Source organism: Phyllostomus discolor, unplaced genomic scaffold (assembly GCF_004126475.2).
Source record: "Phyllostomus discolor isolate MPI-MPIP mPhyDis1 unplaced genomic scaffold, mPhyDis1.pri.v3 S12x, whole genome shotgun sequence".
In the NCBI taxonomy this organism is placed as follows: domain Eukaryota; kingdom Metazoa; phylum Chordata; class Mammalia; order Chiroptera; family Phyllostomidae; genus Phyllostomus; species Phyllostomus discolor.
This window is the reverse complement of record NW_023397496.1, coordinates 87,982-160,070: the sequence shown is the minus strand read 5'-3', so window position 1 is coordinate 160,070 and position 72,089 is coordinate 87,982.

Genomic DNA, 72,089 nt, shown 5'->3' with positions numbered 1-72,089 from the left:
GTTTACATCTTACATTCCCATCTGCTCTTGGTTTTGCGGTCCATTGTCTTTCTTCTTAGTTCTGGCTTCCACTGCCTTTTTCTTGGTGTTTTACGTTTCAGCCCCTGTGCGCAGTGTTTGGAATAAGGAATTACAACTTATTGTGTTGAAGGTCCCAGCACTGTCTTCTTATCCTAGAAGTGTTTAGATCCAATTGATTTTTCTCAAATCTAGAATCTTCTACCTTTTGTTTGGTATTAGTGTAGAATGGCCCAGCTCTAGCAGATCTTAAGCCTCTCATCCTGCTCATGCACTTCCTTGATTTTCATCTTCTTACTCTAGTGGTTGGAGATATATCCCATTGTTTTTTGTATTCCCAATTCCATACCAACTCTCTATGGGTTCCAAGTTCCATTCTCTTGTTGCTGCATTTCCATATCTATCTGTTTGTTCTCTTTTTTGTAGGGTGTGAAGTAGCTCCTTGTTGTTTCAGGGATTAAGATGCATCCACACAACGTCTGAAATCTGAGATTCATTCCTTAGTTGGAGTGTTATGGCTTCAATCTGCTTGTTGTCAAGTGTCTGAAAAGTCACTGGTTTCTTAGGAATCCCAGTTCTTTCTCCTAGTTGCCATTTTTCTGGTTTTTATTCTTTTGTTGTATGGATTTTCAGATCAGACACCTTGGCTAGAGATTGTGGGTGGCATGCTATTTTCCTCCTGCTGCCAAGTTGCATCCCCATCCTGGGGATTGCAATACTAGGACCCTGGTTCTCCTCATCTGGATCACATCCTCTACCCCTTAGGGGTCCATGTGCCTTCCCTTTGCTCTTCGGCTTTCTATTTACCTCTTCTAGATGCCAGTGTTCTGAGTTCCAGATCTCTGGATTCGGAGTTCCATGATCTTGTAGTTTGTTTCCATGTCCATCTCCTTGTTCATTGTAGTTTTTCTTGTGTCCCTTTTTACTTGAATTTTCAGGTTGCCTCCCCTTTGCCTTGCGCTTTCGTGTTCCACAACACAGCATTTCCGTGTGCCTTGATGTCCATGCCTCGTTCTTGCGAATCCCAGGTCCATTCTCCGCCGGTGGTGTGGAGTGACATTTCCCTTGGCCTCAGGGAGCGGAATCCCACCCTCTTCATCTTGGGATTGCGGAATAGCTTCCTCAGCCTCGAAGCCGCCTTTGCCTTATGCGGCTATATTGTGGTTGACATTTTTCTCATCGTTTTAGGATGGCAAGGGTTACCCTTTGATACCAGCGTTTCCAAGTTACACTGCCGCCGGCCTCGGATTCTGGGATGCCTTGTCCCCCTGCTGGGTTGCGGCTTCGAGTGCCTTTTTCGTGGGGATGTTCGTTCGTGTCAGCCCCTGCGAGCAGAGTCAGACATCAGGAATCGCATCCCGGTGTGGTGAAGGTGCCCAGCTCTGTCCGTTTGTTCCAGAACTGTTGGATTCCATTGCCTTTTTTCCAGTCCAAGAGCTTTGACCCCTTGTGTGGTATTTGGGGAGAATGGCCGAGCTCTAGCAGGTCTGAATGCCCTCAACCTGCTCTTGCAGTCCCATGTGGTTTGTCTGCGTACTCTGGGGGTTTGTAGATTTATCCCTTTGTTTTTAGTGTTCCAAAATCCATTACCATTATCTCTGGGTTCCGACTTTCATTCTCTTCATGCTGCGTTTCCTTTCCATCTCATGTCAGATGTTCACTGACATCTCATGTTCATGTTCATAAAATGCTTGGCATTTTATGTTCCACCCCCTTATCCTTGGCTTATGGAGCTCCTCCATGTTTCAGCACTTCTCATATCCATACCTTCTTCTTGGAATTCCATGTTTCTTACTACTTATGGTGACTTTTATAGCCACCATTTCTTCTTTTTTTTTTGCGACCATGCTGAATCATTTCTGTGTGCATCCTCATTACCAGTGTTTTGAACTGTGCATCTGATCGACTGGCTATCACCTCATTGCTTAGTTCTTTTTCTGGAGTTTTTATCTCTGTTTTCATTTGGGCTATATATATATTTTTTTTTGTTTTGGCACACATGTTATTTTGTAAGGGGAGGGGCCTTAGGTATGTGCCAGGTTGGCGTAATCCACCCCAGTGTGCTGTCATTTTGTATGTAGGGGAGGGGTCAGATGTGGTGGACTATAGCCAGTGGTATCCATCTCTTCTTTAGATACTTCTCGAAACATGAGAAAATCATACACAGAGACAACCATTTCCTGTGGTAAATAGGGACAGAATGGCCAGTTTCTGTTGTGGAGAGTGTCCCATCTCCATTCCCAAGGAGATTTTTATTGAGAGTACAGACTTAGTTTGTGCATTTACATTCTGATAGAAAATATAAAAAGAAGTAGGTGACTTACAAAGGTGCAGACCGAACCCCCACTTTGATTCTGGGCAGCGTAGTTTTATCACTATAGAACCTAAAAGGCTAGTATCATTTTCTGCTTGTGACTTCATATTTTTATTTAATAACATTCTTTAGCAAGCAGGTCTCACTGGATCTTACATATTCTATGTCCCAGGCCTAAGTACCCTGGGGTTCCACCTACTCTGGTCTGGACTGCACTGCCCCTGTTATTACCATAGGCCTGAGTCAACAGAGGTAACAAAGGCAGCCAGGAGACTTGGGTTTCTCACTACTAAGAACAAGGACTCAGGCTTTGACAAAGCCGAGGGTGCAGGGGTTGATGTCTATAATTCCTTCGTTTCCACAGCCCCGAGTGTCTTTCCAGAGGCTTCCTCACGATCATGCCTGTTTTAGGCAATTCCCTCCATGGGAAATCTTACCCATCATTGGCTAACTGATCAAGCTTAGGAGGTCAGGCACAGAACAGGCAGCGTTCATGACAGGGAAATAAGTTTTGTCTCCTTAGTGGCTCCTGGTCTGGAGATCTCTCACTCAACCTAAGTCATGGGTGTTACAGCTTCCTGAGACCAGGCAGAGTGGTCCCCAACAGTCAGAGTTGGACCAATTCTGCTTGCTCATCTCTCACCTCACTTTTCATCACTCCCCTCACCTCCAACAAGCAGATGTGCCCTTTCAGATGCTTCTGTGTTGTTCATTCCCAGTTTGGGGTGTCTAGTGTATGTTCTAGGATCCCGTTGGCACCTGCAATGGTCTCTTCTGTGAGATCCTGAGTGTCTCCCACTGCTGCAACTCCCACAGGTTTTAACAGACAGAGGTTTTGAGGCTTTGGTTCCACATACTGGAACCCTGGATTTTGTAGTCTGTCTCATTTTCCCAGTTGCTACTCCCCAATTATCTGCTTGCAGATGTGGAATTTCCTGATCTGGCCTGCCACTTTGACCTCCCTGTACACCTGCTGCCACCTTGCAGCATGTCCTTTCTGCCTCGGCTTTCCATCTCTACCCCTTGTACCAGTCTAGGTGAATATTTTTCTTTGTTTTCACATTTCTATGAAGTTTTCTTGCATTTCTGGTTGACTTTTGTTTTTAAATTGATTGCAATCCTTCTTTTTGTTGTGCAAGGAAGCAACGCTTATCTGTCCACACTTCCAGCTTGGCCAGAGACACTTTTTTTCCATTTTAAATGATAGTCCTGCTGGGGAATGCAGTCTGTGTTGTTAGTCTTTGCTTTGTTTTTAATGTTTTCTTTCTTTTTTTAAGTATTTTTTATTGACATTCAATCACAGTCATCTCTATTTGCCCCTCACGACTCCTTCCAACCCCAGCCATCCCCACTTCCCACCTTTGATCCCACCCCACTTTGGTTCTCTGACCATGTTTTCTTTATACATGCTCCTGAATATCCTTCCCCTCCTCCCCAATATTCCCCCCAACCTCTACTCTGGTAACTGTCAGTTTATTCTTAAGTTCAATGTGTTTGGTTATATTTTGCTTGCTTCTTTTCATCACATTTAATATTTCCTACCAATCCCTTCTGGCCAGAAATATTTCTGTTGAGGCATCTCAGCTGACAGTCTCATAGGAGCCCCCTTGTAGGTAGTATCTGTGTTTTCTCGCTGCATTTAAGATTCCATTATTGTTTTTAATATCCATCATTTTTAATTATGATGTGTCTTACTGTGGGCCTCATATGGTTTATCTTGTTGGAGAGTCTTTGTGCTTTTTGTACTTGTGGGCCTTTTTTCCTTACCAGGTTAGAAAAACTTTTGATTATGATTTCTTTAAATAGGTGCTTAATCACCTGCTCTGTCTCTTCTTCTTCTGGCACCTCTATGAGGCAGATGTTGTTGTGCTTCATGTTGTTTGAAAGTTTTTAAACAGTCATCATAATTTTAATTCACTTTTTTCTCTTATCTGACCAGATTATTTCTATTTTGTTGTTCAAATCACTGATTTGTTTCTCAGCTTTGTTCAACCTACTTTTTATTTTTCCTTCTGTATTCTTGATGTAACATGGAATTCTTCACTACCAAATGGCTCTATTTCATGGTCTCCATTTTTTCATGCTGTTTTAGTTATTACTAAGTTTCTTGAACAGCCTTATAACTCTTACTTTGAATTCTATATCTGACCGATTGCTTGCCTTTATTTCATTTAATTATTTTTCTGAATATTTCTTCTGTTCTTTCAACTGAAACTTCATTTTTTCTCTTTATTTTAACTGTATTATTGTACCTATTTCTCTGTATTAATGTCATCTACTATGACTCCTAGTTTTTGTGGGGTGACCTTATGTAGTAGGTGTTTTGTGGGACCTAATGGTGTACTCTCTTTGCTCTCTTTAGCTGGATGGTCTAGCAATATATCATGCGTAGGTTTTGTTGCCTATAAAACAAAGGGATTTGAAAACACAAGTTGAGGCAATTGTAAGAGTACATTTATTATAGCTGGGGACAGTAAAAGAAAAAGTAATGACTAACATAGAAGAAGCAGGTACTACACAACAACGGAAGTGAGCCCAGGTAGAACAGATATTTTAGCTCCATGCATGTTGGGCAAGGCCTGGCTGGATAGTTCAGTTGTGCAGAGCATTGTTCTGTTACATCAAGGTTGGGGGTTTGATCTCTAGTCAGGCCACATAGAAGAATCAAGAAATCAATACATAAAATATGGAACAACAAATCCATATTTCTCTTTCTTTCAGTCTTTCTCTCTCTCTCCTGTCTCTGTCTCTGTCTTTCTCTCCCTTTAAAAATCAATACACAGCCCTGCTGGTGTAGCTCAGTGGATTAACTGCTGGTCTGCAAACCAAAGGGTCAGTCATCAGTTCAGTTCCTAATCAGGACACAAGCCTGGGTGGTAGGCTTGGTCCCCATTAGAGGGCACGTGAGATGCAACCACACACTGATGTTTCTCTCCCTTGTGTTCTCCCTCCCTTCCCATGTCTGTAGAAATGAATAAATAAAATCTATTAAAATATTTAAAAATCAAGAATTAAAAATTTAAATTTTGTTAGGGGAAATGAGGTCTTTTGGACACAGAATCAAAAGCATAGACAAAAATGAGCTGAGTCTTCTTCCCTGATTCCAATTCTCACCAAATCCCTTACACTTAGAAGAAAAATAGTGAAACTATGTGCCATAGAAAGAAAAAGGTAGGGGAAATACACTAGCATACTACAGTTAGAGTGGGTGCTGTCATCTTTGTTTTGAGGGATTAAAAAAAAAATCTGTTCTCAGAAGTCTGGAATTTCATGGGAGGCCTCAGTCAGAATATTCTTTAACACTCCAGGTATGCTAGTTGATATGTTGGTGCATCAGAATGAGCATACAGAGCAGCAATTTTTAATCTTTGTAAAGCTTATAATACCCATAAACTACTAAAGTTTTGCAGCACACACACAAAACTTTGTGTGCTGCAAAACTTTAGTAGTTTACACACACAAAACTTTGTGTGTGTGTGAATATATATAATATTTTTGCTAGTATAACAAAAATAAAGTTCTATTTTGAATAATTCACTCCCAGTGGCTATTTTTGTTTTTGCTGTTTTCCTTGTTTTAATAATCTGAGATAAAAGAGGTCAGTATCTATGTGTAAGTAGTCAAGTATTGCATATTTTAAAAATTCTCAGGCATACCAGTGTGCTGCTGCATATCATTTAAATATATCTGGTATGAGAGGGATCAGGTTCATCCTCTTACTAGTTTCACCCTGAAAGAAAAGTCATCAGAAAACAATTGGACTGAGGTGGGTTCTGTCCCCAGATGTTTCTAGCTTCTTACTAACCGGTCTCACTTTTTTTCTTTCTTTCTTCAAGTGTTTTTGTATAAGTTATTATAGATGTCTGCACTGTCCCCACTCTGCCCTCCTCCACTGAGCACCCACTTTTCTCAGACAGTGCCTATGTGGCTGTCTCTGTTCAAAGGTCATATGTATATCTTCATTAACTAATCTTTTCAACATCTTTCTTCCAGAAACTCCCATACCTTCCAAAAGCTTTCAGTCTGTTTAATGTATCTATGCTTCTGTTTCTATTTGATTTGTTAGTTTATTTTGTTCATTAGATTCCAAATACATGTGATGAACAGATGGTGTTTCTCTTTGAATGACTGGCTTATTTCACTTGTCATAATAGTGTCCATGTCTATGAGTGCTATTGCAAAAAGAATGAATTCCTTATTTTTTACTCTTGCATATACTCAATTGTGTAAATATACCATGACTATTTTTAAATATACCCACACAACTACCAGCAGTCATCCAGGCTGTTGTCAGATCTTGGCTATTGTAAATGATGATTCTATTAACATAGGGGTGCATACAGTTTTTTAATGTTTGTATTGATATTCTTATAATATATTCCCAGATGTGGGATTGCTGGGTCAAAAAGCATTTCTACTTTTGATTTTTGAGGGAATTCCACACTGCTTCCCACAGTGGCAACACTGATCTGCATTTTCACCCATAGTATACTAGGTTCCCTTTTCTCCAAATCTGCTCCAGGGCACATTTTTTATTTACCTATGGTTGCCATTCTGACAGTTGTGATGTGATATCCCATTGTTGTTTTGGTTTGCATCTCTCTGGTGATGAGTGATGTTAATAAATTTTGGTGTGTCCATTGGCTATCTGTATTTCCTCTTTCTAGAAGTGTCTGTTTAGGATCTTTGACCATTTTAATTGGACTTTTTTCTGTTCCTGATATTGAATTATGTAAGTTCTTCATCTTCTTCCTCCTCATCATCATATTATTATTTTTATCCTATTATAGTTTTCCCACTTCTTTTGCTCTTGCCCTCCCCCACCCAGTCCTACACCCACTGCCCTTGGCAGTCCCCACAATGCTGTCTATGTCCATGGGTCACTGATGCATGTTTTTTGATGGGCTACTTCCTTCCTACCATTATCCTCCTCTATACGTTCCCTCTGATAGCTGTCATTATGTGCCATATTTCCATGTGTCTGGTTCTATTTTCCTCTTTAATATATTTTATTCATTAGATTCATCTCATATGTGAGATAATATGGCATTTGCCTCTCACTGACTGGCTTATTTCACTTAGCATAATAGAATCCATTCCCAACCATGCTGTCGTAAAAGGTAGGGACTTCTTTCTTTCTGGTGGATGGCTTCACAGGCAAATTTTACCAAATATTCAAAGGAGAACTAACTCGTACCCTTCTCAATGTTTTCCAAAACTTCAAAAGAGGGGAAACTGCCAAAGTCTTTTTACAAGGCCAGTATTATCCTATTTCCTAAACCAGGTAAGGAAACAACAAAGAAAGAAATTACAGGCCAATATCTCTAATAAACATAGATGTGAGAATCCTTAACACAATATTGGCAAACTGGATCCAGTGACATGTTTCAAATATCATACACCACGACCAAATGGGTTTCATACTACATCACATAAACAAAATGAAGGGGAAAAATCACATGACCCTATCAATAGATGTGGGAAAGTATGTGATAAAATCCAGGATCCATTTGTGATTAAAACCTCTCAGCAAAGTGGAAATAAAGAGAACATACCTCAACATAATAAAAGCCATATATGAGAAACCTACTGCTAACATCACACTTAATGGGCAAAAATGAAACCTTTACCCACTAAGATCAAGAATAAGGGTGTCCACTTTCATCACGCTTATTGAACATAGTACTGAACGATATAGCCACAGCAATAAGACAGGAAAAAGAACAAGATCATCAAAATTTTCAGATGACATGATAGCATACATAGTAAACCGTATAGTCTCCACCAAAGACTCTTCAACCTATTAAGTGAACTTGGCAAAATAGCAGGATACAAGCTCAATGTTAAGAAATTGATGGCATTTTGCACACCAGAAATGATCTGAAAGAGAAAGTAGGAATTTACTACAGCAATAAGCAAAATAAGTTATCTTACCCTGCCCAGTGTGGTTCAGTGGTTTGGATGCAGGGCTGTGAACCAGAGTTGCTGGTTCAATTCTCAGCTGGAGCACAGGGCCAGCTCCCTGGTAGGGGGTGCTCAAGAAGCAACCACATATTAATGTTTCTCTCCCTCTTTCTCCTTCTCTTCCCCTTTCTCTAGGAATGAAAAATTATATATTTAGAACAGTTTAAAAGAGAAAAAATAAAGTTTTGGGAATTAAATGAGTAGTGAAAACCTCATGATCTGTTTTGAAAATGAACCCCTTATCTGATGTATCACTGTCATATATGTTCTCCCCTACAGTTTTGATAATGCTTTCTTTGTAGTTTCATTTGTTTATTTATTCTTTTGCTTTCTTTGCCCTGGGAGATATATTGACAAAAATATGGCTTTTCAAGACAGCTGAGAGTTTGCTTCCTATGCTTTCTTCTATGATTGCTATTGTTTTATCACTTTCATTTAAGGCTTTTATTTATTTTTATTTTATTTCTGTGTATCTTGTGATTTCTTGGTTTAGTGTCCTTCTTTATTTAATTTCTTTTGCATAAGCCACTCCAGTTTTCCCAACACAAATTATTGAAGAATCTGTTTTTGCTACACTGTATACTATTGCCTGCTTTGTCAAATATTAATTGACCAGAGAGGCATTGGTTTATTTCTATGCTCGTTGTTTCCCTCCATTGATCTGTGTGCCCGATCTTAATCCAATATCAGGCTGTTTTGGCTACAGTGGCCTTATAGTATCTTTGATGTCAAGTATTGTGTTACTTCCAAGTTTGTCCTTCTTTTTCAAAGATTGCTGAGGATAATTTGTTGTGTGTTTGAATTTCATATACATTTTGGGGGCATTTGTTCTAGATATGTGAAATACGTCCTTGCTATTTTTATGAAATATGTTGAATTTTTAGATTGTTTTGGGTAATATAGACATATTGACCTTAATTCCTCTAAGCCATGCACACATAATATGTTTCAACTCACTTTTATCTCTCTCAATTTCTTTCTTCTAAATTTCATAGTTTTCCTAGTGTAGATCTGTAATCTCCTTTAAATTCATTTTTAAGTACCTTATTATTTTTTTGGTTCCAAGAGACATTGTGAGGCCTTCCTAGTTTCTCTTTCTTATAGTTCATTATTAATGTATAGATATGCCATCATGATTTGAGTATTGATTTTATATCCTATTAATTTTCCAAATTTATTTAATAAGTCTAGTAACTTTTTGGTGTAATATTTAGGATATTCTACACCCAATAGCATGCCTTCTGTAAATAGTGACAGTTTTGTTTCATAGTTGGATGCTTTTTATTTCTTACTTTTGTCTAATCACTGTGGCTGGACTCGCACTACTATATTGAATAAGAGTGGTGAAAGTGAACACTTGTGCCTTGTTCTGACAATGTAAGTGCCTTTGTTTGTCCTTTGAGTATGATATTGGTGGTAGGTCTTTGATATATGGCCTTGTATGATATTGAGGATGATCCCTCTATTCCCACTTTGATGAGAGTTTTTATCGTAAATATTTCCTGTATTGTCAACAGCTTTTCATGTGATTTTAGTCTGTCATTTTGTTTATGTGATGTGTCACCTTTGTTGATCAGCAACCTGCATCCTCGGTATAAATAGCATATGATTTTTTCATGTTTTGCGGGATCCAGTTTTCTAATATTTTGTTGATAATTTTAGCATTTCTATTCAACAGGAATGTTGACATATAATTCCCTTTCTTTGTTGTGCATCTGTTTTTGTAATTACAACACTATTAGCCATGTTAAAGAAAAGCTTGTAAATGTTCTCTCGGATTTTTTTGAGTAGTTTGAAGAAGGTAGGTGTTATTTCTTCTATGAATAATTGTGAAAATTCCCCTGTGAAATCGTCCTCTCCTGGTGATGATTCCAGGGCTTTTGTTTGCTGGAAGGTTTTTTATTCCTGCTGTAACTTTATTAATTAGCATTAGTTTATCTGAATTTTATAATTTATAATTTATAATTTATCCTGATGCAGTTTTGAAAGACTATGTGTTTCTAGAGACTTATCCATTTCACCTAGTTTGTCCAGTTTCTTGGCATACAGTTGTTCATAGTATTTCCTTACAACCCCTTCTTTTTCTGTGGTATAAGTTATTTCTCCTCTCCCTTTTCTGAGATTATTTATTTATGTCTTATTTCTTGTTTTCATGATGAGCCTAGTTAAAGGTTTAGCAGTCTTCTTTATCTTTTTCTCTTTTTTTATCTTTAAAGATTTTATTGATTTTATTGTTTTATTTTTAGAAAGAGGGGAAGGGAGGGAGAAAGAGAGGGAGAGGAACATCAGGGTGTGGTTGACTCTCACATGGCCCCCACTGGGGACCTGACCCTCAACCCAGGCATGTGCCCTGACTGGGAATCGAACCGGCCACCCTTTGGTTCACAATCTGCGCTCAATCCATTGAGCTACACCAGCCAGGGCTCTTGTTATAATAGCCTCCAGTTTCAATGATATTTTGAACAGATTTTTGTCATCTCTGTGTCTTTTATTTTCACTCCAATCTTGCCTTCTTTCTTTTTACTTATTCTGGGATTTGTTTGCTGTTTTTCTAGTTCTTTTAATGTGTAACATTAGATTATTTATTTGAGATTTACCTTACTTCTCGAGGTTGGTCTGTAGTGCCTCTCAAGACTGCTTTCGCCACATCTAGTAGATTGCAGGTTCTGGCATGTTCATATATATTTGCTTCCAAGCAATTTTGATTCCTTTATTGATTTCATTGATAACATGTTAATTACTTAATGGCATGCTATTTAGACTTCACATATATGAATGTTTTTCAGTCTCCTTATAGAGGGTGATTTTTAGTTTCATGCCACTGTGGTTTGAGAAAATGCTTGCTAGGATTTCAGTTTTCTTGAATTTGTTAAGACTTATTTTGTGTTTAATTATGTGGCCAGTTGTTGAGAATAATCCATGTGCACATGGTAAAAATGGGCATTTTCCTGCTTTGGGGTGGAATGTTCTATAATCATCCATTAAATTCATTTGATATAGTGTGCCATTTGGTGTCCCTCTTTCCTTGTTTACTATTTTCTCTGGAAGATCTATCAATAAAAGTGAGGCATTAAATTTTTCTACCATGGCTGCATTGCTGCCATAATCTCTTTCTGATATTTTCTCTATTTCCTTTAGCTACAGGTGTTCCTATATTGGGTGCATAGGTGCTTACAAGGTTTATTTCCTCTTGTTGGACTGATCCATTTATGATTATGTAATAACCTTCTTTGTCTCTTATCATTACCTTTGTTTTCAAGTGTATTTTGTCAGATATAAGTATTGCTACCTAAGCTTTTATTTGTTTTTGTTTTGTTTGGTTTGGGTTTTTGGCCCTGGAATAATTTCTTCCACCCCTTCCTTTTCAGCCTGCATAAATCAGTTTTGGCTCTATTTTTTTTTTTTTTTTTTTTGTAAAAAGCATATATAACTGTCATGTTTTCTTCTTTATTCAGTTACTTTATATCTTTTGAATAGATCATTGAATCATGCATATTTATGGTTACTATAGATAAGTATTTCTTGCCCTTTTAAAATTCATCTATTCATACATTAGCACTGTTCTATATGCAATGTTTGTATGTATTTTCTTTTTAAAATTGTTTCATTACAGTTGCCCCAAGATCCCCTTGTTGCTCTTCCCTACCCCACCTACCCCCACTTCCATTATTATTGTACTTCTCTCTCTTTCTTTTCTTTCTCTTCCCACTCTTCCTCCTCCTCCCCTTCCTTTCTCTTTTTTGTCTTCTTCTTCTCCTTCTGCACCCCATCTACTTCTCCTTCTCCGTTTAGAAATTCTGTTTTCCAGTGCTGGTTTGTTAGTAACGAAATGTTTCAACCTTTTTTTCCCTGAGAAGCTCTTTATTTTGCCTTCAGTTTTAAATGATAGCTCTTCTATGTAGAGCATTCTTGGTTGCATATATATATTTTTAATCACTTTGAATATTTCATGCCAATCCTATTTGGCCTAAAGTGGTTCTCTTTAGAAATCAGTTGACAGAATAATTAAAACTTCATTGTAAGTAACTGTCTTTCTCATGCTACCTTTAATATTCTCCTTTGCCTTTAACCCTTGCCCTATTAATTATGTGGGTCTCTTTTGGCTCATCTCTATTGGGTCTGTCTCTGCTATATGACACTTTGTGACTTTTTCATTCATCATGTTAGAAAATTATCTGCCATTGTTTCTTCAACTGGTTCTTCAGAAGTTTCTTAGACTTTCCTCTACTCAGTCCATTTTCTTTTTCATTTTCTCTGTATGGATAGTTATCTTGCCCTCTAATTCCCTATTCAGTCCTCTGCTTTATCTAACCTGCTCTTGGTTCCTTCTAGCGAATACTGTATTTCATATGTTGTACCCTTTATTTCTTACTGGTTCTTGGTAATGGTTTCCATGTTCTTATTAAGTCATAATACTTATTTGTTTAAGTTTGTACTGAGATCACCCATTCTTACTCTAAAGTCCATGAGCATCCTTATACCCCTTATTTAAAACTCTGTTTTTGGTATTTGGGTTGCTTCCATATATTAATTGTAATTCTAATTTGGGGGACTTCTTTTGTTCTTTAGTTTGGTACGTTTTTCTTTGCCTCTCCATATGTTCTTCATGCATTATGGAGATGTTCTATCTTGTCCGTAACTGTTTTGATGGTTTTATAATGAGGATGTTTTGTTAGTCTCAGTGTCCAATCTTTCTGGTCACCTGATCTCAGTTCTCTAGGAGTTTTTCTTGTTTATGTGCACCTGCTTCTGTAGTTGAATCTTGAGTGCTGCTGGTCTTTTTGTGAGTAGTTACACCATCAGCCTATGAGACAGTAGGGACAAACATTGACCACCTTGTGTGAAATGCTATGCAGAGACTACCCCCAAATGGTGCTGTCATCAGGCTCTGATTTCTGCAGGAATTTTCCTTTGGGTGTACCTGTTCTGTGGCTAGCTGACTCAAGCTGTGTGGTGGTCTGAAGTTCACCACTGATTTTCTTCATTCTGAATGCACTTGGGTGTGGTTTAGATACAGGTTACTGTCAGATGTTGTATGTAATTGGCCCTGCACTATCCGTAGTTATTATACTGTTCACTGTTAGTGTTGATGTCCACAAGACCTGTGTGTGTATGCGAGCGGCCAATTTATGTAAAAAAGCCAACTTCTTCCTCCTTAAAGCTATTGGAAGCTTTGTAAAAGGACTGAGGCTCTGCAGACTTCACCTCCACCTTTCATCCACTCTCCTTGGTTGTCTTCCTAAGACCTTTGGTAAGAGATTGAAAAGTGAGCCAAGGTCAGATGAGATAGGGTTAGTGAGTCATACTATCTCTTCCTGGAAAAGGAAGATGGTTTTAACCCCATGCAAGGACCTCCCCACAGCAACAGAGATTGGAAGAAGAATCTGTGTAGCACCTAGCTATGGGAATGAATAAAGTTCCCATATGACTGAAAGACTCAGAGAACTCCCTTCCAGTGTAGAGTGCACCTATTATTATAGAAGCAACCTGGTGGGTTCATGATAAAGGCCTGACTGCCTGAAAGGTCATGTTGCTACACTGAGGTCCTGCAGGAGTTAGCAGGCTATAGCCAGCAGTGAATTTAAAGGGACTTACATTTTCTAGAGAGGCTTTAGGAAGAGACAAAGGTGGGGTGACATAACTGAATGGCTTCGGATAGAGAATGGTCTCCACCATTTCAAGTGTAGTCAGTGCACCCCACAACCTGTGGAGTCACATTTGCTGCTGAATTCAGATATAGAGAAGGAAGTGGCACAGGGAAGAACACTTTGGCTCATCATGCTGCATTTGATGTTGCACTGCGCCAAGCTGAAATTTTTGCTTTGCTGAGTCCAGCCACATGGAGAGATAAGAGAAGTGGCACAGAGCTGTTAATTTGGGCCACATCCTGCTTGGTTTGGCAGTGAACTGGATGCTACACAGAGCTGAGATTTTCAGACTCTGTCTCCTGGGGAGGCTTCCTTCTGGAAACCACATTGGCAAGTGTTGGATCACTTGGCTACATTGCAGACAGGCAAACCCAGTCTCAGCCTACACAACCACAGGTAGGAAGAGGTGCCTGCCCCCCCACAGGCTTTTTGGACACCAGTCCAGTTGAAAACTGTTTAGATCAGCCCTGCCAAGTGTCAGATACCCTGCTGAGTTCATATGGAAGAGCAGCTGAGAATTGGAACTTTCAAAATGCATGATGACCCTAAGAGGGTGTTGTCTAGAAAATGATTAGGAGGTGTCCTATAGCTCCCATGACCCAGACATGAAAATTCAGCCATTCCAACCAAGTTTTGGTATTGAGCCTTTTTAAATTATTATGCAGGATCTGAAAGACTGTTGAGTCATTTAATGTCCAGAAGCTACTAGTGTAGCTCAAACTGGAGCTGATTGATTTGTCCCTTGAGACTAAAGGAGAGAGCCCCTCACAAGCAATGTTGGACCCCCTCCCATGAATGCTGTGGAATACCACTTTAGAAGAGTGACACACAGCTTAGAAAAGCCTGGATCACAACTCACTTGTGATGGGTGACAAGAGCATGCTGTGCTTCTCCCAACCATATTACTGCAAACTCTATGGCTGAGAGCCTGTCAAGAATCTCCTGGTCAATATGTGTTTGTTGGATCATTTCTTGAGTTGTATTGGTGAGGATAACATCAACAGCATGAGCAATCTGAACAGATTCAGTCAGAGCACTGGTAGCCAATGCAGCAGAGGCAGATGTAATGGTAGCAGAAATAATACAAGTAATGAGAGTCCCTAAGAAGCACTGCACTCTCACTTGAGAGAGATTATGGTTATGGGCAGCCAGATCCCCTGGATCTTTCCATTCACAGGTGACATTAACTGGCAGCCAGGTTTCTGTTTGTTTGTGAACTACAAAAACTTTAGTGAGGTTGAGTTGAGTAACATTAGTGTGGGTAAGACAGCTAGCATAGATAGAGCCAGGGAAAATATAGAGACTAAATAACTTAGTAATTATTATAGGTTAAAGGAAGCATCCCTGGAATGGCTAGAAAAAGTTTGGGGTGAGAAGTACATACAGTAACCCAGTAACTACTAACATTCTTCACAATATAAAAACATCTTTCAGAATGTGATACTTTTTTTATATTGAAAGCATCCCAGGTGTTATATGAATGGGAATCCAATTTTCCAAGTATTAGTATGCCAAGGGTTAGTGTACATCAGGGATGTGGCTCTTATAATAGAAGCTCAAGTTCCCCCACCCTGCCATCTCATAGTCCAGTATATAGTATTAAATTTGGCAGGACAGTGGTAGAACCCACACTAGTATACACTTTCCGCTTGGCAGCCCAGTTTTCAGTTGTTAATTGGGTGTTGGGCATATCAATGATTGAGAGCTGTTGATCTCTACACAATGACCAAGTGACAGGCTCAGTAGTTTTTGTCTTAATTTTACAAAGGCATACGTCTGGGGGTTTACTACTGTCCCCATCCTTTTCTCCTTTAAAGCCTATGGCTCCTACGAGGGAGATATTAGCTTGAAGTTCCTTACTGTCAGTGGCATGTGCACACTATTTAAAAGTTATAGGTAAACACAGAGTGTCAGACAGTGTGGAAAAACAAGCAGAGAAATGTTCTGACACACAGTATTTGTGGAGATGGATAACCTATGACATTTTTCCTCTAACAGACCATCTGGTGGGAGCCAAGAGCCTCCTGTCTAGTTGGTATCATTGCTAGATAAAGGAGGCTCTTAAATCCACCAGGTGTGGAGTTTAAATATGGGTGGACCAAGGATATGGCTCCAGTAAGTTTGCTGAGTTTCAGCAGTGAGGCCCAAGCTTCCAAAACAAGCTAACAAAACAAGTATCAACCGGGCTTTGATGGAATTAGAGGACGCTACTGACAAATAAGCTACAAATAGATTTCAGGAGTGCCTTGCACCCCTACATCCTTCATGACCTCTTCAGCACTGTTATTAAGGGTTTTTATGTCTTCCCACATTATCCCCCAGGGTTCAGGAGGTGGAGTGGTTTCTGTGGGCTGTTTCTCCTGATTCTAGTGATGGGCTAAAGTCTGACATTGGTGTTTTATCATGGCCATCTGGGGCAGCTGGTTGGTCAGGTCATTGAGATGTGGAACTTTTTGTTCTGAGTTGTCCAAGAGGATTGGTGGGGTCGGTCTCCCATGGTAGGGTTTCACTACCATGGGAGGCAGCCATAACGGACTTGTAGGGACTGAAACACAAGCATAACTTTTTCCCCATGTTAACAATTCAACTAACCCCTCCAATTTTCTTCTTCTAAAGGATCTCTGTATGACACCAAGGGATTGGGATCCTTATTGCCTACATTTTGTCAATTGAAATATTTTTGGTGTATTAAGAGAAGTATTGCAATTAAGAAATTTTTAAGTATACACAGCTAGCATTATAAGATTTCTGGGAGATGTTTCTTGGCTCCCTGATTTTGTTATTTTTAAGAAGAGTTTTAAAGGTATAATGGGCATGCTCAACAATTGCTTGGTCTGTGGGATTATAAGGGATGCCTGTTTTGTACTGAATTCTTGGTCATTGTAGAAGATCTTGAGTGGATTGGGCTGTATGCCCTGGTCTTTTGTCAGTTTTAACTTGTGGTGGATGGCTCAGATGGCAAAAAGCCTCAAGTCAGTGGGCCTGGATATTTTCAGCCAATTCACCCATAAGAGTGGAAGCATGTAATGCTCTGGAGAAAGTTATCAATAGAGACATGAATAAATTTAAACTTCCCAAAATGAGGGTAATGGGTAACATCAGTTTGTCAGATTACTTGTGGCTCTAAGCCTCTAGGATTAATTCTAATTGATGGCAATGCCTTACCTAAGGCCTGGCAATGTGAACATTCTCTAATAATTTATTTGGCCTGAGAATGTGGGAGTTTGAACCCCTTGTGAAATGCATGTCTATTTTTGATTAAAAAACTGATGGGAGGCAACAGTCTTTGAAAGGTATCTACCATGCTCACTAGAGCATCAGCTCGGGCATTGCCCTCAGATGTCAAACCAGGGAGGTGTGTATGGAAACGCATGTGAGTAACAAACAGAATATGTTCCCTTTTATCTAGCATTTTTTCAAGGTTAAAAGCAGGCTGAGTAGGGGGACCAATGGACACCTTAAGGAGAGCCTGGTCTATGTGAAGGAAATTATATACAGTATAATGAGAGTCACAAACTAGATTTGTAAGCTCGTAAGGCCACTGTTGGAGACCAATAATGGCTCCTGAGAACTCAGACCATTGAGTGGGAACATGACCATAAGAAATATGATGTTTCTATTCCTCATTTTCTGGCCAGCTGATGGCAGCTTTCCCTGTTTTTCCCTGAGCCATGGATAAAAACAGTCCTTGCTTTGAGGATTGGGGTCTTACTACCTTTTTCTTTCAGATGAATATTGAGAATTGGAGGGTTTTATAATAATTTTTCTGAAGGCAGGGTAATTTCTATTTTTCCAATAAAGTATGATAGCACAGTGAAATTCCAGAGACTGACTGGGCAGCTGTTGTAAATAGATTTGGGTAAGTGGGATGTAAATGATGGCTGAATCATGGCTGAAAAGTTGCTGAGTTCTCTCCCATCCTTTAATAATCATTTTGCATAGAGCTGTAACATAAGTGGTAATAGTATGTTGAGGCTGATGACAGAGAAACAGCCATTCAATCATGCCTAACTGAGGTACTAGTTTGACTGATTAATCCTGTGGGGCTATCTACAGTTTGAAAGCAGAAGAGCCTGGTAGGAAATTGGCGGCCAACTCTTGTGAGCTGCCTTTGGTTAATACACTGATTGACAAGGTCTAATTATTGGAGAGCCTGGGGAGACAAAGTTCTAGGAGAATTTAGGTCAGGGTCTCCTTTTAAGGTATTGAATAAACTAATAAGCTGATAATTCCTAGGGTGGTAATTCCTAGGCTAGATTGAATGCAGTTAATAACACCTAATAGTTGCTGGAGGTGATTAAGTGTTGGGCACTCTGGTGGATTAATTTGGAGTGTTTGAAGCTAAATTGCACTGTGAAAAGGAATTTGCCCCAGGTTTTTCCAAGGCTCAGACTGTTGGACCTTTCCAGGGGCTATAATTCAGCCTGCATGAGATATGGCCTCCTTTACATAAGTATAAGTCTTAGCTAACATCTCAGAAGATGGGTCAGCAATCACCAGCTAAAGAGGAAGAGCTTCATACACATCTTATATCTTCATACACATAAAGATATACTATGGAATTAGGGAACTTCTCCTGGACAGGTCATAATGTTTGATGGATGAAATACTGGAAGATAGTTGGGCTATTTAACATACCTTGAGGAAGAACCTCCCATTAGATCCTCTGTAATAGCTGAGAGTTGCTGATAACCAGGACAGAGAAATCAAATCACTTTCTGTCCTTTTCAGGTAAAGGAATTGCAGAAAATACCACTTTTAAAAAATCAATGACTAGAAGCAGCCAATCCTTAGGGAAGAAAAGTGGATTTGGGACTCCAGATTGGAGAGTTCCCATTGTTTGAAGTAGCTCATTAATTTTTCTAAGATCGTGTATAAGCCTCCAGTTCCTTGATTTTTTAGGAACTACATAAGTCAGAGTATTCCATGGGCTGCTAGATGGCCATTATGCCATGCCTCTAATTGCTGTTTTACTAATTCATGTTTTTTTTTTTCCTAACCTCTTTTTTTTTTTCCAGTGGCCACTGATCAACCTGCACAGGTGTATCTAAAAGTCATGTGAGGGGTAGAGGAGACATCTGTACAGTGGCCATTAGTGAAAGGGTGATTTTCATTCCCCACTCAGTAAGAAGTTCTTGTCCCCTAATATTAAGTGGGCTAGAAGGACATAGGGCTGAATTCACCCTTCCTATCCATCAAGACCATAGCACCTGAGGGACCATATTCTTTTTCGTGGTTGAGAATTGCCTCCTATGCCAGTTATGGATATATCAGCCTCTGTTAGTGGCAAATTTGAAGGCCAATATTGGCTAGAAATTATAGAGGCATCTGCACCCATATCTAATAGACCATGGAAAGTTCTGTTTTTGATTTTTATTTCTAAAAGAGGTTTATTTAATTTAATGGAAGTAGTCCTAAAACAAATTGATTATTAGTACTACCAAAGTCTCCTTCTCCTCTTTTAATATTTTAAGTATAGAGAAGAAAAAGAACTTGAGCTATGCAAGTTTGGGCAGGAATGACATGATATCCAAAGACCCTGATCATAATAATTGATCCTGATAATCAGAATCATTTACTACAGAGGGGATTGAAGTCCCTTTAGTGGTAATGCTAGACCTTCCTAAAATCAATCCAGCAGTGCTCTCAGGCAATTGTCCCCATATCCCTACTGGAGCTATGAGGATTTTATCCTGAGGATCTTTTATGATGAGTTCTTGGATAATGACCAAGTCCAATCCTGTGCTTTCCCTTGTGGTGGCATGGAGTTTGTAGACTCAGTATGTTTCTGAGTCCAGAGCAGTTGATTACTGCTGCAGGGATAACTCCTACTGGGGTTTGTGGCACCAGAGTGCATGCCTCTTCTCTTGTTTAACTGAGGTGAGAGTGGCTTGCCATTTTTACCATACTGAGATCTACACTCACTTGCCCAGTGTTTACTCTTGCCACACCATGGGAAGCCTTTACTGGGTAGATTTTTACTAGTCTGTTGTATGTTCCTGCACTCGCAGTGGATGTATCCTGATCTTCCTTGATTAAAGTATTTTTTTTTCCTTTTATGGCTGCCACTAGCAACATGGCTATATGTTGTTTTGTGTCTAAGTTTTGGAAAGCTTTGATAAATTGACTAATACTAGCGGTGGTTAGTTTGAGAGGATTGAATATAGCCTTACAATCATTATTTGCATTTTCATAAGATTATAATAAGAGTGTCTCAGCTGCCTCCTTATTCTCAATTTGTTTTTAAACTGCTCCCTGTTTTTTATTTAAAAAACAGGAAGCAATTGCCACTAACAGAGGCCTCTGTGGCTCTGTGCTGAATATTAACAAAGGAGATGTGCCCCTGGCCTTTAGCTTCTGGGGCCATCTTTAAGGTACAGGGAGTTGCCTGGGAGCTTTGAATGAAAACCAGAGGGTCCATTTCTGACTGGTCTTCAGCAGTTTCAAATTCATTTGTTTTGAGAAGCATGTTAAGCTAGACTGGTATTTAACTGCAGTTATTTTCCACCACTTGGCAGAAGCAGTGAATACCATACAGGAAATGGGCAGTTCTTAGGACCATTCGAGCTAAGGCAAGCCAATCACAGGGTGCCATCTGATACCCTTCAGTGATGGCTGAGAGGAGCCCCATAGTGTATAGTGACAGAAGCCCATATTCTTCGATGCTCTTTTTTTTTGTTGTTGCAAAATATTTTTAATTTTGAATTTAGATGGCATACATATAAGCATTCATTTTACTATATCAATTTTTTGTTGTTTGATATTTTTCGTAATAGAAAGTGGCAAAATGGAAGGAGAAACCAAAAGAGCCAAGCTCTTTGTATTAATATTTGGCTTTTTTTTTTTTTTTTTAATTTCAATCATTGTTCAAGTACAGTTTTCTGCCCCCTACTCCCGTTTCAGGCCCTCCACCCAACCCTCCCCCCTTCCCCCCATTATCCCCCACCCTTAATTTTTGTCTATGTGTCCTCCAAATTTGTTCCTGTAATCCCTACCCATTCCCCCCTGAAATTCCCTCTTCTCTCCCCTCTGGCCACTGTCAGACTATCCCCTATTTCAGTGTCTTTGGTTATATTTTGCTAGTTTTTTGTTTTGTTTTGTTTTGTTTTGTTGTTTAGATTCCTGTTAAAGGTGATATCATGTGGTATTTGTCTTTCATTGTCTGGCTTGTTTCACTTAGCATAATGCTTTCCAGCTCCATCCATGCTGTTGCAAAGGGTATGAGCTCCTTCTTTCTTTCTGCTGTATAGAATTCCATTGTGTAAATGTGCCATAGTTTTTTGATCCATTCATTTACTGATGGGCATCTAGGTTGCTTCCAGCACCTAGCTATTGTAAATTGTGCTGCTATGAACATCGGGGTGCAAAGGTTCTTTTGTATTGGTGTTTTAGTGTTCTTAGGATAGAGTCCCAGCAATGGAATTGCTGGGTCAAAAGGCAGATCCATTTTTAGTTTTCTGAGGAAGTTCCAAACTGCTTTCCATAATGGTTGTACCAGTCTGCAGTCCCACCAACAGTGCACTAGGGACCCCGTTTCTCCACATCCTCTCCAACACTTGTTATTTGTTGCTTTGTTTATGATGGCCATTCTGACTGGTGTGAAGTGGTATCTCATTGTGGTTTTAATTTGCATCTCTCTGATGGCTAGCGATATTGAACATCGCTTCATGTGTCTTTGGATTTTCTGTATGTCCTCCTTGGAGAATTGTCTGTTCAAGTCCTTTGCCCATTTTTTAATTGGGTTACTTGTCTTCTTAGAGTGGAGTTGCGTAAGTTCTTTATATATTTTGGAGAATAAACCCTTGTCTGAGGTATCATTAGCAAATATGTTTTCCCATACAGTTGGTTCTCTTTTTATTTTGATACTGTTTTCCTCAGCTGTGGAAAAGCTTTTAATTTTGATGAGGTCCCATTTGTTTATTCTTTCCTTTATGTCCCTTGCTCTAGGAGACAAGTCAGTAAAAAAGTTTGTGCGTGAAATATCTGAGATTTTCCTACCTACGTTCTCTTCTAGGACTTTAATGGTGTCACGCTTTATATTTAAGTCTTTTATCCACCTTGAATCTATTTTTGTATAAGGTGTAAGTTGGTGCTCGAGTTTCATTTTTTTGCACGTAGCTGTCCAGTTCTCCCAACACCATTTGTTGAAGAGGCTATTTTTATTCCATTTTATGTTGCTGCTTCCTTTGTCAAATATTAATTGACCGTAGAGGCTTGGGTTTATTTCTGGGCTCTCTGTTCTGTTCCATTGGTCCATGTGCCTGTTTTTATGCCAGTACCAGGCTGTTTTGATTACAGTGGCCTTGTAGTATAGTTTAATGTCAGGTATTGTGATTCCTCCTACTTTACTCTTCTTTCTCAAAATTGCAGCAGCTATTCGGGGTCGTTTATGGTTCCATATAAATTGTTGAAGTGTTTGTTCTATGTCTGTGAAATATGCCATTGGTACTTTAATCGGTATTGCATTGAATGTGTAGATTGCTTTTGGTAGTATGGACATTTTAATGATGTTAATTCTTCCAATCCATGAACACGGTATATGTTTCCATTTGTTTGTGTCCTCCTTGATTTCTCTCCTCAGTGTTATGTAGTTTTCTGAATACAGGTCTTTTACCTCTTTGGTTAGGTTTATTCCTAGGTATTTTATTTTCCTTTTTGCTATTTCAAATGGGATTTTTTTCTTGATTTCTGCTTCTGCTGTCTCATTGTTGGTGTACACAAATGCCTTTGATTTCTGGATATTGACTTTGTATCCCGCTGTTTTACCAAATTCATTTATTAGGTCAAGCAGTTTTTTGGTGGAGTCTATAGGATTTTCTATGTACACTATCATGTCATCTGCAAACAGTGACAGTTTTGTTTCCTCCTTTCCGATTTGGATTCCTTTTATTTCTTTTTCTTGTCTGATTGCTGTGGCTAGAACCTCCAGTACTATATTGAATAGAAGTGGTGAAAGTGGACATCCTTGTCTTGTTCCTGTTCTTAGTGGAAAAGATTTTAATTTTTGCCCATTGAGTATAATGTTGGCTGTAGGTTTCTCATATATGGCCTTTATTATGTTGAGGAATGCTCCCTCTATTCCCACTTTACTGAGTGTTTTTATCATAAATGGGTGCTGTACCTTATCAAATGCTTTTTCTGCATCTATCGATATGATCATGCGGTTTTTGTCTTTGCTTTTGTTTATGTGATGTATTACATTTACTGATTTGCGTATATTGTACCATCCTTGCATACCTGGAATGAATCCCACTTGGTCATGGTGTATGATCTTCTTAATGTACTGTTGGATGCGGTTTGCCAGTATCTTGTTGAGGATTTTAGCGTCAATGTTCATCAGCGATATTGGCCTGTAGTTTTCTTTCTTTGTTGTGTCTTTATCTGGTTTTGGGATTAAGATGATGTTGGCCTCATAAAAAGAGTTTGGTAGTCTCCCATCTTTTTGGATTTTTTGAAATAGTCTGTGAAGGATAGGTGTTAGCTCTTCCTTAAATGCTTTGTAGAATTCTCCTGTGAAACCATCTGGTCCAGGGCTTTTGTGTGTTGGGAGTTTTTGGATTACTGCTTCGATTTCTTTTGCTGTTATTGGTTTGTTGAGGCTTTCTGCTTCCATTTTATTGAGTTTTGGAAGGTTATATTTTTCTAGAAATTTGTCCATTTCATCTAGGTTTTCAAATTTCTTGGCATACAGCTCTTTGTAGTAATTTGTTACAATCCTTTGTATTTCTGTGGTATCTGTTGTAATCTCTCCTCTTTCATTTCTGATTGTGTTTATTTGGGTTTTCTCTCTTTTTTTCTTGATGAGTCTGCTTAAAGGCTTGTCGATTTTGTCTATCTTTTCAAAGAACCAACTCTTGGATTCATTGATCTTTAGAAGTCTGCTTTTAGTCTCTATGTCATTTAATTCTGCTCTGATCTTGGTTATTTCCTTCCTTCTGCTTGCTCTGGGCTGTCTTTGTTGTTGTTCCTCGAGTTCTTGTAGACGTAGGGTTAGGTTGTTTGTTTGAAATGTTTCTAACTTTTTTAGGTGGGCCTGTATCGCTATGATCTTCCCTCTCAGGACTGCCTTGGCTGTGTCCCATAAGTTTTGGGTTGTTGTGAGTTCGTTTTCATTTGTTTCCAAAAACCGTTTGATTTCTTCCCTAATATCATTCTTGACCCATTCATTGTTTAATAGCATGCTGTTTAATCTCCACGAATTTGAGTGTTTTGGGTTTTTTTCCTTGTGGTGGGTTTCTAGTTTCAGTCCCTTGTGATCCGAGAAATTGCTTGGTATGATTTCAATTTTTTTGAAATTGTTGAGGCTTGTTTTGTGTCCTATCATGTGGTCAATCTTTGAAAATGTTCCATGTACATTTGAAAAAAATGTGTATTTAGCTTCTTTGGGATGGAGGGTTCTGTAAATATCAGTAAAGCCCAGCTCGTCTAGGGTATTGTTCAATGCCACAATATCTTTGTTGATATTTTGTTTGGAAGAACTGTCCATTTTTGATAAAGGGGTGTTAAAGTCCCCCACAATAATTGTGTTGCTGTCCATATCTTTCTTGAAGTCCTCTAAGATTTTCTTTATGTATTTAGGTGCTCCTATGTTGGGTGCATATATATTTACTATGTTCATGTCTTCTTGGTGAATTCTTCCCTTGAGTATTATGAAATGACCTTCTGGGTCTCTCTTTATGGATCTTCTTTGGAAGTCTATTTTGTCAGATATGAGTATTGCTACCCCGGCTTTTTTCTCCTGTCCATTTGCTTGGAAAATTTGTTTCCAGCCCTTCACTTTCAACCTGTGCAGATCTTTTATCCTGAGGTGGGTCTCTTGTAGACAGCATATGTGTGGGTCATGTTTTCTTATCCAATCAGCTATTCTATGTCTTTTGATTGGAGCGTTTAGTCCATTTACGTTTAAGGTTATTATTGATAGGTACTTATTCATTGCCTTTTATGTACGTGTGATCCTCTCTCACTCTCTCTTTTCCTTTCTTTCCTTAAAGCAGTCCCTTCAGCATCTCTTGCAGAGCTGGTTTAGTGGAGGTGTATTCTTTTAGACTTCTTTTGTCTGAGAAGCTTCTTATTTGGCCTTCTATCTTAATTGAGAGCCTTGCTGGGTAAAGTAGTCGTGGTTGCAGGCCTCTGGTTCTCATTACTTGGATTATTTCTTGCCATTCTCTTCTAGCTTGGAGTGTTTCCATTAAGAAGTCAGCTGTTAGCCTTATTGGGGCCCCCTTGTATGTTACTTCCTTTTTCTCCCTTGCTGCCTTTAAGATTCTCTCTTTGTCTTGAAATTTTGCCATTTTAATTATGATGTGTCTTGAGGTGGGCCTCCTTGGGTTCCTCTTGATTGGGACTCTCTGTGTTTCCTGGATTTGTGTGACTTTTTGTCTCATCAAATTAGGGAAGTTTTCCATCATCACTTGTTCAACTAGGTTTTCTATCCCTTGTTCTTCTTCTTCTCCTTCTGGTATCCCTATTATACGGATATTATTACGTTTCATATTGTCTTGCATTTCTCTTAATCCCTCTTCATTCTTTCTGAGCCTCTTTTCCCTTTCTTGCTCTTTCTGGGTGTTTTCTTCTATTTTGTCCTCTAGCTCGCTGATCCGATCTTCTGCTTCATCGATCCTGCTTTTCATTCCTTCTACTGTGTTCTTCATTTCAGAGATTGTATTCTTCATTTCCTCTTGGCCCTTGTTGAGAATTTCTATTTCCTTTTTTATGCTGATGTAGTTTTCATTGAGTTCATTGTAGCTTCCCTGTAGTTTCTCGTAGCTCATTGTGAGCTCATGGAGCTTCCTGACAATCACTGCTTTGAATTCAATATCTGATAGTTGAATTGCCTCTGTTTCATTTAGCATTCTTTTTGAGGCTTCCTCCTTTCCTTTCATTTGGGGAGTATTTCTTTGTCTTCCCATTGTTTGTGAGACTCTTCTTGTTCACCTCAGCTTCTTATATTGATCTGTTCTGGCTCCCTCGGTTTATGATGTGAACTTTAGTAGAGTAGCAGTGAGTTTCAGTGGTACTGTTTCCTTGACCCCCCAAGCTCGCTGGTCTTGGGCTGTTGTTTAAGTTGGCTTTGTGTTTGCCTTTGGGTTCTGATTGTTGTTGAGTCTTTCTTTGATGGTTCCTTCCCTCCAGCTGGTTAAATGTGGGTCACTCTGTCCACCACCTTCTATATTTTGTTGTGCTGGTGAGGGCAGGTTGTGTTGAGGCTGGTTCTTCTGTGTGTACAAGGTTTAAAGAAATCTTGTTCAGTTGTTTGTATTGGGTACTGTCTCTACTGTTTAGTTGTATTTCCAGATAAGCCTTGGATTGAGGTTTGTGTGGTTACTACTCCCTCCTTCACCTTCTTCTGCTGTTATCTGTTAGTGGTTCCTTAGTTGTTGGGTTTCCTCTTCCAGTGGGTATCCTGGTGTTCACCTCCTCCCCCTATTCTTTTTTGTCATCAGATGGAGGGGAGGGCAAAATGGTTTAAGACAGCTACCGAGATTTCTATGCTATTTACAGTAGTAGCAAGTAGGGAAGATATAGGAGATCCTTTCACTATGTATAGTGTTAACTGTGATCTTCCACCCAGCTAGCTGATTTTTAGAAAGGATGGAAAGAAGATAAGACTCTTGTTGGGGGAGGAAGGATTGTGCGTTGGATCTATAAAGCAGAGAGGTTGTGGGCGGTCAGATTCTGGGGTAAGGTGAGAGTAAAGGGTAGTAAATAGGTGTAGTGTGTGAGAGAATAGAGTTAACCACTACAGTAATAGAGTTCAGGAAACTTTGAAATGGGCTACGATCTGGGGGGGGGGGGGGGGTTGTGAAGTAATTACACTTGCATGGAACGGCAGTTATTTACAATAATATTATGGCAACATTCATATGGCAGAGTCTATGAAATCTAGGTAATAAGGATATGAAGTACCAAACATTGAGTAGTATGCTTATAGGACACAGGTGAGTTAATGGACAGTAGATTAGTAATACGGTATAGAAAGAGATATCAGGGGAAAGCTGTGAGGTCATACAATAAAACCAGCCTAGCAAAGCAGGCTATACAAAAATAAGAGGGATATAAAAATATTGTTTAAAAAAAAAAAACAAAGGATGTAGGAACACTGGAAAAATAATAATAATACAAATTTGCAATAACTTGCAGGTTCTTTGTAATAGCAGGGTGACATTTATCTCACTGTCCCAGCTGTTGTGATGCCCCTTCTTTGGGTTCAACTTTGGTCTTTTCACAGATCCAGGATTTTGTCTCACTTGTAGGTATTTAGGAAAAAATTTAAAAAAGAAAAAAAAATAGAAAAGGCAGACGAAGGCAGGAAGAAGAGATAAAATTGGAGGACAGGAAGGAGGAAGGAATAAAACAAGAAATCAAGTAAGAGAGGAAAAAGAAATCAAAAGAGAATAAAAACAATAAAACTTAAAAAATTAAAAATTGTTAAAAAAATAGAATCAAATTAAAAAGTCTCTTGATTTCAAAGTGGCCAAACCGGTTTTTCTGCTCTTGCTGGCTGAGGCAGTCTGAAGGTTGACTTGTTTGGCTTTTCTTCCTAGGCCCGTGGGGTTCGCACTGGCTCCGCGGCCTGGCCGCCGCCCGGCGCGACCAGCGCGTCCCTCGCTCCCGCGCTCCGGTGAGCGGGCGCGGCCCTTCTGCGCCTGCACGGGCCGTCTGCTGCACGCCGGTGCCCCCGCAGGCGGGCGGGCGCGGCCTGTCCGCAGCCTGCGTGCTCACAGCTGGGGAGCAAACAGGCCAGAGCCACTGCTCACTTCAGAATTCCCCAAACAGTGTCTGTGTCCATCCACTCCTTCCTCTTGGGAAATTCCTCCCGATCGAGCCCGCCGCTCTCCAATGGCCCGGTTTCTCTCACCGCCAAAGCTCCAGCCAGAACGGTGACCCTGGGAGTCCCGGTCCGCAGCGCGACTCGGCCCTGGCATTCACCGCCTCCAAAGCTGCTCGCCACCCGGGGTGCCTGCCAGCACCTGGACTCCTCCCAGAGCCGCCCAGACCTTGCTCGGCTGGGGAGGGAGCAGCTGACCTGGCTCTCTCCCACTAACCCTACGGCAAACCCAGCCGCGGCCCCCGGGCCTGGGGCTGCAGCCCCGGGACCACACGCCTGTCCCGGGAGCCTACCTTGATGCAGCGATCTGTTCTTTGTTCTTTCGGTTCTGCCACAATCCTTGGTCCTCCGTTCTCAAAAATGCTGAAATATGTTGGTTGCTTGCCTTTCCACTCCAAAGATCGGTCAGGACTCTCTCCCCTGAGCAGAGGAAAGCCAAATCTGCTCCTTCCTACTCCGACGCCATCTTAGATCCCGTCGATGCTCTTTTTAAAATTTCTGTATATCACAAAAGGCAAAGTGTCCTGTGCTGTGTTCCCCTGCTGATTAGTGACAATGGGTAAAGCAAATTATGTTTCCCAATATCCTGTTTTTGCAGCCTCTTGGAGACATTGCTGCATAGCACAGAGGTAGTCTGCCTAGGGTCTGGGAGTTGATCTAATGGAGGAAGAGGGAAGGCGTGGATGAAAGTAGATTTTGGAGATGCTTCTGGGAGCAGTTAGCTTGGTGGGGAAGGAGAGGCTCTTCCTGTGAGTTATCCCAGGGCCCAGTTGATGGAGCAGTGGGGATGGCCACTCCCTCCTCCATTTGCATGGCTTGGTAGCCACTTGCATTTTAAAATTGCAACTTTTTTTCCTGTGTTTGGAAAGGCAGGTCCCTTGCTGTTTCTGGGATAGCCTTTTCCTCCATTTGCAGTGGCAGCAGATTTTTATTATTAGGTTTAGTAACTATGCCCACCCTGGCCCTACAGGTCCCTTCCTTTTCCTCTAAGTTTTCCAGATCATAAGGTTTGCTAGTATGAAGAGGGATGGGAGCCATATGGCTAGGCTCCAGGTCAATATATTCCAATACCCTGTTGATGTCCCATTCTCTTGGTACCATTTCAATGTCTGTTCTATCTTTCCCCACACTTCTAAATCTAGAGATACTTTATCTGGATAACATGGGTGGTAGTTCTTTATTGTCTTCAACAAATGTGTTAAATTCTGTTTTTTAACCTGACATCCTGCAGCCTGAAGGAGCTGCAGAAGGAACTGAGAATACATCTACAGCTTCTTAGAAAGTTCTGAACCAATGCCATGGCTGGGAAGGATAGTTTTACCTTTGGTTTTGTACTTCCTCAATCTCCTTCTAGCTAGTTCTATAAGCCTCTTCTGACTAATTGTTCAGGAAGAAATAAATATGGTGGGTTGTAATGTGCTCCTTGTGAGGGGAGCTCCAAAGTATGTCACCCTTAGATCATCTCCGCCTCTCTTATGTGCCTCAGTTTCCCCACAGGTTGTCTAAAACAACCAGAGGGCTCTGAGTTCTGGATGACCAATCCTTATGTACATGTTCCCAGACAGGCTAAAATTTAGTTATTGTGATTGAATTTCTCTATGAGGTCCCTGCACATCTCAGGTGATGACCCTAGACAACCCACAGGGCTCCCACTCACATAGGGATTCTCAATGGTTTGGGCCAGGGAGAGGAAGCACGTCTTCAGCATTCAGCAAGAAGCTGAGACATGATAAATAACCCTGTAACTAGTAGTTGCTTTTAAAACAGCAGCTACTAGGGAAAAGGAAAGATTTTCAAGGAAAATTCTTTGCTCATTCCCTCAAGCCTAAACCTAGGTGGGGTTTGTGCCACAGGGATGGCCTTGTGAGTGTTTTTACAGTGTACCACTAATTGCATGGACTTTCGCTTGTGGCTGGCAGGAAACGTAATGTTCTGTCCCAGTCTATGTTTCCAGCTTATACTTTTATGGGTGTCTTCTAATTGTGAGCAACCTAGTAGCTTTTAACTGCTTGACCTCTACCTGAAGGGTGTGACAAATCCTTGGGACAGAGCAGGAATCCTACTCACCAAGGGGTGCGGAGAGGAGAGAAGGTGAAACCAAATGCAAAATTGCCACAAAGAAGGTATCCTTGGAATAAATTCCTTCCTTTATCTTCCACACTTCCCACACATAACCAGAAAGTTCCTGGAACCACTGTCCCTTTACCTGTGGGATGAAGACAACAAATCAAATCTTAAGTATATGTGTGCTCTGTAGCAATGCCTTCTAGTCTCTCTCCCTGCCTGTTCCAGGAACAGGATGAGGGGAACTTTGGCCAGTAAAGTTCCCTAGGTCACCTCAGATGAAAGTAAAGAGTCATCCTAGACACAATCCTGTTGTTCCAGTGGGAAAAGTGGTGGTGATTCCCTCTAGTAGAGAATTCCTGAGCCCTTCTTCAACATGGCTTATATTAGGATTGGGATGTGCAGGAGGATACAGCACACATGCATAACTTATCAATCAATGTCCAACAGGCTATATTCATAGCTGACCATAGAAACTAATAGTCATAACTTAGCATAGAAACTAATGCTCTCTATAGATAACAATTAAAGAAACATAAATGTTTTCATGTTGGGGTCTGTGAGACATGTAGGCACCAGATGGCTGTAAAGATGTATATGATGAAGAAGAGTTTCCCCTTCTCCTTATGCCTTGAAATTAAAAATCTAGCTTATTGCTGAGAAGAGCCATCTTCAAAAGACAAAAATGTAGATTTCAGGCCCAGTTCCCATGGGACCCTTAGAGATGAAACTGAGTCATGCCTGCTACCTGTGTTTGATGTGGTTTTCCAGGGAGAATTACCAGGCTCTTTCATAGATTGCTCTCATGGGGCTACAACCTCTAAAACCACACAAAGTGATCTGAAACACCAAGAACATGGGGGTGAATCTCAATGTCCCAAGAACAAGGGGAAGGAACTTGGAATCTCCAAAACAAGAAGATAAAATTCCTCTTCTAAATGGCCCACCTCTCCAGGTTCACTGGGCTGAATTTAGAGAAAGTCAACTTGGGTTCTAATTTCTACCTCCTGGTTTCAGTAAGAATCACAAGAGTATGAGGCTAATCTTTCCATGAACAATGTGTCTGGAAACCTGAGTGAGCCAGACCACAGTCAACATCCCTGGAGATTGGCTAGTATTTCCCCAGACAATGCCGTTGGAAACCTGGGTAGCCAGGTCACAGAGGACATCCCAGTATCTGTGGATAATCTTTCCTCAAACAATATCAATGGAAACCCAGGTGCGCAAGCCCACATAGGACATCTGGGTACCTGGGACTAATTTCCTCAAGTGCTGCCTGTGGGAATCTGGTTGATCCAGCCCACAGAGGATATACAGATAGCTGGGGCCAACCTTTCCCAAACAGTGCCTCTGGACATGCTCATGATGAAGCCTAAACTATCCCCAAAATAATGCCTCTGGAATCCCAGGTCAGTCAGGCCACAGAGAGCATCTCCATAGATATATCTAACTTCTCCCCAAGCAATGTCTCTGGGCACCCATGTGTGCCAGTCCACAGAGGGCCACCGATATGTAGGTAGCTGGAGCTAAACTTTTTTCCAAACAATGACTCAAAAAACCCAGGTGAGCCAGCTCACAGATGACATCTGGGTAGCTGGGGCTAATTTTCCTCTAATAATGCCTCTTATGATGAAACTAGGGTGACTTGGCCCAAAGAGGACATCCAGGTAGTTGAGAGGAAACTTTTTCCAAACAATGCCTCTGGAAATCCAGATGAGTGAGCCTACAGAGGATATCTTCATAGCTAGGGCTATCCTTTCCCCTAACACTGCCCCTAGATGTCTGCATGAGCCAATTTATAGAGGATTTTGTGTAACTGGGGCCCAGGCCATCTACCAGAAACATGCTTAAGACTGGATGCCACCAGCCACACTTTTGGTACTATGACCCTGAGAATAAGGGATGAAACTCAGAACCCAGAGAATAAGGGGATGAAAATTGATCTCCCAAGAATCAGAGGAAGAAACTTGGAATACCAACAACAATAGGATGAAAATCACAACCATGATTCAAGGGAATAGAATTCAGAACACACAGAACAAGCGGAAGGAACTCCGGAACCCTAGGATAAAATAAAGGAACTTGGAATACCCAAAACAAGTTGATATAATTAATAACCAGGAGAACAAGTGCATGGAAAACAAGACACCAAAAACAAGGGGATGGAACTCAGAACCCCAGCAACAAAGAGATGAAACTCTGAACCCAGAGAACATTGAGATGGAACTCAGAAATGCAAGATTAAAGGGACTGAACTCAGAAAACCAACAACAAAATAATGAAACTTCACACCATCAGGACAATGTTATGGGTATCAGAAGAGAGAGAACATAGAGATGAACTCGATTCCCTCAGAACAAGGAGAAGGAACTCGGAATCCCAACAAGGGGTGGAACTCAAAATGCCAACTGCAGGGTATGGAACACCACTTCCAAATGGCCCACCTCCCTGGAATCAGTGGGTGGAATTCAAATTAAGCCCTTCGAGGGTCTTACTTCCAAATTCTGGCTTCTATAGGAATTCCCAGAAGGGTAGGCTAAACTTACCACAAGCAATATCTCTGGGAATCCATATGAGGAAGCTCACAAATGACATCCTTGAATCTGGGGCTATCCTTTCCCTAACCAATGCCACTGGAAACCTGAGTAAGTCAGCCCACAGAGAATATCCATGAAGTTGGGGCTAAACTTTCCACAAACAATACCTCTGGAATGCTGGTGGGCCAGCACACAGACAATATCCAGGTAGCTGAAACTATTTTTCAAAAAAAAAAAAAATAATAATAAGGCCTCTGAAAACACAGATGAGTCAACCCAAAGAGTACATATGGGTAGCTGGGGCTAACCTTTCTCCAAATAATGCCTATGAAAAGCCAGGTGAATCAGCACACAGAGGACATCTGTGTAGCTTGGGCTAACTTTTCACAAACCATGCCACTGGGACCACCAGGTGAGCCAAAGCGCTGAGGACATCTAGGTAGTTGGTGCTAAAAATTGCCCCAAAATGTCCCTGCAAATCTAGGTGAGCCATACCAGAGAACATTTCTGTAGCTGCAGCAAATATTTACCAAGCAATGCCCCTGGATATCCTCATGGGCCAGCCACAGAATGTATGTAGGTAGATAAAGCTAAACTTTCCTCAAATGCTGCCTGTGGACACCCATGTGAGCCAGCTTACCGAGGATTTCTTGTAATGAGGGCCTGGCATATCTACCAGGAATACACTCAAGAGTTGATGCCACCAGCCCCACTTTTGGTGCTATGACCCTGAGAATATGAGATGGAATCCAGAGTCCTGAGTACAAGGGGATAAAACTGGATGTCCGAAGAACAAATGGAAGGAACCTGGAATCCAAAAAACAAGAGGATGGAAGTTACAACCCTGAGAAAAGAGAATGGAACACTGAAACAAAAGAGCAAGAAGAAAGAACTACAGATCCCAATGATATGAGAACTGAAATTGGAACCTCAAGAACAAGTGGATGGAATTTAGAGCCAGGACAATGGAATGGAACACAAAACACCAAAAACAAGGGTATGGAACTCAGACTCCAATAACAAGGAGATGAAACTCTGAAATCAAAAACACTGGGCAGAACTCAGAACCCTGAAACAAGGGGTTGGAAATTGACACCCCAAAAACAAGGGGAAGAAACTTGAGATCCCAAGAACAAGGGGGTGGAAATGGAAACCATAAGAGCAGAGTATGAAACACGTCTTCAAAATGGCCCACCTCACTCAGCTCATGGGCAGAATTCAGAGTAAGTCCTTCAAGAACCTTACTACTGAATGCCAGCTTCTATAGGAGTTTTCAGAAGAGTAGCCTTAAATTGCCACAAACGATATCTCAGATCTTGCTCAGATACCAGCATGAGCAAGCCCAAAAATAATGTCATTGGTTCTGGGGCTAACCTTTCACCAAGCAAACTCACTAGGAACCTGGGTGAGCCAGTCCATAGAGGATATCCATGTACCTGGGGATAAACATCCCACAGACAATGCCTCTGGAAACACAGGGAGTAAGCAAACTGAGCATATCCAGTAGTTGAGGCTATTTTTCCCCAAACAATGCCTCTGTAAACCTGTGTGAGCCACCTTACTGAGGAATTCCTGTAACTGGGGCCTGCAGTTTTTACCAGGAGCACACTTAAGAGTGGACACTGCCAGACACATGTTCAGTAATCTCAAGAAAGAGAACAAACAATGGATGAACTCCAGAAGACTGGGAACAGAAGGATGGAACTGCATAACCCAAGAATAAGAGGAAGAAAGTCAAATGCAAAGAAAAATGGGATGGACCTAGGAATCCCAAGAACAAGGAGATGGAAATCAAATCCCTTGCAACAAAGATGAAATTCTGAAATCCCAGGACAAGGGGATGAAACTAAGAACCTCAAGAAAATGGGGAAAGTACTCAATATCCCAAGAACAAGGGGATGGAATTCAGATCCCTCAGAACTCTGGGATGAAACTCTGAATCTTGAGAACAAGGGAATGAAATACCACCCCACCCCACCCCCCACACACAAAGTTAATGGAACTCAAAACCCTAAAAACAATGGCATAGAACTCAAACACAAGAACAAGGGATGGACTTCAAAACTCTTAGAATATGTTGATGGAAATTGACACCCCAAGAACAAAGTGAACGAACCTGAAATTCCAAGAACAATGGGACGGAACTCAGAACTCAGGACTCAAACCAAAATAATGGAACTCAGAAAACCTCTGGAAACTTGGTTGAGCCAGATCACAGACCATATTTCTCTAACTGGGACTAACCATTCCTGAAACAATGCTTCTGGAACCTGCATTGCTATCACATGGAGGACTTCCTGTAAGTGGGGCCCACAGTGTCTTCCAGGAAAATGGTCAAGACTTTAAATGGCCAAACACAGTTTTCATACTTGAAATCTCAAGAAAAAGAGAAAGAAACTCATAACGCTAACACCAATGGAATAGAACCCAGAACACAAGACCAAGGGATGGACCTCAAAATCTTTAGAAAACATTAATGGAACTCAATACCCCAAAGACAAGGTGAAGGAACCTCATATTCCAAAAAGAAGCTGACAGAACTAGAAACTCAGAGAACAGGGGCATTGAACTCAGGACTCTGAGAACAAGAAGATAGAACTCAGAAAAGCATGGGAAACTGGGTGGTCCAGTCCACAGACTTCACTCCTGTAACTGGGGCTAACCTTTCCCCAAACAATGTTTCTGCACACCTGCAATAGCCATCACAAAAGGACTTCATGTATGTGGGTCTCTCGGTGTCCTTCAGGAGCATGCTCAAGAGTTTAATCCACCAAACACAGTTTTGGTACTTGAAACCCCAAGAGAAAATATAAAGAAATCAGAATCTCAAGAACAAGGGGATGAAGCTCAAAATCTCAAGAACAAGGGATATAACGCAATACCCTAAGAACAAGGGGAAGGAATTCAAATTCCCAAGAACAAGGGAATGGAAATGAGAACCCTGATAAGGGTATGTCACTGGAAACCTCAATAAAAAGATGATGGAAGACATAACCCTAGAAGAAGGTCAGGGAACACAAAAAACCAGAACAAGTGGAAGAAACTCAGAATCCCAAGAGTAAGGTGATGGGAATGAGAACACTGGGAACAAGGATATTGAATTCAAATAACCAACAAGGAAATGGAACTTGGGGACTTGACAAAAATGAGATGGAACTCACAATCCCAGAACAAGGGGACTGAGCTAGAAATTCCTACAATAAGAGCATGAAATTTGGAAGCCTGATGCCAAGGGAAAGAACTGGGAATTCCAAGAAAGAGGGATAGTTCATAACCCTGAGAACAAGGAGATGGAACATATAACCCCAAGAACAAGGCATTGAACTTGGACCCCAACCATAAAGAAATGAAAGTCTGAATTAGGAGGATATTGGGACAGAACACAGAACTCCGAAAACAAGGGGATGGAACTTGATACCCCAAGAACCATAGGAAGGAAGTCATACAACCAAGAACAAGGACATGGAAATGAGAACTCCAAAACAAGGTGATGGAAATCAGAAATCCTAGAACAAGAGCACAAAACTCAGAAAAACAACAAAATGATGGAACTCAAAACCATGAAGACAATGTTATGGATATCAAAAGCAGGAGAAGATGGGGATGAGAACTGATGCCCAACAAAAAAGGGGAAGGAACTCGGAATTCCAAGAACAAGGGAATGGAAATAGAAACTCCAACTGCAGTGAATAGAACACTGTTTCCAAAATGCTCACATCTCTTGGCTCCCTGAGTAGATTTTGGACCAAGCCCTTCAAAGGTCTTCCTTCCCAATGCCAACTTCTATAGGAATTCCCAGAAGAGTAGGCTAACCTTTCCTCAAACAATGCCACTAGAGACCTGGACGAATCACCCACAGAGGACATCCATGTAGCTGGGGACAAGCTTTCCACAAATAATGCCTCTGAAAACACAGGGAGCCAGCCCAGCAAGGATATTTAGGGCTAATTGTCCTTAAACGATCCTCTTGATACATAATGAACCAAACCACAGAGGACATACAGGTAGGTGGGGATCAACCCTTTTCCCCTTTTGAGACAGGCTACTATTCTCCACACAATGCATCTGGAAAACCTAGTGAGCCAGCCTACAAATGAACATTCTGGTAGCTTTGGCTAACCTTTCCCCAAACAATGCCACTGCACACATGTGTGACCCATGTTACAAAGGACTTCCTGTATCTGGGGCTCAAGCTTTTTACCAGGAGTGCACTCAACAGTAGAAACCATCAGCCACACATTTGGTACTCTGAACCAAGAGAACAATGAATGGACCTCAACACCTTTAGGAAACATTGAGGGAACTTGATACACCAAGAACAAAATGAGCAAACCTCAAATTCCAAGAAAAAGGGGACGGGACATAGAACAACAGGAACAAGGAAGTGGAACTAGACACCCTAAGAACAAAGGGGAAGAAATTCAAAATCCCAACAGGAAATAGAACCCCAATAAGGGGAGGTAATTGGAAACCCCAACCAAAAGGTAATGGGAGTCAGAACACTGAGAACAAGAAGCATGGAACTCAGAACCCAGAAACAAAGGGAAAAACCCAAATACCAAGAACGGAATGAGCAGGGGAAGAACTCAAAACACCTAGAGATGAGTATAGACCTCGGAATCACCAGAACAAGAGAAAAGAACTTGAAATCCCAAGAACAATGGGATGAAATTTAAAATGCCAAGAGCAAGGGGAAGAAACTCACCCCAAGAACACAGGGAACTTGAAATCCCAGCAAAAAGGTTATGGAAAACAAAATACCGAGAACAATTGCATGCGATTCAAAACTCCAATCACTAGGGGAAGGGACCTGGAACACTGAGAAAGAGGGATGGATCTGAAAACCCTGAGAACAAAAGGATGGAACTCAGAATCTGTACATCAAGGGGAAAGAACTCAGAATCCCAAGAACCAGGGATGGACTAAGAGCCCTTAGAAAATGTTGATGGGATTTGATACCCCAAGAACAAGTTAAAGGCACATGAAATGTCACGAAAGAGATGTAATTCAGAACAATGGCATAGAACTAGGAACACCACCAACAAAAGGATGGTATCCAGAATCCAGAGATCATTGGGATAAAACTCAGACCTCTAAGAACAAGGGGATGCACTTTGATACCCACAGAACCATCCCAGTGTTCTAGGGTTGTAAGTTCCATTCATTGTTCCATTTCCTTGTGCTCACCGTTCTAAAATCCATTCTTTTTTTTTTTTTTTTTTTTTTTTTTTTTTGTAGTTCTTACTCCTATTCCCTTTTTCTCAGTATTCCGAGTATTATTCCTGTGTACTTGCGATTACAAGTCCCTACTTTTTGGTCTCAGGCTTCCTAATTTCATCTGCTTGTAGGGATTTCAATGTTAGTCTCTTGTTCTGGGCTTCAGAGTTTCATCCAATGTTTCTCAAGTCTCTGAGTTCCATCCCGTCGTTGGGAATTCAATTTCAATTGCCTGGTTCAGTGTTCTCATTACTATCATCTTGTTCTTGAGATTCCAGCATCCATTGCATTCTTCTTGGGGTGTCTAGTTACCTCCCCTTGTTCTCAGGTTTCTGAGTTCAATCTAAATGATCTCTGGGTTTCAAGTTCTATAGACTGGTTGGTGTCCCAGGTTGCAGCCCTTTGTGCATGGGTGTCTTGGGGTTTCAGGTTCCTTCAACTTGTTTTTGGAGTATCAAATTTCATCATTTTCTAAGGGTTCTGAGGTCCATCCATTGTCCTTGGGATTCCAAGTTTACTCCCCTTTTTGTTCAGATTCTGAGTTCCATCCTCTTGTTCTTGGGGTTTTCATATCTATCCTTTTTTTTTTTTTTTCTGTGTTCCGGGTCCCTTCCCCTCCTGATTGGGATTTCCAGTTGCATGCTATTTTTGTTGGTTTTGTTTTCTAAAGCTTTTTGCTGGGGTTTCAAGTTACCCTTTTCTTGGGTTCCAAGGTCCTTCTCTTATTTTTGAGGATTCTGAGGTCTATCCTCCCGTTCTAAATGATCTGAGTTCCAGCCCTCTGTTCTTGGGGTTCAAGTTTTTCCCCTTGTTCCGAGGTTCTGAGTTTCATACCCTTGTTCTCAGGATTCTGACTTCCATCACCTTCTGGTTGGGGTTTCCAGTTACATCCCCTTATTGGAGTTGTGGGTACCATCCCCATGTTCTTATAACTTTGAATTCCTTCCCCTTGTTCTTAGGGTATCGAGTTCTATCTCCTTGTTCTCGGGATTTTGAGTTACACTCCATTATTGGGATTCTGATTTCTTTCATTTTGTTCTTGGGTTTTCAAATCCCAAAACAATATTTGGTGGCTTAAATTTTGAACGTGCTTCTAGAAGACATGGTGGAACCAACTTACACAAAGTCCTCAGTGTGATGGCTCATGCAGGTGTCCAGAAGCATTGTTTGGGTGAAGTTTGGCTGAGTTATAGGTATGTTGTTTGTAGCCTGCCAGACCCGAGTTTCTGGAGCTTTTCTGCTTTCCATCTTCTTGTTCTCAGAGTTCTGAGTTCCATGGCCTTGTTCTCAGGGTTTCTAGATTCATCCACTTCTACTTGGAATTTCAGGTTCCTTCACGTTATCCTTGGGGTATCGAGTTCCATCAACATTTTCTACAGGTTTTGAGGTCCATCCCTTCTTTTTGTCATCTGAGTTGTACACCATTGTTGTTACATTTTGAGTTCTATTCCATTTGTTCTTTGGGTTTCAAGTACTGAAATTTTTTGGTGGCTTAAACTCTTAAGCATGCTCCTAGAAGACACTGAGGGGCCCACTTACAGGAAGTTCTCCATGTGATGGCTCATGCAAGTGTTAGAAGCATTGTTTGGGAAAAGGTTATACCCTATTACAGGGATGTGGTCTGTGGCTGGGCTCAAAAAAGTTACCAGAGGTTTTCCTAGTTTCATTTTTTTTTTATTCTGAAAATTCTGAGTTACATCCCTTATTCTTGGAATTTCAAGTTCTTTCATCTTCTTTTAGGAGTATGGAGTTCAATCAACCCTTTCTAAAGGTTTTCTTGTCCATCTCTTTCTTCTGTACTCTGAGTTCTATGCCACTGTTGTTAGGATTTGTGTTTCCATTCCCTTGTTATTAGTATTCAGAGTTCCATCCCAGTGTTCTGAAGGATCTGAGATCCAACCGCATGTCCTTGGGATAGTGAGGTCCTCCCCTGTATTTTTGGAGTTCTTAGTTTCATTGCCTTGTTCTGAGATTTCAAAATTTAATTTTTTTGTTGTATGCTATTTGAGTTACATCCCCTGGTTTGTGGAGTTATGAGGTCCATCCCCTTGTTCTTTGCATTAGTGTACCATCCCATTGTTTTTTGTGTATGGAGTTCCATTATTCTGTTCTCAGGCTTCTGAAGTCCATCAATTGTTTCCTTGGTTGAGGTGAATGTGTGGCTGGCAGTTACCACTCTTGTGTGTGCCCCTGATAAAAAGTGCAGCACCCAGTTAGAGGATTTTTTTAAATTTTATTTTTATTATTGTTGCAGTACAATTTTATATTTTTTACTCCCATCCCAGCCCACCCACCCAGACTTCCCCTCCTTCCTACCATTTCCACCACCCCTGGTGTTGTTGTTGTTTTAATCCAAGTGTCCCTTATAGTTGTTCCTGTAAACCCTTCCATTCTCCCCTGAAATTCCCTCCCCTCTCCTATCTGGTCACTGTCAGCCTGGCCTCTATTTCAGTGTCTTTGACTATATTTTGCTTGTTTGTTTGTTTTGTTGTTTAGGTTGCTGTTAAAGATGAGATCCTATGGTATTTGTCTCTCACTGCCTGGCTTATTTCGGTTAGCATAATGCTTTCCAGTTGCATCCATGCCTTTGCAAAGGGTAGGAGCTCCTTCTTTCTTTCTGCTGCATAGAATTCCATTGTGTGAATGTACCATAGTTTTTTGATCCATTCGTTTACTGATGGGCATCTAGGTTGCTTCCAGCACTTGGCTATTGTAAATTGTGCTGCTATGATCATTGGGATGCATAGGTCATTCTTTTCGATTGGTGTTTCAGGGTTCTTAGGGTATAATCTCAGCAATGGAATTGCTTGGTCAAAAGGCAGATCCATTTTTAATTTTCTGAGAAAAATTCCATACTGTTTTCCACAGTGGCTGCACCAGTCTGCAGTCCCACCAACAGTGCATTAGGGTCCTCTTTTCTCCACAACCTCTCCAACACTTGTTTGTTGCTTTGTTTATGATGGCCATTCTGCCTAGTGTGAAGTGGTATCTCATTGTGGTTTTAATTTGCATCACTCTTATAGCCAGCAATATTAAGCATCTTTTCACGTATCTCTGGATCCTCTGTATGTCCTCCTTGAAGAAGTGGCTGTTCAGGTTCTTTGCCCATTTTTTAATTGAGTTGCTTGTCTTAGAGTGGAGTCGATATGTTCTTTATATATTTTGGAGATTAAACCCTTGTCTGAGGTATCATTGGCAAATATATTTCCCCATGCAGTTGGTTCTCTTTTTATTTTAATACTGTATTCTTTAGCTGTGCAGAAGATTTTTATTTTGATGAGATCCCATTTGTTTATTCTTTCCTTTATGTCCCTTGCTCTGGGGGACATATCAGTAAAAATGTTGCTGCATGAAACATCTGAGATTTTCCTGCCTATATTCTCCTCTAGGACTTTAATAGTGACATGGATTATATTTAAATCTTTTATCCACCTTGGATTTATTCTTGTGTATGGTGTAAGCTGGTTCTCGAGTTTCATTTTTTTTTTTTGCTTGTAGCTGTCCAGATCTCCCAACACCATTTGTTAAAGAAACTGTTTTTACTCCATTTTTTTTTTGTTGCTGCCCCCTTTGTCATATATTAATTAACTGTAGAGACTTGGGTTTATATCTGGGCACTCTGTTCTGTTCCATTGGTCCATGTGCCTGTTTTATGCCAGTACCAGGCTGTTTTGATTACAGTGGCCTTGTAATACAGTTTACTATCAGGTATTGTGATCCCTCCTCCTTTGCTTTTCTTTCTCAAAATTGCAGCAGGCATTTGGGGTCATTTATGATTCCATATAAATTTTTGAAGTGTTTGTTCCATGTCTGTGAAATATGTCATTGGTACTTTAATAGGTGTTGCATTAAATGTGTAAATTGTTTTGGGTAATACGGACACTTTGATGATGTTAATTCTTTCAATCCATGAATATGGTATATGTTTCCATTTGTGTATTACTTAATTTCTTTCTTCACTGTTATGTGGTTTTCTGCATACAGGTCTTTTACCTTCTTGGCTAGATTTATTCCTAGGTATTTTATTTTTCTTTTTGCTATATCGAATGGGATTTTTTCTTGATTTCTTTTTCTGCAGTTTCATTATTGGTATACAAAAATGCCTTCGATTTTTTGATATTGACTTTGTATCCCACTGTTTTGCCAAATTTGTTAATTAGGTCAAGCATTTCTTTTCACCGAATCTACAGGATTTTCTACATACAGTATCATGTCATCTGCAAACAATGACAGTTTCTTTTTCCTCCTTTCCAGTTTGAATGCCTTTATTTCCTTTGCTCATCTGTTCACTGTGGCTAAAACTTCCAATACTATATTGAATAGAAGTGGTGAAAGTGGACAACCTTGTCTTGTTCCTGATCTTAGTGAAAAAGATTTTCGTTTTTGCTGATTGAGTATGATGTTGGCTTTAGGTCTCTCATATATGGCCTTTATTATGTTGAGGAATGTTCCCTCTATTCCCACTTTTCTGAGTGTTTTCATCATAAATGAGTGTTCTATCAATGATTTTTCTTTATCAAATGTTTTTCCTATATCTGTTGATACGATTGTGTGATTTCTGTGTTTGCTTTTGTTTATGTGATGTATTACGTTTACTGATTTGTGAATATTGAACCCTCCTTGCATCCCTAGGATGAACCCCACTTGGTCATGGTGTATGATCTTTTTAATGTATTGTTGGATGTGGTTTGCCGATATTTTGTTGAGGATTTTACAGTCCATGTTCATCAGTGCTATTGGCCTGAAGTTTTCTTTCTTTGTTGTGTCTTTATCTGGTTTGGGGATTAGGAAGATGCTGGCTTCATAAAAAGGGTTTGGGAGTCTTCCATCATTCTTGATTTTTTGGGATAGTCTGTGAAGGATAGTGGTTAGCTCTTCCTTACATGCTTTGTAGAATTCTTCTGTGAAACCACCCAGACTCAGACTTTTGTGTGTAGGGAGTTTTTTTATTACTGCTTCAATTTTATCTGCTGTTATTGTTCTGTTCAGTCTTTCTGCTTCTTTTTCACTGAGTTTTGGAAGATTACATTTTTCTAGAAATTTGTCTATTTTACCTAGGTTTTCAAATTTCTTGGCATAAAATTCTTCATAGTAATTTGTTACAATCCTCTGCCTTTCTGGGTATCAGTTGCAATCGCTCCTCTTTCACTTTGAGTGTGTTTATTTGGGTTCTCTCTCTTTTTTTCTTGATGAAGCTGCTTAAAGTGTTGTTGATTTTCTTTATCTTTTCAAAGAACCAGCTCCTGGACTCTTCAATCCTTAGAATGGTGCTTTCAGCATCTATGCCATTTAATTCTGCTCTGATCTTGTTTATTTACTTCCTTCAACTTGTTCTGGGCTGTCTTTGTTGCTCTGTTTCTAGTTCGTTTAGGCATAGTATTAAGTTGTTTGAAACATTTCTATTTTTTATGTTGTCTTGTATAGCTATGGGCTTTTATCTCAGGACTGCCTTTGTGGTGTTCCATAAGTTTTGGGTTGTTTTGAGTTCATTTTCATTTGTTTCCAGGAACTTTATGATTTTCTTATTGATCTCCTTTTTGACCCATTCATTGTTTAATAGCATGCTATTCAATCTGCATGCACTTAAGTGTCTTTTATTTTTTTTTCCCTGAGGTTGGTTTCTAGTTTCCATCCCTTGTTGTCAGAGAACATACGTGATATGAATTAAATTATCTTGAATTTGTTGAGGCTTGTTTTGTGACCTATAACGTGGGCTCTCTTTGAAAATGTTCCATGTGCGTTTGAAAAGAATGTGTATTTAGCTTCTTTGGGATGAAAGACTCTCTCTCTATATAGCAGTTAAACACATTTAGTCTAGGGCATTGCTCAATGCCACAATATCTTTTCTGATATTTTGTTTGGAAGATCTGTCCATTTTTTGAGAGTGGGGTGTTAAAATTCCCTACTATAATTGTGTGGCTGTCAATATCTTTCTTGTAGTCCTCTAAGATTTTCTTTATATATTTGGGTGCTCCTGTGTTGGGTGTATATATATTTATAATGTTAATGTCTTCTTGATGGTTTCTCCCCTTGAATATTATGAAGTGACCTTTTGAGCATATTTTTATGGCTCTTTTTTTTTTTTTTTTGAAGTCTATTTTGTCTCATGTGAGTATTGCTACCCAGGGTTTTTTTCCCTGTCCATTTGCTTGGGATATGTATTTCCAGCCTTTCACTTTCAGTCTGTGTAGGTCTTTTGTTCTAAGATGGGTCTGTTGTAGGCAGCCTATGTGTGAGTCATGCTTTCATATATTTTTGGCTACTCTTTGTCTTCTGATTAGAGCTTCTGATATGTCTTCCCATATTTGGTCAGGTTCCGAGTTCTATGCTCTTGTTCTCTGATTTGACATTCATCTTTTTATCTTAGTATTCTGGATCGTTTCCCCTACTGATTGGAATCTCCAGTTCCTTGCTGTTGTCCTCATGATTTTGATTTCCATCTTTTTTGCTGGGGGGTTATGTTCTTCTTTTGTTGGGAATCTGATTATTTTCTGCTTGTTCTTTGGATTCCTGGGCTAATTCTCATGTTGTGAGGATCTATGTCCAGCCCGTCCATTTGGGGGAATCTGAGTTTCCCCCCCTTTTTTTCAGCATTCTGGTGTCCAATGCCTTTTTCTTGGGGTTCAGAGTACCATCACCTTGTTCTTCTGGTTCTGAGTGTTATCTCCTTGTTCTTTGTGTTTTGAGTCCCAGGCCATTGTTACTGAGCATTCAAGATTCATCCCCTTGTTGTTAGCGTTCTGAGGTCAATCTCCTATTCATGGATGTCTGAGTTCCATCCCCTTATTTGGGGGATTTCAGTACCTCTTATCTTGATCTTGGGGTATTGAGCCACAAATAACACTACAGCTTGTGAGGTCCATCATTTCTTTTTGTTTTCTAAGTTCTATGTCATCGTTTTTAAGGTTTTGAGTTCCATTCACCTTTTCTTGCGGGTTTGAGATCCATTTTCTAGTTGTCGAGATACGGAGTTCAATCCCAGTGTTCTTTGGATTCTGAGTACCTTCCTCTTTTACATTGGGTATCAAATTACACCTGCATCTGCGTCTGGACCCTGCATTCCATAACATTGTTTTCAAGGCAGTGAGGTCATTTTCTTGTTCTTGGTATTTTGACATCATCACTTTTTCTCAGTGTTTGGGATCCTTTTTCTAATGATTGGATTTTTCCAGTTACGTCCAGTTTTTTGCAGGATTTAGATTTTCATAAGCTTTTTTGCTGGGGTTTCTGTTCCACTTTTTCTTGAGGTATTGAGTTCCTTCTCCTTGTTCTATGGAATTCAAGGTTAACCCTTGTATTGTAAGGATCTATATCTGGCCTGTCTTTTTTTTTTTTTTTTTTAGATTCCAAGTTTTCCTTATTTTCCATGAGTTCTTCTGTCCATTCCTTTGTTCTTGGGATTTTTAGTTTTATACTCTTGATCTTCAAGTTCTCTGTTTCATCTCCTTGTTCACTGCATTTTGAGTCCCAGCCCATTGTTGCTGAGCTTTCAAGATTTATACTCTTGTTGTTAGTGCTTTGAGTTCCATCACCTTGTTCAAGGGCGTCAGTTCTAATGCCTTATTCTTGGAACTTCAGGTTCTTTTATATTCTTCTTGGGGTATCAAATTCCATGAACATCACTATGGGTTGTGAGGTCCACCTCTTGTTATTGTGTTCTGAGTTCTGTGCTATTGTTTTTAGGGTTTTGAGTTTCATTCCCTTATTCTAGGGGTTTGGCAATCCATTCCCTTTTACTCAGCATGAGAGCTCAATCACAGGGCTTTGGTATACCGAGATTCTTCCTGTTGTTTGTTGGGTACCATCTTTCATCTACATGTTCCCTGTCTTCTGAAATCCATAACAAGGTTTTCATGGCAGTGAATTTCATCCTTTCTTATTGCTCTTCATTTTTCTGCCCTTTCTTTCATAATTGTGAAATCCATCACCTTGTCCTGAAGTTTTGAGTTTCATACCCTTGTTCCTGGTTGTCTGAGTTACTTCCCACATCTTCAGGTATCAAGTACCATCCTCTTGTTTTCATGGATTGAGTTCTGTCCTGATGTTCTCTGGATTCAGATTGTCATATTTTTGCTGTAGTGGTCCGAGTTCAATTCCTTGTTTTCAAGGTCCAGAAAAATGGCCCTATTCTTAGGATCATGTATTCATCACCCTTGATATCAGGCCTCTAAGATTTATACCTTTGTTGTAGAAATTTAGAGATCAGTCCCCTTATTCTGGGATTGTGGATTTTATTCCATTTTTTTTTTCAAGACCCCAAGTTCCATATGCCTGTTGTGGATTTGAAGTCAATCACTTTGTTCCCGCTGTTCCCATTTACATCACCTTGTTCTTGGAATTTTGTGTTTCTTTTCTTGTTTGTGTATCTAGTTAAATCCTTTTGTTCTCCGTTTAGGATCATAGCTGAATCCCAGTGAATTCTGGATTCTGAGTTCCATGTTGTTGTAGTTGGGTGTCCATTTCTGTTCCCTTCACAGTAGTCTGTATTCTGTACCCTTGTATTTGGAATTTCAGGTTCCTTCACCTTGTTCTTGGGGTATCAAGTATCATCCACGTTTTCTAAGGGTTCTGAGATCCATCCTGTGTTCTTGAAATTCAGCGTCGTTTCTCCTTGTTGGGGATTCAAGTTCTATCACATTTTTCTCACAGTTCTGAATTTAATCATTTTGTTCTTGTGATTGCAGAATATTTCCCCAAGTACTTGGGACTTTATGGTTTATCCCATTCCTGTTGGGAATCTTAGATGGATCCCATTGTCCCAGGGATGTAAGTTCTATCCCTTTGAAATGGGTTTAATTCCATCCTCATGGTTCTTGTATACCTAACACCCATTCTTTTCCATTTGAGTTCCAACTTTCATAGACTTTTTCTTGGGGTTCTTAGTGTAAACAGCTACACCATGTCTCAGGTTTTCAACTCTCATCGCCTTGTGGTAATGATTTCCAGCTCAGTCCCCTTGTCACTGAATTGCAAGTTTCAACCCATTTTTCTTAATTCTCAGAGTTCCATTCCCTTGTTGGGGATTTGAGTTCAAAGTCCTTGTTGCCACTTTTGTCATTCATGTCATCTTGGTGTTGGAATTCCGAGGTTTTTCACCTTGTTCTAGGGTATCTAGTTACATGCCCTAGTTATCGGGGTTCTGAATTCGATCCAAATGGTCTCTGTGTTCCAAGTTCCATGCTCTTGGTGGATTTCCATTTCCATGCTCTTGTTTTCTGGCATCTAAGATTCATTGCCTTGTTCTTGGAACTTCCTGTTCTTTCATATTCTTCTTATGTTATAAAGTTCCATGGACAGATTCTAGGGTTCTGAGCTCCACGTCTTGTTCTTTGATTTCCCTTTTCCTACTTGGGGACTCGTTTTCCATCTCCTTGCTCTCTAGATTCTTAACTGTCACTATATTCTTGGGATTCCAAGCTCTTCCCCTTCCTCACTGACTATTACTTTTCATCCCTATGTTCTCTGGCTTCTGATATTCATAATATTGTCCTCGTGCTAAGGAATTCCATTTTTTTTCCATTGTTGCTTTTTCAAGTGGTTACCTCTCATTCTAGGAGATCTGATATACATCACCTTGTTTCATAGTTTTGAGTTCCATCCCCTTGTTCTTTGTTGTTTGTGTAGTTTACCATTGTTCTTGGTGTATCAAATATCCCATTATTTTCAGGGTCCTGAACTCTGTCCCTATGTTTTCTGGATTCAGAGTTTCAGATCTTTGTTGTAGGTATCCTTTTTTGATTCTCTTCTTCTCAGCATTCTGAACAATAGCTCTATTATTTGAATTCTGAGTTTCCTCCCATTGTTGTCATGCTTTTCATTCCTTTGTTGTGGAAATTTTAAAATCCCCTTGTACTGGGATTGTGGGTTTCATCCCATTTTCTCAATTTCCAAGTTCCATCATTTTAGGGGGGATTCAAGTTCAAACACCTTGTTCCTGCTGTTCTCATTCCAATCACCTTGTGAATCACCTTTTTTAAAAATTCTGTTTTCTTTGTCCTGGCTTACCTAGTTATCTTTGATCTCAGTGTTACAAGTTTCATCACAATGTTCTCTGATTTCCCAGTTCCATACCCTTGTTTTTGGGTTTCCATTTCCATCTTCTTGTTCAGTAGAATCTCGCATCCATCACTTCATTCTTGGCATTTCATGTCCCTTCATCATGATCTTGCATTATCAAGTTTCATATGCATTTTCTAGTTTTCTTAGCTCCTTCCCTTGTTTTTGGAATTCTAAGTCACTTCACATTCTTGGGTACTGGACTTCCATCCCCTTTTTCTCATGATTCTAAACAATTTCTCTATTGTGAACTTTTAAGTATGTTTTCCTTTTTCATTGGTTAACATATTACCTTCTTGTGTTCTCTGGTCCCTTATCCATAACATTGTCCTCCAGGCATAGTGCCAGTTGTTGCCGTTGTTGCTTTTCCAAGTTCTGTGTCCTGGTTCTACGAGTTCTGATATCCATCAATTTGTTTTGAGAGTTCTGAGTTCCAAATCCTTTTTCTTGGTTTTCTGAAGTACTTCCCAGTTTTTAGGGTATTTGCTACCATTTTCTTGTTTTCAGCGTTTGAATTCCATCCCAATGTTCTCTGGATTCTGAGTTTCATGCTTTGTTGTAGCTGTCTAGTCTCTATCCACTTGTTCTCAGGGTTCAGAAAAGTGTCCGTATTTTTGGGATTCCAAGTTTCTTCCCTTTGAAGTTAGGCTTCCGGGTTTAATCTCTTTTGTTCAGGGGTTTTGAGCTCATACCCTTATTCTGCATTTGTGTGTTCCATCCCATTTTTCTGAAGTCTCTGACTTCTATTGGGTTGTTGGGGAATCGAGTTCAATCACCTTGCTCCCACTGCTGTGAGGCCAAACACCTTGATCTTGGGATTCCAAGTTGTTTTCCCTTGTTCTGTGGTATCTATTTACACCCTCTTGATCTCTGTGTTCTGAGTTCTATCCCAATGATATCTGGCTTCTGAGGTCCATGCTCATGTAGTTGAGTTTCCATTTTCCTCTCATTGTTCATGATAGTCAGCCTGTCCTTTTGAACTTGGAATTTCAGGTTTCTTCACCTTTTTCTTGGGGTATCATGTTCCACCCACATTTTCTAAGAGTCCAGGGAACCATCACATGTTTTTCAGGTTCCAAGTTCCATTTCCTTCCTGTGGGTTTGAGGTCCATCCCCTCATTCTCAGAGGTCTGAATTTCATCACCTTGTTCTTTTGATTGCAAAATATTTCCCCATGTTTGGGCGGGGGCTTTGTTGTCCATGCTGTTGCTCTTGTAATTCAGAGATCCATTTCATTGTTGTAGGGTTGTAAGTTTTATCCCCTTGCAATTAGGATTCCTAGCTTCATTCCCCTGTGCTCATGGTTCTCAAATCCATTCTATTCCTTTGGGTCCAATATCCATAGCCTTTTTCTTGGTGTTCTTGGTGTTCTTAGTGTCATCAATTATGTCTTGTCTCATGAATTTTATGGTTTTGTACTAAGTATTTGGACATCAGTTTCGTTTTTTTCTGGAATTGTGAGTTCCATCCCATTTTTCACAAGTCTCTGAGTTCTATCCTTGTTGGGGATTTGAATTCAATCATCTTGTTCCTGATTTTCTCATTCCCATCACCTTGTTCTTGAGATTTTGAAACTCTTCACCTTCTTCTAGGGTTATCTACCTGTATTCCTTTTGTCTTGATGTTTCAAGTTCCATACCAATGATATCTGGATTTGAAGTCCATCCCCTGGTTTTTGGGTTTCCATTTTCCATCCCCTTGTTCACTGGAGTGTCAGATCCATCACCTGGTCCTTGTCATTTCCTATTCTTTCATCCTGTTCTTGGGTTATCATGTGCTATGCACATTTTTCTATGATTCTGAACTTCATCCCTTGTTCCTGGGGTCCATGTTCCATCCCCTTCTTGCGGATTCATCTTCCATCCCTTTGCTGTCATATTTCTTAAAATTCTCCCTATTAGGATTCCAAGTAAATTCACCTTGTTTATTGGGTACCAAATTTCATCCCCATGTTCTCTGGCTTCAGATATTCATAATATTACTCTCATGGTAGCAAGTTCCATTCTTTGGTTGCCTTTCTCAGTTCTGTCTCTTTGTTCAAGTAGTTCTGATACCATCACCTTATTTTCAGTGATCTTTGTTCCATCACCTTGTTCTTGGTTGTCTGAGTAAATTCCCAACTGGTCTTGGGTATCAATTACTATCTCTTCTTCTAAAAGTTTGAGTTATGTACCAATGATCTCTGGATTCTGAGTTTCAACCCTCTTTTGTAGTGGTCTGAGTTTGATCCATTTGTTTTCAGGGTTCTGAACAATTTCCCTTTTGGGGGGGGGGTTCTCAGTTCTTTCTTTTTGGTCAGGCTCCCAGTTTCATCAATTTGTTTTAGGAATTTTGAGCACAGAGTCATTTTTCTGGGATTGTGGGTTCCATTCCATTTTTATCATCTCCGAGTTTCATCCCCTTTTAGTTTCTACAGTTCTGAACTCCATCCCTTGTTCCTTGGGATTCCATGTACCTTCCCCTTCTTGGGGATTCGTGTTCCATTCCTTTTTCTCATGATTCTGAAAAATCTCTGTTCTTGGGATTCTGAGTTCCTTCCCCTTATTCTTTGGGTATAAAATTTCATCCCCTTGTTCTCTGGCTTCTGTCATCCATAACATTGACCCCTTGGTAGTCAGTTCCATCCTTCCGTTGTGTTTTTTTCCCAAGTTGTGTCACCTTTTATTATGAATTCTGATATATATGACCTTATTTTCAGAATTCTGGGTTCCATCCTGTTGTTCTTGGTTTTCTGAGTTAAGTCCCTTGTTCTTCAGGTATCAAGTACTATCCCATTGTTTTCAGGATTCTGGGGTCCTTCCCCATGTTCTTTGCATTCAGAGTTTCATCTCTTTGTTGCAGTGGTCAGAGTTTGATCACCTTCTTGCCAGGGTTCTAAACTATTGCACTATTCTTGGGATTGCTTGTTTCTTCCCTTATATTCATGCTTCCAAGTTTCATCCCTTTGTTCAAAAGATTTCAAGCACAGAACATTGTTCTGAAATTCTGGGTTTCATCCCACTGTTCTCAGGTCTCCAAGTTCCATCCTTTTGTTGGGGACTCAAGTTCCATTTCCTTGATCCTGCCATTCTCATTCACATCACCTTGTCCTTGGAATTCTGAGTTTTTTCTTTGTTCTTTGGTAATCTAGTTGCATGCCTTTGATCTCAGGGTCCTGATTTATATCCATATGATCTGTGGGTTCTGAGTTCCATGACCTTCTAGTTTGGTTTATATCTCCATCTACTTCTTCATGATTCTCTGTGTTCCATCCTCTTGTACTTTGAATTTCAGGTACCATCACCTTTTGTGTGTGTGTGTGTGTGTGGTATCAAGTTCCGTCTGCATTTTCTAATGGTCCTGTGGTGCATTCCTTGTTCTTGGTAAGTTGAGGTCCTTCCCTTTCTTGGGGATTCAAGTCCCATACTCTTGTCTCAGACCTCTGAATTCCAGTGTTTTGTTCCTGTGATTTTGGAATGCTTATTCATGATCTAGGGCTTCCTGGTCCATCCTGTTGCTCTTGTGATTCTGAGAATCATCCCATTATTCCAGGTTTGTAAATTCCAACCTATTGCTTTTGGGATTTCTAGTTCCATTCTATTCCCTTTATGGTTCTGAGATATATTATTTTCACTTGGGTTCCTATTCCCATAACTTTTTTCTTGGTGTTCTTAGTGTCATCAATTAAATCTTGTCTCAGGTACATGAATTTAGTCCCCTTGAAATAAGTATTTAAAAGTCAGATCTGTTTATCAGCAATTGTGATTTCAAACCCATTTTCCTCAAGTGTCAGAATTACATACTCTTTTTGGGTATTCAAGTTTAATGGCCTTGTTCCTACTTTTCTCATTTCCATCACCTAGTTCTTTAATCTGATTTCCTTTGACTTGTTCTTGGGATATCTAGTTACATCCCTTTGTTCTTGGTGTTCCAAGTTTCATAACAATGATTTCTGGTTTCAGAGTTCCATCCCTTGCTGTTGGGTTTGATTTTCCATCTCCTCATTCAGTGGCATCTGAGATTCCTCGCCTTGTCTTGGCATTTTGTGTTCCATCTTCTTCTTCTTGGATTATCAAGTATAATTGAGTTTCTAAGCCTTGTTCTTGGAATTCTATGATCCTTCCCCTTTGTGGGGATTTGTCTTCCATCCAGTTATTCTCATTGTTCTGAACAATTTCTCTATTTCTAGGATTCTGAATTACTTTCTTTTATTCCTTGGATATCAAGTTTCATCCCCATGTTCTCTTGTGTCTTGTATACATAATCTTGCATTTGTGGTAGCAATTTCCAATTTTGTATTGTTTTTTTTCCAAGTTGCATCCCCTTGTTTTAGATATTCTGATATCCATCATATTATTTTCAGAGTTCTCAATTCCATCACCTTGTTCTTAGTTGACATAATTCCCATTGTTCTTTGGGTATTAAGCACCATTCTCTTGTCTTCAGGATTCTGAGTTCCATCTGGATGTTCTTTAGATTCACAGTTTCATCTCTTTGTTGTAGTGCTCCAAGTTTAATCATCTTCTTCTCACAGCCCTGAACTATGACACTAATCTTGGGATTTCATGTTCCTTCCCCTAATGTCAGACTTCCAAGGTTCATCCCTCTGTTGAAGGGTTTTTGAGCACAGAACCCTTGTCCTGGGATTGTGGTTTCCATTTCACTGTTCTCAATTTTCTTTCAGCCCTCTTCTTGGAGATTCGAGTTCAACCTTGCCAATCCTGCTGTTCTCATTCGTATCACCTTGGTATGGGGATTCCAAGTTCCTTCCCCTTGTTCTAGGGGTATCTAGATACATTCCTTTGTTCCCAGGTTTCTCAGTTCCATCCCAATGATTGCAGGATTCTGAGTTCCATGCCATTGTTGTTGGGTTTCTATTTCCATCCTATTGTTTATGGCATTCTGATTTCTGTACATTGGTACTTGAAATTTCATGTTACATCATCTTATTGTTGGGGTATTCAGTTCCATCCACATTTTGTAAGGGTCCTGAGGTCCATCTCTTGTTCTTGGGATTCTGAGTTTCATTCCTTTCCTAATGTCTCAGACCATCTTCCTCTTCTCAGAGATATGAATTCCATCCCCTTTTTCCTCTGATTGCAGAATACTTTCCCATAGTATAGAACTTCATGATCTATCCTGTTGTTCTTGTGACTCTGAGATCCATTCCATTGTTCTAGAGTTGTAAATTTAATTCTGTGTACTTTAGATTCCTAGTTCTATTTTCTTGTCCTAATGGTTCTGAGATCCATTGGATTCCTGTTTGGTTTCAACTTCCATATATTTTTCTTGGATTTTGTTGTTGTTGTTGTTGTTGTTTTGCTTTGTTTTGCTTGTTTTGTTTTTTAGGTTCATCAAATACTCCTTGTCTCAGATTTATGAATTTTATCCCCTTGTAGTAATGATTTCGAGAACAGTCTGCTTGATGTAGAATTGTAAGTTTCTCCCCATTTATCTCATGTCTCAGAGTCACATCTCATTTTGGGGGATGCAAATTCAATCACCTTGTTCCTGCTGTTTCCATTCCCACAACCTCATTCTTGTGATTTGGATATACTTCCCTTTGGTCTTGGATTATCTATTTATGTCTTATTGTTTTTGTTTTTGCAAGTTCCAGTGAACTCTGGGTTCCAAGTTCTATCCCATTGTTGTTGGGGTTTCCGTCCCCTTGTTCTCTAAAGTCTGAGATCCATCACCTTGTTCTTGGCATTTCATATTCCTTGGTCTTTTTCATGGGTTATCATGTGCCTTCCACAGTTTGTAAGGTTCTGCACTCCATTCCTTGTTCCTTTGGTTCATGTTTCTTCTCCTTGGGGATTTGTCTTTTATCACCTTGTTCTCATGTTTCTCAACAGCTTTGGGACTCTGAGCACCTTCCATTTTTTAATTGGGCATCAAATTTCATCCCATGTTCTCTACCTTGTGTTATACATAATATTGCTCTGGTGGTAGAGAATTCCATTCTTTTCTTGTTGCATTTCTGAGTTCTGTTTCTTTGTTCTAGGAATTCTGATATTCATTGCTGTGTTTTCAGAGTTCTGAGTTCTATGCTTTTGTTCTTGGTTGTCAGAGTAGATTCCCACTGATCTTGGGTATCAAGTATGATCTCCTTGTTTTCAAGGTTTGAGGTCTGTCCCCATGATCTCTGGATTCTGAGTTTCATCCCTCTGTTGGGGTAGTCCTAGTTGAATCAATTTGTTTTCAAGTTTCTGAACAATAGTTCTTTTCTTGGGATTTCTACTTGTTTCTCCTTGCTGTCAGCCATCTGTGTGCCATCCTTTGGTTTTAGGGATTTTGTGCTCAGGCCCTGGTTTTGGGATTGTGATATCCATCCCATTTTTTCTCAAGTCTCTGAGATCCATCTCCTTGTTGGGGAATCAAGTTCAATCACCTTGTTCTTGTTATTCTCAATCATATCACCTTGTTCTTGGGATTGTGAGTTCCTTATTCTTGTGGTATCTATTTACTTCCCATAATCTTGCTGTTATGAGTCCCATCTCAGTGATCTCTGGGTTCTGGGTTATGACCTTGTAGTTGGGTTTCCCTTCCACAAAAATTTTCTGAGGGTTTTGAGATCCATCACTCATTTTTGAGATTTCCAGTTCCATACCATTCTTGACATTTTGAGTTCCATCACCTTGTTCTCAAAGTTCTGGAAGTATTGTGGAATACTTCCTCATGTTCTTAGGGCTTCATGGTCAATCTTGTTTCATTGTGATTTCAAAATCCATACCACTGTTCTAGAGTTGTAAGTTTCATCCCCTTACAACTGGGATTTCTTGTTCCCTCTCCTTATTTCACGGTTCTGAGATCCATTCTTTTTCCTGCTGGGTTTTAACTTCTGTACTTTTTCTTATTGTTTTTAGTGTCATCAACTATGCCTTGTCTCAGGTTAACAAATTTCATGGCCTTGTACAAGGAATTTGGGGGTTTCTGTACCCCTGTTTGTGAATTGTGAGTTTCCACCCATTTTTCTCAAATCTTTGAGTTTTCTCCTTGTTTGAGATTGGGTTCAATTGCCATGATTTTTCAGGTTGTCATTCAGTTCAGCTTGTTCTTGGAATTCTGAGTTTTTTCACCTTGTTCTTGGGTATCTACTTACATGCCCTTGTTTTCAGAGTTCTGAGTCCCACCCTAATGACCTCGGTGTTCAGAATTCCATGCCCTTTCTAGTTGGGTTTATATTTTCACTCCCTTGTTCACAGTACTCTGAGTTTCATCATCTTGTACTTGTAGCCTCAGTTTCTATTACCTTGTTTTTAGGGTATCAAATTATATCCACATTTTCAATGGGCCCTGAGGTCCATCTCTTGTTCTTGGGATTCAGAATCCCTTCCTGTACTTGGTTATTTGTTTTGCATCCCCTTGTTCAATAAGCTATGTATTTTATCACCTTGTTCCTGTGATTTCAGAATACTTCACCATGATTTCGGGCTTCTTGGTCCATCTTGTTTCTCTTGTGATTCCGAAATCCATCCCATTGTTCTGGGGTTTTAGTTCAACCACTTTCAGTTAGGATTTCTAGTTGCATCTTCTTGCCCTCATAGTTATGAGATGCATTCTTTTCCTCTTTGGTTCCTATTTCCATATCATTTTTCTTGGTGTTCTTTGTGTCATCAACTCTATGCCTCGTCTCCAGTTAATGAGTTTCATCTCCTTGTAGTATGTATTTTGAGGTCAGTCTCCTCCCAGAATTGTGTGTTTGGACCAATTTTTATCAAGTCTCAGACTTCCAACCTCTTTTTGGGTTATTCAAGTTCAATTTCCTTGTTCCTGCTTTTCTCATTCTCATCACCTTGTTCTTTAGGTTTGGAATTTCTTCATCTTGTCTTCAAGTTATCTAGTTTCATCTCTTTGTTCTTGGTGTTTTAAGTTCCATACCAATTATTTCTGGATTGTTTCATATCATTGATGTTGGGTTTCCATTCCCATCTTCCCATTATTCTTGAATTATCCTGTGCCATCCACAGTTTCTACAGTTTTGAGCTCCATCTCTTGTTTCTTAGTCCATATTCCTTCTTTTTCTTAGGTATTCATCTTTCATCACCTTGTTCTCATGTTTCTCAATGGTCTCTATTTTGGCGGTTCCATGTGCCTTCCCCTCTTTAAATGGGTATCAAATGTGATTCCCAAGTTCTCTGGCTTCTGACATTCATAATATATTGCTCTCATGGTAGTAAATTCCACTCTTGTTGTTGAAACTTGGAGTTCTGTACCTTTCTTCTAGGGATTTTAATATCCTTAACCTTGTTTTCAGAGTTCTTAGTTCCATCCTCTTGTTCTTTTAGGTCTCAGTTGTTTCTCATTGTTCTTGGGGTATAATGTACGAACTCTTCCCCCACCCACCCCAGGGTTTGATTTCCTTCACGATGATATTTGGATTCTGAGTTTTATTTCTCTGTTGTAGTGGTTTGAGTTTGATCCACTTTTTTTCAGCCTTATGAACAATAGTCCTTTTCTTCTGATGATGAGTTCTTTCCCCTTGGGGTCAGGCTACCGATTTTCATCCCTTTGTTTTAGGGATTTTGAGCTCAGAACCCCTGTCCTAGGATTGTGGGTTCCATCATATTTTTTGCTCATCTCTGAATAACATTTTATTTTTTAGACCTTAGGATCTATTGACTTGAAACCACTCTTCTCATTCCCATCTTTTTGCTTGGGGATTCTGATTTCCTTCCCATTGGAGTACCTATTTACATTCCCTTGTTCACAGGGTTCTGAGTTTCATACCAATGACCTCTGGGTTCTGAGTTCCATGCCCTTATAGTTGTGCTTCCATTTCCATCTCCTTGATCATGGTAGTCTGATATCTGTGTACTAGTACTTGGAATTTCAGGTTCCATCACCTTGTTTTAAGAGTTTCAAGTTTCATCCTCAATTTCTAAGGGTCCATCTTTTGTTCTTTGGAGTTCCATCCCCTTCTTCTCATAGTTCTGAATTCTGTCACATTGTTCTCCTCATTGCAGATTTTTTCCCCATGTCTTGGTGCTTTGGGGTCCATCATGTTGCATTTCTGATTCCGAGATCCATTTCTTTGTTTTATATTTGTAAGTCCCATCCCCTAACAACTGACATTCCTAGTTCTATGGTTCTGAGATACATTCTTTTTCTGATGAGTTTCAAATTCTATAGCCCTTTTATTAGTGTTATTAGTGTCACCAACTATGCCTTGTCTCTGATTTCCAAATTTCCTACCCTTGTAGGAGGAATTTCAAATTCAATTTCTCTTTTATGGAATTGTGAGTTTCCACCCATTTTTATTAAATCCCCATGTTTCATCCTTTTCTTGGGGATTCCAATTCAATCACGTTGTTACCTCAGTTCTTGTTCATGTCACCTTGTCCTTGGAAATCCAATTCCTTCTCCTTATTATTGTGTATCTAGTTACATGACCATTTTCTCAGGGTTCTGAATTCCATACAATGATCTCTGGGTTCCAGAGTTCTATCCACTGGTTCTTGGTGGTTTGAGTTCCATCCCTCTTTCACAGATGTCTGAGTTTCATCACTGTGTTGTTTTTTTTTTCAATTTCAGGTTTCATCTTTTTGTGGTATTGTAACAGGGTGCAGCCAAGAGGGGTGCCCCAAATAGGGATTTGGAATGGGGTCCAGAACTCAAGATGTTCAGAAAATATTAGGATGTCCTCACCACCCCTCACAGATGTGGGTTGGGGGAAGGGACAAATGGAGCACGGCCATTGAGAGCTGTTTGCATGGCAACAGCTTTGCAGGGAACGTTTGGTGTGGTCATTTAACATATTTACAGCCTTTGGTTGCTTAGATATGTTAAATAGTGGTTGCCATGCTCTGAGCCAGGGGAATGGGAGTAACTTCCCCACCAAGACATAACTGGAGGGCAGGTCCCCTGAGTTACAGCATCTGTGTGGGAGCTTGAAGAAGGCTGTCTCCATGACATGGGGCCACACCCACCCAGACTCATGATGTCAGCCAAGTAAAACTGGAAGGATATGAGAGTGCTGGCATGTGTAACTGGTTGTAGGAGGAGTCAGAAATGGGGCTGCAGAGGAAGATTGTCATGGGAACTTAAACCCAGATGTGGCAGCCATTGTGAGAGGACTATTCAGTCTTTAGTAAACTGGAGACTCATGCAGCCCTGTGAGAGAGAATCACTATGTGGCTTTAGCAGAGAACCACCACTTGGCTTTGGCACAGTGGCGACCCCCCTCCTAGCAGCCATTGAGGAGGGAGAACCACAAGATTTTGCCAGAGTGGAGACTCCCTCAGCCATTGTGAAGAGAGAACCATGTGGCTGGGTCAGTGGAGAGAGAACCTCGTAGCTTTGCCAGAGCGGGGACCCCTGCAGCATTAGTAGGGGGAACCACCACCCAGCTTTAGCAGAGATCCTGGTGACACAGCTGATGGTGCAGGGAACCAAGGGAGGCCTACCAGCTTAGAAGGATTACTGGGAAGAACCGGGAGCTGCCTGAGCTGTGGACTTTTATTTCCTTTCCTGAGATATGGTACCCCAGACTGGCCAAAGGGGGAAGGAAGGACTGTGTGTGTTTGTGGATGTTTCAAGGGACTTTGGGATTTTGTTGAAGACATTAGGCTACTTTAAGTCTGTATAACATTAAATAAACATTTTCTTTCCTTTTCATGAATCTCTGGCATTGAGATACATCTTTCTTCTGGCAGCAGACATAATGGACCTGGGGGGCAGGTTCCTTTCGGTAATGGTATATCGTCCCAGCCCCCTGCCCTCCGTCTTGTTGTTCTGTAACAGTATAACAAAGTCCATCTATATTTTATAAAGGTTATGAGTTCCATCCCTTTCCTTGGGATTCCAGATTCCTTCTACTTTCTGGTCAGAAGTGAGTCTATCCACTTGTTCTCTGTGTTTTGACATCCGTCCCTTTCTCTCCGTGTTCTGTGTACCTTCCAATACTGATTAGAGTCTCTAGTTGTCAGCTGTTGTTTTCAGGATTTAGATTTCCATGACATTTTTGTTGCTGTTTCAAGTTTGCCTTTTTTGGGGGGACTCCGAGTTCCTTCTGTTTGTTCTTTGGGTTCCAAAGTTAATCCTCGTGTTGTAAGGATCTATGTGTGCCCCTTCCCATTTTGAGGAATCCGAGTTTTCCCCCTTTTTTCAAGCTCTGATTTCCATTCCCCTGTTTTGGGATTTCTATTTCCAGTCCCTCATTCTTTGGGTACTGAAGTTGATTTCCTTGTTCTTTGTATTTTGAGTCCCATGATTTTGTTGCTCAGCCCTCAAGATTCATCCCTTTGTTTAGGGTTTCTAGTTCCATAAGCTTGTTCATGGGCATCTACGTTGCACCCCTTATTCTTGAAATTTCAGGTTCTTTTATCCTGCTGTTATAGTATCAAGTTCCGTTACTATCAGTACATGTTGTTACGTCCATCCCTTGTTCTTGTGTTCTGAGTTCTATGCAATTGTTAGCGTTTTGTGTTCTATTCCCTGTTTTGGGGGGCTTTGAGGTCAGTCCCCTAGTTCTCAGGATTCAGAGTTCAATCTCTAGGTTCTTCAGATTCTGTATTCCTTCTTATTGATCATTGAGCATCAAATTTCATTTGCACTTGCCTCTGTTTTTCAATATTCATAACATTGTTCTTATGGTAGCGAGTTCCATCCTCTTGTTTCCTTACCAAGTTCTGTCCCCTTGTTTTATAGTTGTGATATCCATCACCTTGTTTTCAGATTTGTGAGCTCCATTCCCCTTGCTCTTGTGTGTCTGATTTCTTTTCCATTGTTCTCTTGGTATCAAGTACCATCCCCTTGTTTTCATGGTTTGAGTTATCCTGATGTTCTCTGGATTTAGAGTCTCATTTCCTTGTTCTAGTAGTCCAAGTCTGATCCCCTTGTTCTCATGGTTCAAATAATGTCCCTATTCTCAAAATTTCGAATCTTTTGACATTGGTCAGGCTTCCGAGTTTCATCCCATTTGTTGTAGGGATTTTGAGCTAAGACCCCTTGTTCTTGGATTGTGAGTTTTATCCCATTTTCTCAAGTCTCTGAGTCCCATCCTCTTCTTGGAAATTCTAGTTCAATATTTTTGTTCTTATTCTTCCCATTTCTATCACATTTTCCTTGGGATTCTGAGTTACTACTTCTTGTTCGTTGGCATCAAAGTTCATTTACATCTGCTTCTGGTTTTTGATATTCATAACATTGTTTTCATGATAGTGAGTTCCATACTTTGTTGTTGATTCACCAATTTCTGTCCCGTTGTTTTTCAGATGTGGTACTTATTAATCACCTTGTTTTTGGAGTTCTGAGCTCCATCCCCTTGTTTTTGGTTGTCTGAGTTTCTTCCCATTGTTCTCGGGGTATCAAATACCATCCCCTAGTTTTCATGGTTTGAATTCCATCCTGATGTTCTCTGGATTCTCAGTCCCCTCTACTTCCTGTAGTGTTCTGAGTTCTTACTCCTTGTTCTCAATGTTCAGAACAATGGCCATATTCTTGGAATTCCCAGTTACTTGCTCTTGCTTTCAGGCTTCTAAGTTTCATCACTTTTATGAAGGCATTTCAAGCTCAGAACTCTTGTTCTGAGATTGTGGGTTCCATCCCATTTTTTTCAAGTCTCTGAGGCCATTTCTTTATTGTGAATTCGAATTCAATAGTCTTGTTTTTCCTCTAATTTCCACTTCATTTTCCTTGTGATTCCATGTTCTTTCCCCCCTCTCTTGGATTTTCTGTTAAGTTTCCCTTGTTCTTGGGATTCTGAGTTCCACCCCAATGATCTCTGGTTTTCTAGTTCTATCCACTTATTCTTGGATTTGAGTACCATTCCTTCCTTCATGAATGTCTGAATTGCAACCCCTTTTGTTTACATGTCAGGTAACCATCAGATTTTTGTGGCATAACAACTTCCATCCACATTTTCTAAGAATCATGAGACACATCCCCTTTTCTTGGGATTCCATGTTATTTTCCCTTTTTTGTTAAGATTCTGAATTCCATCCTTTCCCCTTTTTTGTGTTTTGATATTTATTAATTGCTCTCAGGGTTCCTGGTTTCTTCCTCTGCTGATTGGATTTTCCAGTTGCCTGCTGTTGTGCCCATGATTTTGATTTCCATATCCTTTTTTGTTGGGGTTTCAAGTTCCCCTTTTTCTTGGGATTCCGAGTTCCTTCATCCTATACTTTGGTGTTCTAGGTTAATCCTATTATTGTAAGGATCTAAGTTCAGCCCACCCCTTTTAGGGATTACAAGTTTTTCCACTTGTTCCAGGGTTATGATGTGTATTCCTTTGTTCTTGGGATTTCTAGTCCCCCCCCCCCAACCTTGTTTTTTGGCTTCTTAGTTTTCATCTACTCATCTCTGAGTTTTGAGTCCCATTCTGTTGTTACTTAGCTTTCGAGATTCATTCACTTGTTGTTAGAATTCAGAATTCTATCACCTTGTTTATGGGCATATGAGATCTATGCCTTAATACTTGGGATTTCAGGTTCCTTTACCTCTTCCTTGGGACATGTAATTCCTGAACAGCACTAAGCGTTATGACGTTTATCTCTTGTTCTTGTGTTTGGAGTTCTATGCAATTGTTGTTAGGGTGCTGATTTGAATCCCCTTTTTCTTGGGATTTTGAGAGCCATATTCCTGTTCTTAGGATTCAGAGTTCAATCCCAAGGTTCTTGAGATGCAGACTTCCTTCCCCATGTTCCTTGGTTATAAAATTATATCTTCATCAGCCTCTGTTTCTTGTATAAACAATATTGTTTTCATGGTAGCGAGTTCCATCCATTTGGTCTTGCTTCTACTTTTCTCTGAGTGTTTTGTAGTTGTGAAATCCATCACCTTGTATTCAAAGTTCTGGTGTGCATCCCCTTGTTTCTGTCTGTCTAAGTTTCTAACCATTGTTTCATGTATGAAGTGCCACCCATGTGTTTTCAGGTTTTGAGCTCTGTCCCAGAGTTCTTTGGATTCAGAGTCTCATCTCTTTGTTGTAGTGTTCCGAGTTTCATCTGTTTGTTCTCAGGGTTCAGACAAATGGCCCTAATCTTGAGATTCCCTGTTCCTTCTCTTTGGTGTAAAGCTTCTGAGATCATCATGCTTGACGAATTTGGAGATGAGACTCTTGTTTCTGGAATTGTGGATTCTATCCCATTTTCCACAAGTCTCAGAGTTCCATGTCCTTGTTGGGGAATTGAGGCCAACGATCTTGTTTACACTGTTCTCATTAGCATCACCTTGCTCTTGTAATTTTGAATATTTTATTGTTTTTCTTGATGTATCTTGTTACATCCACTTGTTCTTAGGGATTTCCAACCAAATAATATGATGATTCTGAGTTCCTTGACCTTGCAGTTGGACTTCCATTTCCATTCCCTTGTTCATAGTAATCTGTTTTCTGTACTTTGTATTTGGAATTTCAAGTTCCTTTACCTTATTTTGGGAGCATTGAGTTCCATCCACATTGTCTAAAGGCCCCATGGTTCATCATGCATTCTTGGGATATGGAATTCCTTCCCCTTTTTGGGTTTTCTAATTCCATCCCATTGTTCTTAGAGTTCTGAATTCCATTGTCTTGTCTTGTGATTCCAGAATACTTCCCCTTGTACTTGGAGATTCATGCTTTGTTCCATTTATCTTGTAATTCCGAGATCTTTCCCATTGTCCTATGGATGTAAGTTCCATCCCCTTGAAATGGGGATTCCTGATCCCATCCTCATGCACTTCATGGTTCTAAGATCCATTCATTTCCTGTCGTGTTCCAACTTCCATTGCTTTTGTTTTGGTGTTCTTAATGTCATCAGCTATGTCACATCTGAGGTTTTTGACATTCATCCCCTTGTAGTAAAGATTTCCTGTCCTGTTCCCTTATTCTGCAATTTTGAATTGCAAACCATCTTTCTGATGTCTCTGAGTTCCATCTTCTTGTTGGTATTCCAGTTAAATGACCAATTTGTTGCCTTTCTCAGTCTCTGCACATTGGTCTGGGGATTCAGAGACCGACATGTTCTTGGGTTTTCTAGTTACATCTCTTCCTTCTCAGTGTTCAAAGTTCCATCCCAGATATATCAGGTTTCTGAGTTTTAATCCCTTGCTGTTGGATTTTCATAGTTATACCCTTGTTTACTGGCGCTCGATATCCATTACCTTGCTCTTGGCATCTCCTTTTCTTCATTTTGTTTTGTTTTGTTTGGGATCTATTCAAGTAGATCCCCAGTTTCTAGGATTCTGAGCTCCATCTCTTCTTCTAGGGATTCTAAGATTTTCTTATTTCTTGGGGATTTGTTTCCACCCCCTTGTTCTCTTGGTTCTGTACTATCCCTTTATTGTTGGGATTCCGAGATCTTTACCCTTGTTCATTGGGTATCATATTATATCCATATTTACCCTGTCATATGATATCCATAACATTGTTCCAGTGGTAGCGAGTGCCATCCTTTTATTGTTGCTATTCTGATTTCTGTGCCATTGTTCTAGAGGTTCTGATATCCATCACATTGTTTTCAAAGTTCTGAGTTCCAACCCTTGTTCATGGTTGTCTGAGTTACTTCCCAAATCTTGGGTTATCCAGCACCAACCCCTTTTTTAAAGATCTGAGTTACCACCCAATGTTCTCCAGATTTAGGGATTCTTCTTTTTGTTGTAGTGGCCCCAGTCCATTCCTTTGTTCTCAGCTTTCTGTAAAATGGCCCTATTCATGTGATCACAAGTTCCCTCCTCTATCAGACTTCTGAGTTTCATCACTTTGTTGTAGAGACCTGGATCTCAGACCCTTTGTTCTGAAGTTAAGTGTTACATTTCTGTTTTCTCACTTCTCTAAGTTCCACTCCCCTGTGGGGATTTGAGTTCAATTGCTTTGTTCCACCTTTTCTCACCCCCATCTCCTTGTTCTTGGAATTCTGATTTCCTTCCCCTTGTTCTTGGGTATCTAAAATCATCCCCTTGTTCTCGGATTTCTGAGTTACATCTCAATGATTATTGAGTTGTGAGTTCTATGCTCTTGTAATTAGATTTCCATTTCCATTCCTTACTCATAGTCGTCTGAGTTCAGTCTCCTTGTATTTGGAATTCATATTCCCCCATTTTGTTCTTGGGGTATCAAGTTCCAATCACATTTTCAAAATGACTTGAGGTCCATCCCTTGTTTTGAGTTCCAAAATTCCTATCCCTTCTTGGGGATTCAAGTTCCATCCTCTGGCTCTCAGAATTCTGAATCCTCTCACCTTGTTCTTGTGATTTTGGAATACTTCCCAATGATCTTTATGCTTCCTTGTTCATCCCATTACACTTGTGATTCTGAATTCCATCCCATTGTTCTAGGAATGTAAGTTTCATTCTCTTGCAATTTGGATTTCTCTTTCTTCCCCTTGTCCTCGCCATGCTGAAAGCCATTGTTTTCTTGTGCTCTGATGCCCATAGCCCTTTTATCAGTGTTCTTAGTCTCATGAACTATGCCTTGTCTCAGGATTATGCATTTCATTCTTCTTAGGTAGAAATTATGAGCTCAGTCCCCTTGTTCTGGAATAGTGAGTTCCATCTCACTTTTCTCAAGTCTCCAAGTTCCATTCCCTTCCTGAAAATTTGAGTAGAATCACCTTGATTCTGGTGTTCTCATTCCCATCACATTGTTTTGGAGATTCCAAGTACCTTCGTTCTATTTTTGGGTGAGGTAGTTACAGCCCATTGTTCTCAGTGTTCCAAGTCCCATCACAATGATCTCTGGGTTACAAGTTCCATTCCCTGGTTGTTGGGTTTCTATAGCCATTCCCTTCCTTACAGGTGTATGATATAGCCTTGATCTTGGCATCTCGTGTTCCTTCATCTTGTGTTGCAGTTCTGGAGTTCCATGCACAGTTTCTAGGTTTCTGATCTACAACTCTTGTTGGTGGGAATCCATATTCCTGCCCCTTCTTGAGATTTTGTCCTCCATCTCCTTGTTCTCATGGTTCTGAAAAAAAAAAAAAAACACTATTGTTGGAATTCTTAGATCTATTCCCTTGTTCATTATCAAAATTCATCCCCATGTTTTCTAGCTTCTGATAACTATAATATTGTCAGGGTGGTAGTGAGTTTGATTGCTTACTAATTGCTTTTCTGAGTCCTACCCCCTTGATCTAGCAGTTCTGCTGTCACCTTGTGTTAAATGTTCTGTGTTATCTACTAATATTTTTCTTGGGTATCAGGCACCTTTTCTTTCTTTTCAGGGTTCTGTGTTCAGTCCCTATGTTCTCTGAATCCTGACGTCCATCTCTTTGTTGTAGTGGTGTGAGTTCAATCCCCTTGTGGTCAGGGTTTTTAGCAATGACCCTATTGTTGGAATACTGATTTCTTCCCTCTAGGTGCCAGGCTTCTGAGATTCATCTTTTTGTTGCATAAATTTGAGGACCAGACACCTTGTTCTGGAATTGTGGATTCCATCCCACATTTCTCAGGTCTCTAAGTTCCATTTCCTTGTTTGGGATTTGAGGTCAGTCACCTTGTTCCCACTGTTCAAATTAAAATCATCTTGTTCTTGTGATTCTGAGGATTTTTCCCACTGTTCCTGGTGTATCTAATTAAATCCCCTTTTCCTAGAGGATCTAAGTTCCATCCCAATGACTTCTGCATTCCGAGTTTCAAGCCCCTGTACTTGGATTTTTATTTCCATCCCGTTGTTCAAGGTAATTCTGTACCCTGTACTTCAAATTTCAAGTTTCTTCACATTTTCTTGGGGTTATTGAGTTCCATCCAAGTTTTCTAAGGGTCCTTAGGTCCATCTTGTGTTTTTCAAATTCCCTGTTCCTTCCCCTTCTTGGGGATTTGAGTTTCATCCCAGTGTTCTCAGAGTCCTGAATTCCATCACCTTGTTTTTGTGATTGTGGAATACTTCCCGATATACTTCAAGCTTTGTGGCTTATCCTTGTCATTGCTCTTGTAATTCCCAGACCTTTTCCATTGTCCTTAGGATGTAAGTTCCATTCCTGTGCAAATGGGGATTGCTAATTTCATCCTCATGGTCCTCATATTTCTAAGATTCATTATTTTCTTGTTGGGTTGTGACTTCCATAGCCTTTTATATGGTGTTCTCAGTGTCATGTAATGTCTCAGGTATTTTACTCTCATCCTCTGTGGTCTGTATTTCCTGCTCAACCCCTCTCTGGAATTGGGAATCCCCACACATTTTTGTCAGGTCTCGAAGTTCCATCCCGTTGCTGGGGATTCAAGTACAATAGCTGTGTTCCTGCTGTTCTCATTCCCAGCACCTTGTTCTTGGGATTCTGATTTCTTTTGTTTTTCTCCTGGGTTATCTATTTATATCTCTTTGTTTGTCAATGTTCCAAATTCCATCCCAATGATCACTGGTTTCCGTGTTCCATCCCCTTGTAGTTGGGCTTAGATTTCCACTGCCTTGTCCCCTGGTGTCTGCAATCCATGGCCTCATTCTTGGCATTTCCAGTTCCCTCCTATTTTCCTTGGGTTATTGAGTTCCATATAAAGTTTCCAGGCTTCTGAGCTTCACCTCTTGTTCTTGGAATTCCAGTCCCTTCTAATTCTTTGGGGATGGTCTTCCATTCCCTTGTTCTCATGGTTCCAAACAGTCTCTCTATTTTGGGCTTCTGAGTTCCTTCCCCTTGTTGTTAGGATATCATATTATATTTCTATGCTCTCTCACTTCTGATATGTGTAACATTGTCCTAGTGGTAGTGAGTGCCAAACATTTTCCTTTTGCTCTTCTGAGTTCTTTGCCCTTGTTCTGTGAGTTCTGATGTCTATCACCTTATTTTCAGAGTTCTCAAATCCAAACCCTTGTTCTTGTTGTATGATATCTTGAGATTCTGTGTTTCATATTTTTGCTGTAGTGCTTTGAGTCCATACCTATATTTTGAGCGTTCTGAAAAAATGGCCCTATTTTTAGGATTCTGAGTCCCTTCCCTTTGGTGTCAGGGTTCCGAGATTCATCCCTTTATTGTAGAGACTTCGGGCTCAGACCCTTTCTTCTGAGATTGTGGGTTCAATCCCATTTTTCTCAAGCCTCCAAGTTCCATTCTCATCTTGGGAAGTCAAGATCAATACCCTCCTTGCTCTGCCATTTCCATCACATATTCCTTGTAATTCTGTGTTCTTTCCTCTCTTCTTGGGTTATATATTACATCCCTTTATCCTGGATGTACTGAGTCCATCCCAATAATATCTGAGTTCTGAGTTCTATCCACCTATTCTTCAGTTTCCAATTTACATCTTTTTGTATGCAAATGTATTTGTTGCCTCCCTTTGTTTCTTGGATTTCAATTTCCATCAACTTTTCCTTGTATAATGAATTCTATCAGAATTTTATATGGATTATGAGATCCATCTGTTTTTCATCAGGTTCCAGATTTCTTTCTTTTTTTATTCCTTTCAAATTAGTAGGTCCATCTTCTTGTTCTTGGTGTTTTGACATACATCCATTTTTTACAGTGTTCTGAGACCCTTCCACTACTGATTTGAGTTTCCAGTTGCCTGATGTTTTTCCCAGGATTTTGATTAACACAACTTTTTGTTAACTTTTGGAGATACTCTTTTTCTTAAGATTCCAGCTTTCTTGTTCATGTTCTTTACATTCTAGGGTTAATCTTTATGTTGAAAGTGTCTATTTCAGCTTTTCTTGTTATAGGATTTCTGAGCCCCCCCCCCCCACCTTGGTCTGGTGTTCTGATGTCTATCCCCTTGTTCTTGAAAGTTTGAGTTTCATCCCCTTTCTCTTCAAGTTCTTTTTCATCTCCTGTTCCTTGGGTTGAGTCCCATGCCAATGTTGTTGAGCTTTCAAGATTTATACCCTTGTTAGGGTTCGGAGTTCCATCACCTTGTTCATGGGCTTCTGAATTCCATCACATTATTCTTAGAATTTCAGGTTCCTTTATCTTGTTTTGGGTGTTTGGAGATCCACTAACATCACTTTGGGTTGTGAGGTCCATCTCTTCTTCTTGTGTTTTCAGTTCCATGACATTGTTGTAAGAGTTTTGAGTTGGTTTCCCTTTTTCTTAATGTTTTGAGATTTGTTCTTTGTTTTTAGAATTTATAATTCAATCCCAGTGTTCTTGGGATTCCAACTTTCTTTCAATTGTTCTTTGATTATCAAATTTCATCTGCATCTGCCACTGGCTTTTGATATCCATAAAATTGTTTTTCACAGTACAGAGTTCCATCTTTTTTTGTTGCTTCTTTGGATTCTGTCCCCTTGTTTCTGAGTTATGATATCCATCACCTTGTTTTCAGAGTTTATAGTTACATCCCCTTGTTCCTAGTTGTCTTAGATCCTTCCCATTTTTCTTGGAGTATCATGAACCATTCCCTTGTTTTCATGGTTTGAGTTCTGTCCCAACATTCTCTGGATTCGGAATCTCATAGCTTTCTTGTCATGGTCTGAGTTCAATCCCCTTGTTCTCAGGGTTCAGAACAATGGCCCTATTTTTGGCATTTGGAGTTCCTTGACTTTGGACTCAGGCTTCTGTGTTTCATGGTTTTGTCATATGGATTTTGAGCTCAGACATTTTTTTTTCTGGAATTGTGGGTTCTATCAATGTTCCTCATGTCTCTGAGTTCCATTCCATTAATGGGTATTAGATTTCCATAGCCTCATTCTTGCTCTTCTTGATTCCATCACATTTCCTGTGGATCCCATATTTTTCCTCTTGTTCTTGGGTTACCTATTTACATCCCTTTTTACTTGGATTTCTCAGTCCATCCCTATGATCTATTGTTTCTGAATTCTAGCCACCTGTTTTTGAATCCCATGTCCCATCACTCTTTTCACAGATGTCTCAGTCACATGCCCTTGGTTTTTGAGTTTCAGGTTCAATCAACTGTTTTGTGCTGTAAAAAGTTTTATCAACATTTTCTAAGGATTATTAGGCCCATCCTTTTTTCTTGAGAATCCAGATTAATTCTCTTTTTGTTAATATTATGAGTTTTTTCTGCCTATTATCTGTGTTTTGACACCCATTCCTTTTTCTCAGTGTTTCAGGTCCCTTCCTCTACTTACTGGAGCCTCCAGTCACCTGCTGTTTTTCTCAGGGTTTAGACATCCATAACCTTTTTTGCTGAAGTTTTGAGTTCATCTTTCTGTTGGAACTCTGAGTTCCTTCTCCTTTTTTTGTTTGGATTTCAAGTATTATCTTCATGTCCAAAGGATTTTTTTTCTGGCCTGCCTTTTTTTGGTATTGTGAGTTTTACCCCACATTCTTCGGTTCTGATGTTCTTCCTCTTGGTCTTGAGATTTTGAGTTCCATCCCCTTGTTTTTCGGGTTCTGTGTTTCATCTTATTCTTTCTCTTTTGTGTTCCATGCTGCTGTTGCTGAGATTTCAAGATTCATCTCCTTGTTCTTAGGTTTCCAAATTCCATCATTTATTCATGAACATCAGAATTCCATCACATTATTCTTGAGATTTCAGGTTCCTTGATCTCTTTCTTGAGGTACTGAGTTCCACTAACAGCACTGTGGGTTATGATGTCCATCCCTTGTTCTTGTGTTCTGAGTTCTATATCACTGATGTCGGGTTTTTGAGGTCCATTCCCATTTTCTGAGGTTTCAAGATCCATTCCCTTATTCTTAGGATTCAGAGTTCAATCCCAGGTATCTTGAATTTCTGATTTCCTTCCGCTTGTTCATTAGGTATCAAATTTCATCTACATCTGTCTCTGGATTCTGATATCCATAACATTGTTTTCATGGTAGTGAGTTGCATACTTTTGTTGTTGTTTCTCCAAGTTATGTCTCCTGTTTTGTAGTTGTGATACCCATCACATTGTTTTTTGAGCTCCATCCCCTTATTCCTTTGTGCCTGAGTTCATTCACATTGTACTTTGTGTATCAAGTAAAATCCCCTTGTTCTCCTGGTTTGAGATTTGTCTCAATGTTCTCTGCATTTAGAATGTCATCTCCTCATTATAGTGGTCCATGTTTTATGCCCTTCTTCTCAGGGTCCAAAACAATGGCACAATTCTTGAGATTTTCCATTCCCTGACTTTGGTTACAGGCTTCAGAATTTCATCTCTTTGTTCTGGGGATTCTGAGTTCAGATTCTTTGTTCTTAAATTGTGAGTTCCATCCCATTTTTCTCCAGTCTCTGAGTTTCATCCCTTTCTTGGGAATTTGAGTTCAATTGCTTTGTTCTTTCTCTTCCCTCTTCTATCACATTTTCCTTGGGAGTTCCTGTTTCTTCCTCATTTTCTTCAGTTATCTATTTACATCCCATTTTTTCTCAGGGTTCTAAGTTCTATCCCAGTGATCTCTGGGTTCCAAGTTCTACACATATTTTCTTGGGGTTCCAAGTTTCATTCCTTTGTTAGTGGATATCTGAGTTGCATCTTCTTTTTTAAAAGATTTTATTTATTTATTTTTAGAGAGGGAAGGGAGGGAGAGAGAGAGAGGGTGAGGGAGAGAGACAGAAAGAGAGAGAGATATCAATATGTGATTGCTGGGGATCACGGCCTGCAACACAGGCATGAGAGAGACAGATCAATTTGTGATTGCTGGGGGTCATGGCCTGCAACACAGGCATGTACCCTGACTGGCAATCTAACCTGCGACACTTTGGTTTGCAGCCCACACTCAATCCAATGAGCTATGCCAGACAGGGCCGTGAGTTGCATGTTCTTGATCTTTGGATTTCAGGTTCTCCAACTTTTTCATGATATAACAAATTCCATCAATATTTTTCAAGAATTATGAGGTCTATATTTTTTATTGGGGTTCTGGTTTCATTCTCCTTAGTGGTCCTAGTCTGAGCTCCATCTTCTTGATTTCCATATTTTGAAATACATTCCTGTCTCTCAGAGCTCCAGCTTTCTTCCTCTACTTATAGGAGTCTCCAATTGCCTGTTGTTGTTCTCAGGATTTAGATTTCCATCACATTTTTTGCTGGGGTCAGGTTCCCCCTTTTGGGACTTCAAATTCCTTTTCTTTGTTCTTTGGACTCTGAGTTTAATCATTATGTTGTAAAAACCTCTGTCTGGACTCTTGTCTTTGGGAATCCAAGTCTTTCTCTTTTTTTCCGGATTTCTGAGGGCAATTTTCTCCTTCTTGAGATTTCAAAAATTTTCCCCTTGTTCTTTGGCTTCTGAGTTTCATCTCTTTGTTCTTTGGGTTTTCAGTTCCATGCTATTGTAGCCGAGCTTCCAATATTCATCCTTTTGTTGTTAGAGTTCCGAGTTCCATCACCTTGTTCATGGGTATCTGAGTTCCTTCTCCTTATTTTTGGAATTTCAGGTTTCTTTATCTTGTTTTTGGAGTATGGAATTCCACATCACCATAGGTCATGAGGTTGATCTCTTGTTCTTTTATTCTGAGTTCTAAGCAATTGTCATTAGGCTATTGAGTTGCATTTTTCTTTCTTTTGGGTTTAGAGATCAATTTTCTAGTGTTCAGGATTCAGAGTTCAAGCTCAATATTCTTGGGATTCTGAGTCCCTTCCACTTGTTCATCGGGTATCCAATTTTATCTGCATGTTCCTCTGGGTTTTGATATCCATAACATTGTTTTCATAGTAACAAGTCACATCTTTTTGTTATTTGTTCATCAAGGTCTGTGCCCTTGTGTTTTTGTTGCTGTATATATGACTTTGTTTTCTGAGATCTTAGATCCATCACCTTGTTCCTGGTTTTCTGAGTTCCTTCCCATTTTTCTTGGGGTATCAAATACCATCTGCTACTTTTCATGGTTTGAGTTCTGTCCTGTTGTTCTCTGGATTCTCTGGATTCTCTACTTGCCGTATTGGTCTAAGTTCTTACCCCTTCTTCTCAGGGTTCAGAACAGTGGCCATATTCTTGATTTCCTAGTTTCTTACCCTTGGTCTTAGGATTCCGAGTTTCATTATTTTTATGTAGAGATTTCAAATTCACAGCACTTGTTATGGGATTGTGGGTTCCATCTCATACTTATCAAGTGTCTAAGTCCCATCCCCTTCTCATTGATTTGTGTCCAATACTCTTGTTCTTACTCTTCTTAATCCATCACATTCTCCTTTTGGTTCTGTATTGTTTTCCACTGTTCATGGTATGTCTATTTACATCCCCCTTTTCTCAGGGTTCTGAGTTCTATCATTGTGACAGGAAAAGAAAACCCCATGGAAAAGCTTCTATGCCCTGCAGCTTCATTGATAAGCAGTGCTCTCTGTAACACCTGCAAAATTTCACAGTGCCTTTTTGTTCTAATGTGATAGGACATAGCTAAGCAGTAGCTATTTTTAGGTAGGAGCTGACCAGCAGCCGTTCCTAAGGTAACAGACACTATCTGAAGGTCAAAACACTGACCTCTGCTTCTGCTTCTGTATGCTTGCTTTTAACAGTTGTTTGCCCCTCCCTTTTTGCCTTGTAACAAACATATAAAGGAAACTCCAGCTTGAGCTCATTTGCTCAGGATTTGGGAATTTAACCCCTCTGAGCCTGCACACATAATAAAGGATCGTGCTTCATCACCTCCCTTGCGTGTGAGTTATTTTCCACAACATTTTGATTCCCTGACCAGGAAACCCACTCATGCAAGCAGGCATTTTGCCTCCAGTGAACGCGA